The following is a 71,227-nucleotide window of genomic DNA, read 5'->3' as shown; positions in this document are numbered from 1 at the left end:
GTCTTCTCTTTAAAACCCCAACCCCAACCCCCCGAGCTAGCCATCACTCACGCATTACACGCACATTTAAAACCCTCAACGGAGCCTGTCAACTCTCACTCACGCAGACAGTCAGAGAGACACAGAGACGATGGTGAGCGACCGAAAGGCATCGGAGGAGGCGAGGGTTGCTGCGGCGGAGAGCCGCACGGTGAGTGGGCCACTCGTGGGGAGTCTGGGCACGACGAGGCCCTCTGAAACGAAGGGCTCGCCGGTGCGCCCGAAGTCTGACTTGGCGCACCTCGTTCTGAGGTTCCTGTGCATGGCCACCTCGGTCACCGCCCTGTCCTTCATGATCACGGCCAGGGAGGCTAGCACTGTCTCCATCTACGGCTTTCAACTCCCCGTTTACTCCAAGTGGTCTTACTCTCGCTCCTTCGAGTAAGCCTCCCTCCCTGAGAGAAAGTTACCTCTTTGCGCTTCTGGGTCTTATTTGTTGACGCTCTTGTTTGGTAACTGAGAAAGGTCAGGAAAAGGAGGGAAATGGATTCCGATGGACTCCAGCTTTTTTTTTTTTTTTTTTTTTAAGCCCCTTTTTGTTTGGTCCCAACATTGAATTATTTTGAATTTTAGGATATTTTATTTTCTTCTTTTGTAAAAGTAATTAAAAAAAAGGTTTTTTTTTTGGATACAAATGCATCCCTCTTATTTTGGGTTTTTCAGTAAGCACATATTTGATGATGGGCGGAGGGTTTCTTAAATTTCTTTATTGGGTTCCAAGTGATGCGAATCTATTATCGAAAGTTGACTTCATTTCTTAGCTGCCAAACTGAGCAATGTTCATCTAACAGTTTTTTTTTTTTTTTTTTTTTAATTCAAAAAAAAAATGTTTTGCTCGAGTATCTTTTGATTTTGGTTTTTCTCACTCCACTAAGTATTTCACTTTTCGCCCAAAAAAATTGACCGGAGAGAGCGGGTCCTTGTCTTGGTTGGGTTGTTGGGTTGAAAAACCATGTTGACATAATAATTGCTTTATGTTTGGCGCTTCTGATGCAACAACAAATTTGGGGAATTCTCTCTTTAAGCTTCATGGCATCTGAATGAACAGAATCACACCCGTGAATGATTTTTTTTTTTTTGGTTTCCCACTCTTCATTTTTTATTTGTCTCTTTATAGATCTCTTTGGGCTGAGATTTTATTGAATTTCCCATTTTGTCCAATGGTTTTTTTTTTGACTCTTCACTAAACATAATGATTAAACTTTAGAAACGTAAATTTGAGATGAAATTTGAGTTTTAGACTCTAATAGCCTTGAAAGGATGTGTATGAGTTAGATTGAATTAGGTAGAGTTCATCTAACAGGTGTGATTCTTGAAGTGACAAAGTATTTCAAAACAAAGGTGCAGTTTTAGGTTGATGTTGCGTCTGAAGGCATAATGGGTTTAAAGGTGTGATTTGTATGATCAAAAGTTGTTAAGCTCTATGAATTTGTGGTGGACAGGTATCTTGTTGGAGTTTCGGCTGCTGTTGCCGCTCACTCCTTCCTGCAACTACTCATCAGCGCGTCAAGGCTGCTGAGAAAGTCCCCAGTGATCCCTTCAAGAAATCATGCATGGCTTATTCTTGCTGGGGATCAGGTAAAGTTATTCATCTTTTATTGATTTGCTAGTAGTCTCTCATAAAGTAGCAGTTGCAAGATACACATTTTGTCACGTGCATTTTTAGTTATCTTGTGTTTTGCTCTTGATGCCACAACATAGTTTGTTTTTTCATCTTACTAAGGTCGCACACGTTTAAGATTGTAAGAACTATAATGTTAGACGCAAGTGCTCTCATAGATATTAAGAGAAAGTTGAAGATGTCTAGAAAAGCTGTAGCAAGGAGCCATCAATTATTTCCTTATAATTATTTGTGAAATAGTAGTTGAACCAGTTATGTTTTTGCTAGTCAATCGACTGGGACCACACCTCGTGAAATTGTGGTCATTTTCTTTATCCTAGTACATGTTTCTTGTTGCTGTGGGCATCCCCCAAGGGCAGGGGATTTCGTGACATGTCTGATTGGCTATCTTGTCTTTCTAATAAGTTGTTCAATAATTGACATGTTGACTTCTATACATAATGAGTTGGTTTAAATTTATCCTAATTGAATGATTAGGCATTACTTCTATATTAAATATAAGTAGATAAAATTTAAAAAATTACGTATTTGCGTGAAATCCCTGATATTTTTTATTTTACCGCTAAAAGATCAACAATTCCATGAGCTTATAAAAAAAAAAAAAAAAAAAAGTTACTTGCAAAATGCCCTAAGTTATTATTATGTTTTAATTGTTGCAAGTTCTAAATTTCTTGCAAGTGCTATATTTAAATTATTTGAAAAGAGTTGAATAGCTTTTTGGGAGGACAGTAAATAATTTTGTCCGTATTTTTCAAGAGTATACAAGTCCATAAGTCGACAGTACAGTAAATAGAATTGCAGTACAGTCATTTGAAAATTTCAGAAAATAGACTTGCATACATGTTGAATGTTCTCTAGCTTTTAGCTGTTATTGTTAAATTTATTGGTCTTTTCACCTAGCTACCCCATTTAGCCGCAGGTTGCTCAGGAAGGACATTCCTAATTCTCCTTCAGTAACAAAGCATAATTGAATTGATTTGTATCCATGGTTTTGTTGCACTATAATAGATTTCAGTTGCATCTTTCTGGCTTTACCTTTAATTTAAAGCTTCTTTCAAAGCGTACCTATTTCATATTTTATGATTAGGATTTAAAGTTAGCGCATCTAATACATGATATTAATGTTGACACGTCTTATAAAAAATTTAAATAATGTGACATCATATACACCGTTAAATGCACTAAATCCGAGATGATCGTTGTTCATAATTTGGAATTCGCTTTAAGGTTCATTGCTGCTGTGTAAGGGCCTGATCATTTGTAAGTGGCAGGTATTTGCATATGCATTGATGAGTGCCGGGTCAGCGGCATCGGGGGTGACCAACTTGAACCGGACAGGAATCCGACACACTGCTCTACCAAACTTTTGTAAGCCTTTGCAAAGCTTTTGCGACCACGTTGCCATCTCCATAGCCTTCACTTTCTTCAGCTGTATCTTGCTAGCCACGTCTGCTGTCCAGGATGTGATTTGGCTGTCTAAGAACTGAATCTTCTCCACACATCGTTCCTCTCTATAAATATATGACACTTCTAGAAAATACTATCTCCACCCTTTGGTTTCTACAAAATGATCAATGTTTCTTCTGTCTTTTTAAAACTGTGTACTCGAGGGCACTTGGTGCGCCATGTAAGAAACGAGATGGCTTCTCTGTAATGGGAATTAATGTGCCTTTTACTGTATTGATCATTTGAGAGCCAGCCTGTAGAAAGGCTTTTGCTAATGTAATTGGTATGCCATGGTACGACTCTTGTTTAAAACTGCGTTAATCTGTCAAAATAGGCGTGCAAATCTGACTCTTTTTCAAACAAAATCATGATCTGTCTCATCCCAATTAAGTTGCTGAGTGCATACTTTTGATCAAATTATTCGGTACTGTCCTCTCTTTTGACTGGAAGGTGGAAGGGTTGGGTGGCCATTCTTATTCTCATGTCAATTTTAACACTTTTAACGAGATATTTTCGGTTGGACTTTATAATTTTAATACATTAATTTTGTGGTAAGTTTGTATTGAATTTGTAAGTCATATAAAAAATTGTCAACTTTTATATTGCATGTCGAGTTTGAATCTTACCAAGACTCGACCAATTTAATTAAGTGGATAAGACTCTGAAATTCTAACTTATTAATTTCGTGTTGAATTTTTGTGTAATTTACGGATCTCGTAAAAAATTGTCAACGTATTAAAAAGGGAAAAGGAAAAAGGAAAGCAAATAGTTAAAAAAAAAAATGAAAATAGTCAAAAGATTTGTTGAATATTTAATTTATCTGCCCGGACAAAGTAGAGCCGCAAAAGTAAAAGCGCAACTACGAATGAGAAAAGATTAAGACAAAGAAAAAGAAAAGCAGCAGTCACAATCACAGTCTTCACAGAGCAACTTAGCGAAGCAAGTGAGGCAGGTTATTTCCCCCCATGAAACCAGAAAAATTGTTCTTTAATGCCCATTCATGTGTAGCCTCGTTCACGAATCGTGGCACTTTCGAAAAAAACCAAAGCATTTGGATCTGTCAGGGCTTGTTTTGGGGAAGTGAGGGCCTCCCCTGAAGGATTATATTTGTGAGTTGATGAGCGCTTCAGAGTTCACAGCTGACCAAGTTTTGTCTGCACCAGCATCGACTGCCTGCTTCACTGAGCACGTTAAAAAAAAAAAAAAAAATCTCAATTTGAATTCCTGCAAGACATGAGGCAATTGTCATCAATCCGCCATTAATTTTGCCTTCGGTCGTGCGGGAGATTGTGATTCGCGTTCTTAAAGTATTCATAGCAGTTTTCTTAGAGATGGTCTGTTTCTTAAGTTTTAAAGAAAATTTCAAAAAAATTATAAAAACTCTTCCACAGCAGCTTTCTTAAAAAGTAGTTTTGTTCTCTATATTTAAGAAAAATAGTTGAAAAACTTCTGATAATGCTCTTAGTAATAAGTTGTCTTTAATAAGCGGGTGAATACGTTAGTTATGTGATATGGAATTTTTCCTACTAGATGTGTTCTTCATGCAAGGCTGGTTTTTGGTGAGCTAGCCGGCCCTTTGGGCCATTGTTTGGGTTGGCTGTCCGCCGGGGCCGGTGGGAATGTAAGTTTTCATTTCAATAGTCAAAGATGAAATCAAGATTTCTCATTTGGAGTTGGAGGAGCTAAAGTATGAATAAGGGTCAAACCAATTTTTGATAGGGGTCAATAATTTTTAAGCCTCAAATACATATATAATTACGTCAATATAAAAAAAGTTTAAAAGAAATTTTGATTCCCATGAACCCAAACAAAAACATGGTATAATTTAAACAAAGGGTGCCAGTTTGCCGAGCATTAGCATGGATCTTAGAACCATAAAGGTCCCAATAAACAACCATGAACCATTTGGAGGATGGGTAAAAGAAAAACAGAGAAATTTAGAAAGAAAAAAATAAATAAATAAAAAACAGAGAATAACAACGTCGTAATTCGTCAACCCTTTCGTCTCCTAAATCTCAGTCCGTAGAACAATGATTTTGTCCATATGCAGTGTTAAAATTAGATAAAATAACACTAAAATAATTAAAAACTTAAGTCCGTTTGGATTTACGATTTTAAAAAGTGTGATTTGAAAATGTAATTTTTAAAAACGTAATAAAGGGTTTAGCAAAATCGCAGTATAGCATTTAAAATTACAATTTAGCTTTTAAAATTTTACATTTTTAAAAGTAGTACTAAAGTATTATTTTACTCGTGATTTAAAAATGTGTGTTTTTTTTTTTTTTTTTTTTTTTTTTTTTTTTTTTCCTTTTGTGTTTTCAAATTTTAATTTTTTAAAACGTAATCCAAACGATTTTTTTTTTTTTTTTGGAATTTGGTTTAAAATCAACTTCTTGTCTATAAAATCACAATACCAAATACACCCTTAGCAAAAAAGAAGAAATAAAGCCAACGTAGTACGTACGCCCCCACAATCTTTGTTAGCCTTAAGGTTTTAATTATTATTATTTTTGAAAAAAATATAAATAAAGCCCCATCAACTAACAGATGATTTTAAAATAGCCCGATTGATTTTTAACTTTTAAGTATTTTAAAGTGATGCATCAAAAACTACCACCGTGTTTCAAAAAGACCACTTTATTTCTACGGAAAGCTCATTAATTTGCCTTTATTAGAAAGATTTAAATGTACTTCAATTGATGTCTGATCATGCATGCATTATATGGAGAGCTCATTTGCATTTTTGAAAAAGAATAGTATGCTTCAATTAATGTTTGGTTACGTGAGATTTAATAGAACCTAGTGTGGGTTCCACTATAATTGTCTATATCTCATTAATGGTAATTAAGGAGGTTAAAAGAAACTATAAACATCATACTACTCTATCAATATTTTAATGATATATTTATTAATGATAAGAAGGTCACAATGCTCAATTAATTTTGTGATTAATAGAAATTTTCAAAGATTCCCGAAACTTCAATGTTCATTTATTGCTCCCTTGTTGATCACAGAGAGTTCCAAGTCTATAAATTATGATTTTGTGTTCGAGTTCTACATCAAAGAAAACTTCAAGTGATCATCAGAAAGAGAGTAGAGTTACAAAAGAAAATGAGGAGTGTTTTAGCAATGATAGTGTTTGTAACCATGCTTGTGCTAGTTTTAGCTGATGATTCTTCTTTGACAGCACCAACGCCTTCCCCTACTGCCCTTTCCCTACCACAAGATGAACAAGCCGGCGGCGACTGTGGTAAATTGTGTGCTGATAAGTGTTACCTTGAGAAATGTATCCCAAAGCATTACAAGATCTGTTTAGACCTTTGCAAGCTACATTGCCAGCACCCTCTCTCGTACAACATCTATCATTGTACCTCTGCTTGTGCTGTCTCATTGTCCACGAAGTTAGGCTCAGGTACGTACGTACATGTCAAACAACATTAATTGCATGCTATAGAAAAACCACTTCATTTTTGTTTCATTTTTAAGGATACATTCTATACACTTGAATCTTTATTTGTTTTACAAATTTGCACCTATTCTCGAATACTGATGTGTGTGTTTATGTGGCAGCAGGTGCAGATAAAGTTGAAGGAGATTATGTTGAAATCTGCTACAAAAACTGCAAGAAGAATAATTAATTAGCATATGCTATGAATGTACTTGGAATAAGACAGAGAATAATGAGATGCATGCTTTGAATATCGAGTTGTATTTTCCTGTTGTCTTCGGTTATTTAGTTCTCAAGAAAACCTGTTACCCCACTGAGGGCAAGAATTATCCAATTCCATTTTCCAATCTTTATAAGAATAAGATGACGTTGGAATATTATGAACCAATATTATTACTGGAGAATCTAAGATTATATAAGCAAGTGAGCTTAATTTAGAATTTTGTGTGAATAACAAATAACTAAATTGGTCCCTAAATATTAAGGAAAAACTAAACAAACATGCATACATATGATTGCTGCCGGGGCTATTTAGAAATATACAGAATAAAATAATATCGATACCTCATGCATGATGCACCGTGTTTGGATATATTCTGAATATAATATTATTAATTTATATTTTCTAGTATATGTCGATTTGAGTTTATTTGTATAAGTCGACTTATTCAACTAGAAATACGGACCTATGTATCGTAAACAATTAAGTTATTGAGCACAATGTAACCCTTTGAACTTTACCTTGTGGATATAGATCATAGACCAAACCAAGTAAATTTTGTCTTTTTTCTCTCTCTAGCTTCTACTATTATTTCGCTTTTATTCTATTTTAGATTTATAGGCAAATCTCAACACACCAAACTTAAATTTGAATTGAGTTGTTCCACGTGCTTTGTCTATTGAATCTCCAACAATTTCTTTTTCCGATGGTGGTGGTGAAGCACCCTACTAAAGTGATACCTACAGTTTCTACTAAAGGGAGAGGTTTATTGACTCACACCACTGCAAGCGTTTTACTACGCACACAGACAAAAATGTTGTTTGCTTATATTTTTTTACGCACTATATATATGTAACGTTCAAAACATTGTTGTCATTTAGTGCATGTGTTTGTGCGTTACTTCTTTTGGTTGCCAATTATGGGTGCCTATATTTAGTACATCTCCACTCACACACAATAGGCATGACCCAACCATGCATCGAGTGGCGGAGCCATGTTAGGGCTAGTGGGCCGTGTCCTTACAAACCCTTTATATATATAAAAGGAAAATGTTGAACTTGACCCTGAACTTGATCCCATACTTGTCATTTTTTTTAAAAAAAAAAAAAAAAAAAAAAAACTTTTAAGAGACTTTATATTGTCCGTGAACAATCTTCGTTTCTCTGGTGAGTTATATAGTTTTGTTTTCATTATGCATATTTGCTACTTAGAGAATAATATAAAATTTATATAAAATTAGTTTTTAGAAAATTTCTAAAGAAAAAAGTATAAAGAAAAAAGTTAACAAGTAATGCTAGATACTATGTTTTTATTCTGCAATGATGATGTGACAGCCTCAACCAACCCTTGAATATATATATATATATATATATATGATTATTTCTATTTAGACTATTATATATATGTTTGTTTCTATTCTATTGTTAATTTGTTGTTTATCAACCCTGATTATCTCTTATGGGGTTGTAATTTAATTTAAAATTTTAAGTCGATGAATTACATGTCTAAATTAAAAACTATCGATTCAAAATAAAAGAAAACATTCTAAAAAGTAATACATCGTAAGATTTTAATGACGAAACTTCAAATCTCAAAGATTGTTCTCTTAAATCTCTAAGGGTTGAAGCTAAAGAACATCCTTGTAAAACTCTAATTGTGGAATCCCAATGGTTGAAGTTGAAGAACATTCATTTTTTTGCGTTTATCATATTTTTAATTGGCTCCTACAATAATGAATTCTTATCTCCGCCACTGCATGCATTTGTTTATCTGTTTTCAATAATGTTCATGCTGACAAATATACTATGTGATGATCGAGCAAACTTGCGTAAAAATTGGGAGGACTATACCAAATCTTTTAATGACCAGCATAGCAACATCCCTATAAGTGTGTCATTATACTCTGACTCATTTGGTTACATCACATTAAGCATCTCTTGTCTCTCTCGATTCTTATGATTAACGTTCAATTCAGAGAGCACATCGGAGATAAAGACTTTCCATGTTCTACTGGCAATTTAATTGAAATTGATGTTGCCATCTTGGAGAAAGTTATGCACGTTAGACTTTCATGAATGTGAAAATGAGAAAGTAAACAAGTGGACATTCCAAGAATTTATATATATATGTTGAAAAATTTATGACTTTGGAGGCCTTAATTATTAACTTTCATGGAAAATTCATTCTTTATGAACATGAATTGTACACATCAAAAGAAATAGAATGACTACATGTCTTGAGTAATAAATTCTGATTTTCATGTCTAGAGATTGTTTAAGGTCCCATATTGTAAAATTATTATTTTAGCATAACTGAGAGTCTAAATTATATTTATTAACTTTTTACCATATTAGAGTTTTAAAAAGTTTTTTTTTTTTTTTTTGGAAAGAATCTTTATTGAACAATTATTAATTGGAGGCCTTAAGTATAGAATATTTATTAAATTTCTACCATATTAGAGTTTTAAAATTTTCTTTTGAAAGAACATTTATTGGAAAATTATTAATTGCATGCCTTAATTAGAGACTATTTATTAGATTTTTACTATATTGAAGACTTATTTTTTTATTTTAAAATATTGTACCAATATTAATTGAGGGCCTTAATTTATTGGGAGCCTTAGGCAACCGCCTAAGTTGCCAGAGGATTAAGCAGTAACTGAACATAACTTGCTGGTTGTGAGTACAAACATAATACAGATATGTTACCAAAAAAGTCTTTCCTTCGCCCTCATGCCAATCAGCTTTGGTCCAGTCTCTTTCCCAGTAATACATGCCCTTTTAGACCACATCTTACAGCATCAAAGGTCACAAAGGGCATAAATAAGGTCATTAACAATGACCTATGAAACTCATACGGTGAGAAAGTAGGGATCTATTCACTCACCTTCACTATCGGTTGAACAAGCACATGTGGTATGAAATAAATGCTACGGTGGAGTTGTGTTTTTAAAAGAGCGTATGTCTAAACTCAATACAATGTACACATCTTAGTCTAGTTGCTACCCAAGTGCCTAACCTAAGCCATCCATTTTTTCGCCACCTCAAATGCCAAATTAAAGTCTCGCATATGGCTAATTATAGGCTACATGCATGGATTTTGGGTTATCCACGCACAATCTTACAAAAATAAATAAATAAATAAAGACCTCATTTTAGATTTTTAGCCCTAACTAAGGCAATATATGCATGTTTGTTTCAACCAACTTTATTTGCTACAAAAGCATCAAGGGACATAATGTCTTATCTATACTCACTACCTAGGCGTCAGAGGTGATTGCTCTTGTGAGTGGGCCAATCTAAGCATGTTGACATACTTTTTCACCACGACACCGAATACATGGTGAATATGTGTGTGCTCGATGGATGCTAATTAATAGTCACTATGCATGTGCCACGCGGAAAGAGTACTAGTGTGCTTCAATTAATGTTTGGTTTTATGAAATTTAATAGAACCTAATGTGGGTTCTACTAACTTACCAAACTATAGTTGTATAGAATAAACTAAAATGACTCTTGATATATCATTATATCTCAATAAAACTCAGCCAATCTCTCACTAATAGTAATTACGAATGTCAAAAGAAATTAAAATGGATGTGAAAATGTCATATTACGATGTCAATAGTTTAATGATGTATTCATTAATGATAAGAAGGTTACAACACTCATTTAGTTGTCTGAATTAATAGAATATCCAAAGATGTCTAAAACTTTAGTATTCATTTACTGCTCACTTATTCATCACAAAGATTTTCAAGTCTATAAATTATGGGTTTCTGTTCAAGTTCTAAATCAAAGAAAACTTCAAGTGAGGAGGACATCAGTAGAGCTATAGAAGAGAATGAGGAGTGTTTTAGTGATGATGGTGTTTGCAACAATGCTTGTGCTAGTTGTAGCACAAGTTGATGACTCATGTTCGAAAACACCAGCATCTGCCCCTTCAACCCTTTCCCTACCACAAGATACCACTGATTGTGATAGATTGTGTGATTTAAGGTGTTCCTTTAAGAGAGGTGTCCCACAGCTTTACATGCTTTGTATGCAACTTTGTATGCCATCTTGCGGGGGTGGTCAAGTACTAGAACAAACTGATGATTCTTCTTCGACAACACCAGCACCCGCTCCTTCAACCATTTCCCTACCACAAGATACCAGTGACTGTGATAGATTGTGCGACTTAAGGTGTTTCCTTAAGAGAGGTATCCCGCAGCTTTACATGCTTTGTATGCAACTTTGTAAGTCATCTTGCGGGGGCGGTCAAGATGATCCTCCTTCGACAACACCAGCACCTGCTCCTCCAACCGTTTCCCTACCACAAGATACAACTGACTGTGATAGATTGTGCGATTTAAGGTGTTCCCTTAAGAGAGGTATCCCGCAGCTTTACATGCTTTGTATGCAGCTTTGTAAGCCATCTTGCGAGGGCGGTCAAGTATTAGAACAAGCTGATGATTCTTCTTCGACAACACCAGTACCTGCTCCTTCAACCATTTTCCTACCACAAGATACCAATGATTGTGATAGATTGTGCGATTTAAGATGTTCCCTTAAGAGAGGTATCCCGCAGCTTTACATGCTTTGTATGCAACTTTGTAAGCTATCTTGCGGGAGTGGTCAAGTACTAGAACATGCTGATGATTCTTCTTCTACCCTTTCCCTTCCACAAGATGAACATGCCGGTGATTGTAATAAATTTTGTGTTGATAAGTGTTACCTTGAGAAACATGTCCCAAAGAATTACAACATGTGTTTAGACCTTTGCAAGAAATATTTCCTGCAACCTCTCTCGTATGACATCTATCATTGTACCTCTGCTTGTGCTGCCTCAATGTCCACCAAGTTAGGCTCAGGTACATGTTAAACAACAATAATTGCTATAAAAAACAGCTTCATTTTTGTTTCATTTTTAAGGATATATACAATTTGTAAACTAGAATCTGTATCTAATATGTGTTTTTAATGTGGCAGGTGCAGAAAAAGATAATGGAGATTATGTGGAAATTTGCTATAATAACTGCAAGAAGAATGTTTAGCATATGCTATAAATGTACTCGTAATAATGCCTTATATACTGTGAGCATGTTTTGAATATTAAAAGATTTTCGAGTTGTATTTTCCTGTTACTTGTTACCTCGAGGGCAAGAATTATCTAATATAATAATATATTTCATTTTCCAATCTTCACAAGATGACATTCGGATATTATGAACCAATATTATTGGATAATCTAAGATTAAGTGGGCGGGTTTTAGAATTTTGTGTGACTAACAAATAATTCAAAATATTAAGGAAAAACAAAACATGCGTACATTTCAGTTTCAAAGTCTTTTAGGCTACTGCTAGTGGTGGTGGTTCAATGGCCTCAATGAAATCTCCAAAGTGGTCGATCGAATATGTACTAGGGTGAGAGTTTGACTTCGGAAATGAGAATTATCAATCCTATTAGTATTAGGCATTTTGAGTCTCACTAATACCCGTGTGGAACTGAGTCAGATCATGGCCCAGTTGGACTTGAGCGAGAGCCTGTGGTTCCCATCTTGTATGCCCTTCATGTGTAACTCCCATATCAAGTAAATGCAACTATAGTCACGCTCAGATAGAATAATTACAGTTAATCTCCTTCATTTTCAGCTTTATGCACATTCCTATTGTTTTCTTAATTGCTTAATAAAAACTGTAAATAAAGAGATGAAAATGGAAATGAACAAAGAAAAAGCATTCTCGCAAAAGGAAAATTGTAAGTCCTGATGTTACAATGTTACAACGTAGACTCATTAAGTGTTTGCCTTCTCAAGTTCTAAGTAAGATAAATCGTCAAATATGTGGTGTGTCAATTTTTGAATAGCGTGAGCTTGTTAATTTACAAGAACAATTGAATTGACAGGCTAATTATTCACATTACTTTGATAAAGTGATAATTAACATTTTGATTGTTTGATCAAATTGCTGGGGAAGAAAAAGTTTTTTAACGCATAACATTTCTACATTTTTTCATTAAATCTTTTGTAACGCATATATACATCAATTTTATAAACATGTATCCATTGTATTAAAAAATCCACAAATATAGGTTACAGAGATTACATAAGTTTTCTTTTCTGGGAAAATAAATTTGAGATTTGGAGTCTTACTCGCGCCATTATATTTTAGTCAAAAAATGAGTCTATTTAAATTTAATGTAATTATGTCATAATCCCCTCATATTTTGGCTTTGACGAAATCAAAACCTGTGTTTTGAGTATTTATAAATCGAGACCTTCGTTAGTATTTTCGGCTAAATAAAAAATAAAACCTATATGAAAATAAAACAATTTCTGTCTCACGGTCTCAAATTCTTTATGAAAATAGGCACAAACAGTGGCTTCAAAACTCTTTCCTCTCTATTTATCTAAAACTTTACAAAATCTGGTTATTATAATAAGTTTTACATTTTGTTTTACTCAAGTTATTATAATAATCTGGTTGAAGGTATATTTTATTACTCAGTTTTATATATATCATGCATGGATTTCCAATGTAAAACACTTCCACGTACTTCCCTCAATGTTTCAGACCAGCAACTTTGGTGATAGCTCAACTAAATTTGCTTTAATGCTGAAGAATTAAGTATAACTTAACTAGATAATTTTAAGCCAAGGTTCTCTTAATTTATTTTTTTATTTTTTTTTTCGAAATTCTCATAGATAATTACTATTTCATACAATTATGGCAACATCTTCATTGGATATTTACTAAAAGGCCAGAAGGTTAAAGCACTCATCTCATCTTGTTGTGTAGAGATTAATAGAATTTCTATATGTGGCCAAAACTTGAATGCTCATTTATGCCCACTCATTGATGACAAAGTGTTCCAAGTCTATAAATCATGTTCGCAACTTCTAAGGGTCCGTTTGGGTTTGCGATTTCAAAAAGTGCGATTTAAAATAACGATTTTAAAATGTGCGATTTGAAAAAAGTGATTTTTAAAAACGCAGTTAAGCGTTTGACAAAATCACAGTTTAGCCTTTAAAATCGCGAATTTACCTTTTAAAATTCTGTGTTTTCAAAAAAGCACCATCTTATCTGCGATTTGAAAAAGCAGATTTTCTGCGTTTTCAAATCGCAATTTTTAAAAACGCAGTTCCCAAACGATCTATGTTCTGCGATTTGGTTTAAAATCGCACTTATTGTTTATGAAATCGCAATCCCAAACGGACCCTAAATCATTATAGTTTCAATAGAGGGAGAGATTTCGGAGTGATAGAAGGATTTTTTTTTTTTTTTGTTTGTTTGTTAAATATCTTTGATCCATGTGGTTTAACGACTTTATTTTTTTGCTCTCTGTGTTTCATTTCGTATCACAAATAGTACCTCGTTTATGGTCTTAAGACGAAGACGGTACTTCCGTCCAAAAAAGTAACTTAGTTTTTTGAATTAATATAGTTTAATGATGTATTCATTAATGATAAGAAGGTTACAACGCTCACTTAGTTGTTCGAATTAATAGAATTTCCAAAGAATTTTTAGTATTCTAACACGGTGCATATGAGGTATCAAAATTATTTTATTCTCTATATTTATAATAGCCCCAGCAGCAATCATATGTATGCATGTTTGTTTAGTTTTCCTTAAAAGAAATGCTAGGTGTACTTAAACTTTTACAAAGGGAAGCTTACAAACTGACGTGGAGCCTCTCATGAGGCTCCACATCAGATTAATAATTAAATCAAGTTAAAACAAATTTTAATACATAGACAAAATACTGTTAAATTTAGAGTACATTTGGGTTTGCGACATTACTGATCAGTTTTTGTATTCCAATAAAATTTTTGGAACTTAGAAATTTTCAAAGATGCTCGAAACTTCAATGTTCATTTATTGCTCCCTTGTTGATCACAGAGAGTTCCAAGTCTATAAATTATGATTTTGTGTTTGAGTTCTACATCAAAGAAAACTTCAAGTGATCATCAGAAAGAGAGTAGAGCTACAAAAGAAAATGAGGAGTGTTTTAGCAATGATAGTGTTTGTAACCATGCTTGTGCTAGTTTTAGCTGATGATTCTTCTTTGACAGCACCAACGCCTTCCCCTACTGCCCTTTCCCTACCACAAGATGAACAAGCCGGCGGCGACTGTGGTAAATTGTGTGTTGATAAGTGTTACCTTGAGAAATGTATCCCAAAGCATTACAATATCTGTTTAGACCTTTGCAAGCTACATTGCCAGCACCCTCTCTCGTACAACATCTATCATTGTACCTCTGCTTGTGCTGCCTCATTGTCCACGAAGTTAGGCTCAGGTACGTACGTACATGTCAAACAACATTAATTGCATGCTATAGAAAAACCACTTCATTTTTGTTTCATTTTTAAGGATACATTCTGTAATACCCCATATTATTTTTTAAATATGAATATTTATGAAAATGAATATTTATTTACTAAGGAACATTTACCTTTATTGTCTTAGTTTAATTATAGTTCAATGAAGGTTTAAGCGGACCTTAAACTTTGAAATTACGAAAATGTGGTCAAATGAACTCCGTTTTGGTCGATTCAAAAGTCAAAACGCTCGTCTCAAAGTCCTCTAACTACCCTCCGAATTTCATAATTTTTGGACTTCGTTAAGGATACGAAAACACCCGCACAAACAACTACCACTGTTTTGAACGAAAATTAGCATCAATAAATTTGTGGGTTCATTTTATTTCTAGCACAGCCCATATGAATCAATATACATCAGCCCACCTAATTCAAACAACCCAGTACAGCCCACACGTTACCCAGCCCAATCCAGCTTAGTTTGATCACAAGAGGAACTCAACTACTCAAGTTAGGAAATTGGTTCTTAAGTTGTCCAGGTGCTGCGTTTCCCCTCAACCTACGGACGTCATGCCTTAGCTCACAACTTGCTGCCCACGAATTCTTCCTAGCCATAGATCAGATCCCACCCATATCATCCTAGCTGTCCAGAGCTTCTCCCTAAAGAGATACAGCCCCTCTTTCGTCCACCACTCTTTTCTTCTTCCTTCTTGGATCCTTGACAACGCAACACTCATCTAAACTTGCTGCCCAAGGAGTTGAATCTCAGCCTTTGATCTTTCTTGCTCCCCAAGCTGAATTCCAGCCATCAGATGAGATCAAAAGGAGGCCGTCCAATTCGGTATAAAAGGAGGTAAGCACCCCCTCTTTTCACGCCAACTTCTCCTTCTTAATTCTCTCGGCTTTCTCTGTTTTTGCAGCAATGAACCAGCAGCACTTCTCTTCTTTTCTGCACAAAAACAGCAAGTAAAACTCTCTGTTTTCTCTTCCAAAACAGCAGCTCTTTCACGGACAGCAACTCCTCTATTCCTTTTCTGGTTTTGTCTCATGTATAGTAGCAAGTGAAGACCCTTTCCCTCTGTTCTTTGTTGCTGTTTTCTGCAGAAATCTCTCTTTTATTCCTCAGTTTGCAGAAAAATCAGAACCCTCTCATTTTTTTTTTTTTTTTTTCACGTCCAACAAAGCAGCAAACTCTCTCTCTTATTTTTAATCCAGCTCTCTTCTCTGTTTCCACTTGGTCCAGCAGCAAGCAAGTTTCCCTTGACACCGTGGTAAGCCTCTCTCTCTTTTCTCTGACTCTCTCGTCCGTGTGGGTGTGTTTTGTGGTAAAATGAAAGGAAAAGAAGAACAGAAGACCCAAAAGAAAAGTAGAAGAAACAGTAGGTGCCTCTCCCCCAATCTTCTCGTGTGTGTGTGTATTGTACAAAAGAAAGAACAGAAAGTTAAGAAAGAAAAGCAAAGAAGAGGGTCTTGGTCTACTAAGAGCATTCCCAATGGTTTATGTATTTTTCAATCTAGAATAGCTAATCAAAATTTATTTTATCTAGTTTAGCTAATGAATTTTAAATGCACTATACATCCGATTATCTATTTTTAACTCTATATTATTTTTTTATTATTTTTAATTTATTTATTTTATTATAGTATTTTTTTTTCATGTGGGTCCCGCTTTATAACTCCACTACTTTACACACTTTCTCTTAAATCTCCACTATAAAGGAAGAAAAAAAAAAGAAGAACGTGGAGTGGTGGAGGGAAAAAGGAAAAAAGCAAAGCTAAAAAAGTGGAGATAAAGAATAAAAAAAATAGATAAGTGAATAGTATAACTCTACATGTAGAGTTCCACTATTTATGGAATTAAGGAAAATCTATTATAGAGTTGGAATACATAAGCTGATGGAGTCTCTTTTTAGCACTTTTATTATCTATTCTAGCTTAAAGTTGCAAATAGATAATCCATTGGGAGTGCTCTAAGGGAAAAAGGAATCACTAAATAATAATAAAGAAAAGAAAGACAAGAAAAGGACCCACTTTTTCTCTCTCTCGTAATTCATTTTTTTACTCACTTACTTTGCAAGAACAAGCTCTTCTCTCTACATTCAATGGATAAGGAAAGAAAAGAAATAAAAGACAAAAGAATAAGGACTTTTCTCTCTCTGTACGTGTGTTCCAAAATATGTATATAATGAGTAAAGAACAATAAAAAGAGAGAGAATGTAGAAACCACCTCTCTCTGGGCCGATTCTTTGTACAAAATATATTACTTTGTGATATATTTGGTAAGTTCTTAACAAGCTTTATTTTTTGTGACTTTATAAGGTTTTATTATTTTTAAGTTGTGTTTTAAACAGAAGATTTCAAAGCAAATAACTTAATTTAATAAATACGTCGTTATAAAAAGAGTCATTATTTTACAAAAGTGTCATTACGCTGTCCAAATATTTTAGTCGTTATTAATACTAATGCCGTTATTATGTGTTTAATTAATTGATGAAAGAAAAGAAATAATAGGGAGAGGATACTTTAGTTTAAGTTTTAGGTTTCAAATCTCAGAAAATTTCTCTGAACTTTCTCTTGCAATTTATTTAGGTAGAAGGTAGCTAAGATACTGCTCAGAAAATACCAGGTAAGGGAAACACTACCTCAAAACCCCGGCAAAGTTTTAATAAAACTTTTTCTAAAGAAAATGTCGGGGATTTTCTAAATTCTTTCAACTCTTTTAATATTACTTGTCTTTTTATATCACCATTATAATAATGCTCTTGTCATATGATGTGATTGAAATCTCATGTGATCATACTTCATTTATACATGTGAAATCATAATTTCCAAAGTATGTGCACCATATGAATAAAGTTGATAATATCATAGTATATGTGTTACATGTGCACCATACGAGCAAAGGATGGCATCATAGTATATGTTATGAATCATAGTTTTCAAAGGCATATGTTACATATGAGCAAAGGTTGATTTCATAGTACATGTTTCACGTGCACACAGTTTTACCCCCGCGGCACCATGTCATAAATATTCGGATTCCACAGTTTCATAGTTTCATAGGGTAGCATGGCAAACACACAGAAGCACGAAAGTGTGTGCTACCAGCCGGGGTGGCCTTCGCCTAGGGAAGTTCCCAACCCGGTACGGCTCTCCCCTGTGACGACAGGATGGGCTCATAGTCGTCTTTCGAGACAAGCCAAACGTGCGCCGCTCATGGTTAATTAGCGGATATTGGACCAAGGGTGGATAAAATTTACACATTGAATTGTTGTACATTTAATCTAATTGCATTCTCTCTATTTGATTTTTATCTTGAATTCTATCATGGTTTTAAGGGAAGTTAAAATTTACACATAGCATAAATGATTCATGCACCATTCTACATTTGATATAATTGTATGTTATTTAACTGTTTCTTTACTTGCTAAATTATTTGAATTCTATTTAGAATTCCTGAAAAGAAAATTTCACTTTTGTTGTGTTTTCCTTACTGAGTTGTCAAACTCACCCCTTTTTCCCCCCAAATCTTTTCAGATGACACTGTAGACCGGAGTCTTTTCTTTATGGATGGCATAGACCCCACCCTAAGAGCAATAGATCGATAAAGACCGGTCTAGCTTTTGTATTGTACATATTTATTTTGAATTCCTAGAAATGATGTAATAATTAAAGAACTATTATGTATATGTTCTTATAATGAAAGATAGCCATGTGTTATTCCTGGGAAAATGTGTACATGTATTAAATTATAGAGATGTTTTATAACTCAAGTTCGCGTTTCCCTTATATCCCAAAACGGGGGCGTGACACATTCTATACACTTGAATCTTTATTTGTATTACAAATTTGCACCTATTCTCGAATACTGATGTGTGTGTTTATGTGGCAGCAGGTGCAGATAAAGTCGAAGGAGATTATGTGGAAATCTGCTGCAAAAATTGCAAGAAGAATAATTAATTAGCATATGCTATGAATGTACTTGGAATAAGACAGAGAATAATGAGATGCATGCTTTGAATATCGAGTTGTATTTTCCTGTTGTCTTCGGTTATTTAGTTCTCAAGAAAACCTGTTACCCCACTGAGGGCAAGAATTATCCAATTCCATTTTCCAATCTTTATAAGAATAAGATGACGTTGGGATATTGTGAACCAATATTATTCTGGAGAATCTAAGATTATATAAGCAAGTGAGCTTAATTTAGAATTTTGTGTGAATAACAAATAACTAAATGGGTCCCAAAATATTAAGGAAAAACTAAACAAACATGCATACATATGATTGCTGCCGGGGCTATTTAGAAATATACAGAATAAAATAATATCGATACCTCTCATGCATGATGCACCGTGTTGGGATATATTTTGAATATAATATTATTAATTTATATTTTCTAGTATATGTCGATTTGTGTTTTCTTGTATAAGTCGATTTGAGTTTATTTGTATAAGTCGACTTATTCAACTAGAAATACAGGCCTATGTATTGTAAACAATTAAGTTATTGAGCACAATGTAGCCCTTTGAACTTTACCTTGTGGACATAGGTCATAGACCAAACCAGGTAAATTTTGTCTTTTTTTCTCTTTCTCTTGCTTCTACTATTATTTCGCTTTTATTCTATTTTAGATTTATAGGCAAATCTCAACACACCAAACTTAGATTTGAATTGAGTTGTTCCACGTGCTTTGTCTATTGAATCTCCAACAATTTCTTTTTCCGATGGTGGTGGTGAAGCACCCTACTAAAGTGATACCTACAGTTTCTACTAAAGGGAGATGTTTACTGACTCACACCACTGCAAGCGTTTTACTACGCACACAGACAAAAATGTTGTTTGCTTATATTTTTTTACGCACTATATATATGTAACGTTCAAAACATTGTTGTCATTTAGTGCATGTGTTTGTGCGTTACTTCTTTTGGTTGCCAATTATGGGTGCCTATATTTAGTACATCTCCACTCACACACATTAGGCATGACCCAACCATGCATCGAGTGGCGGAGCCACGTTAGGGCTAGTGGGCCGTGTCCTTACAAACCCTTTATATATATAAAAGGAAATCTTGAACTTGACCCTGAACTTGATCCCATACTTGTCATTTTTAAAAAAAAAAAAAAAAAAAACTTTTAAGAGACTTTATATTGTCCGTGAACAATCTTCGTTTCTCTGGTGAGTTATATAGTTTTGTTTTCATTATGCATATTTGCTACTTAGAGAATATTATAAGATTTATATAAAATTAGTTTTTAAAAATTTCTAAAGAAAAAAGTATAAAGAAAAAAGTTAACAAGTAATGCTAGATACTATGTTTTTATTCTGCAATGATGATGTGGCAGCCTCAACCAACCCTTGAATATATATATATATATATATATATATATATATATATATATATATATATATATATATATATATGATTATTTCTATTTAGACTATTATATATATGTTTGTTTCTATTCTATTGTTAATTTGTTGTTTATCAACCCTGATTATCTCTTATGGGGTTGTAATTTAATTTAAAATTTTAAGTCGATGAATTACATGTCTAAATTAAAAACTATCGATTCAAAATAAAAGAAGTTAACATTCTAAAAAGTAATACATCATAAGATTTTAATGACGAAACTTCAAATCTCAAAGATTGTTCTCTTAAATCTCTAAGGGTTGAAGCTAAAGAACATCCTTATAAAACTCTAATTGTGGAATCCCAATGGTTGAAGTTGAAGAACATTCATTTTTTTGCGTTTATCATATTTTTAATTGGCCCCTACAATAATGAATTCTTATCTCCGCCACTGCATGCATTTGTTTGTCTGTTTTCAATCATGTTCATGCTGACAAATATACTATGTGATGATCGAGCAAACTTGCGTAAAATTTGGGAGGACTATACCAAATCTTTTAATGACCTGCATAGCAACATCCCTATAAGTGTGTCATTATACTCTGACTCATTTGGTTACATCACATTAAGCATCTCTTGTCTCTCTCGAGTCCATTATCTTAGAGCAATGCTTAACCTCCACAAAACATGATGCACCCACAGTTAAGAAGCAATACAGCCAGGGTCGTCTCAATACATTTTGAAACCAATGTGACAAGTTTAAGTAAGTCATTTTTCTTGTGTCTAAATATTAGTTAAATAATATTTATTTTAAAAATAATATTATATTTTTATTTAAAAATTCTTCTTCTTGTTCTTTGGCAAGCAAAATTTCTAATTAAGTTTTTATATTCAAGACTTTCCACATTCTTATGATCAACGTTCAATTCAGAGAGCACATCGGAGATAAAGACTTTCCATGTTCTACTGGCAATTTAATTGAAATTGATGTTGCCATCTTGGAGAAAAGTTATGCACGTTGGACTTTCATGAATGTGAAAAAGAGAAAGTAAACAAGTGGACATTCCAAGAATTTATATATATATGTTGAAAAATTTATGACTTTGGAGGCCTTAATTATTAACTTTCATGGAAAATTCATTCTTTATGAACATGAATTGTACACATCAAAAGAAATAGAATGACTACATGTCTTGAGTTATAAATTCTGATTTTCATGTCTAGAGATTGTTTAAGGTCCCATATTGTAAAATTATTATTTTATCATAACTGAGAGTCTAAATTAGATTTATTAACTTTTTACCATATTAGAGTTTTAAAAAGTTTTTTTTTTTTTTTTGGAAAGCATCTTTATTGAACAATTATTAATTGGAGGCCTTAAGTATAGACTATTTATTAAATTTCTACTATATTAGAGTTTTAAAATTTTCTTTTGAAAGAACATTTATTGGAAAATTATTAATTGCATGCCTTAATTAGAGACTATTTATTAGCTTTTTACTATATTGAAGACTTATTTTTTTTTATTTTTTTATTTTAAAATATTGTACCAATATTAATTGAGGGCCTTAATTTATTGGGAGCCTTAGGCAACCGCCTAAGTTGCCAAAAGATTATGCAATAATTGAACATAACTTGCTGGTAGTGAGTACAAACATAATACAGATATGTTACTAAAAAAGTCTTTCCCTTGCCCTCATGCCAATCAGCTTTTGTCCAATCTCTTTCCCAGTAATGCATGCCCTTTTAGACCACATCTTACAGCATCAAAGCCTCAAAGGTCACAAAGGGCATAAATAAGGTCATTAACAATGACCTATGAAACTCACACGGTGAGAAAGTGGGGATCTATTCACTCACCTTCACTTTCAGTTGAACAAGCACATGTAGTATGAAATAAATGCTACGGTGGATTTGTGTTTTCAAAAGAGCGTATGTCTAAACTCAATACAATGTACACATCTTAGTCTAGTTGCTACCCAAGTGCCTAACCTAAGCCATCCATTTTTTCGCCACCTCAAATGCCAAATTAAAGTCTCGCATATGGCTAATTATAGGCTACATGCATGGATTTTGGGTTATCCACGCACAATCTTACAAAAATAAATAAATAAATAAAGACCTCATTTTAGATTTTTAGCCCTAGCTAAGGCAATATATGCATGTTTGTTTCAACCAACTCTATCTTCTACAAAAGCATCAAGGGACATAATGTCTTATCTATACTCACTACCTAAGCGTCAGAGGTGATTGCTCTTGTGAGTGGGCCAATCTAAGCATGTTGACATACTTTTTCACCACGACACCGAATACATGGTGAATATGTATGTGCTCGATGGATGCTAATTAATAGTCACTATGCATGTACCACGCGGAAAGAGTACTAGTGTGCTTCAATTAATGTTTGGTTTTGTGAAATTTAATAGAACCTAATGTGGGTTCTACTAATTTACCAAACTATAGTTGTATAGAATAAACTAAAATGACCTAGATATATCATTATATCTCAATAAAACTCAGCCAATCTCTCTCTAATAGTAATTACGAACGTCAAAAGAAATTAAAATGGATGTGAAAATGTCATATTACGATGTCAATAGTTAAATGATGTATTCATTAATGATAAGAAGGTTACAATACTCATTTAGTTGTCTGAATTAATAGAATATCCAAAGATGTCTGAAACTTTAGTATTCATTTACTGCTCACTTATTCATCACAAAGATTTTCAAGTCTATAAATTATGGGTTTCTGTTCAAGTTCTAAATCAATGAAAACTTCAAGTGAGGAAGACATCAGTAGAGCTATAGAAGAGAATGAGGAGTGTTTTAGTGATGATGGTGTTTGCAACAATGCTTGTGCTAGTTATAGCACAAGTTGATGACTCATGTTCGAAAACACCAGCATCTGCCCCTTCAACCCTTTCCCTACCACAAGATACCACTGATTGTGATAGATTGTGTGATTTAAGGTGTTCCTTTAAGAGAGGTGTCCCGCAGCTTTACATGCTTTGTATGCAACTTTGTATGCCATCTTGCGGGGGTGGTCAAGTACTAGAACAAGCTGATGATTCTTCTTCGACAACACTAGCACCTGCTCCTTCAACCATTTCCCTACCACAAGATACCAGTGACTGTGATAGATTGTGTGACTTAAGGTGTTTCCTTAAGAGAGGTATCCCGCAGCTTTACATGCTTTGTATGCAACTTTGTAAGTCATCTTGCGGGGGCGGTCAAGATGATCCTCCTTCGAAAACACCAGCACCTGCTCCTCCAGCCGTTTCCCTACCACCAAATACAACTGACTGTGATAGATTGTGCGATTTAAGGTGTTCCCTTAAGAGAGGTATCCCGCAGCTTTACATGCTTTGTATGCAGCTTTGTAAGCCATCTTGCGAGGGCGGTCAAGTATTAGAACAAGCTGATGATTCTTCTTTGACAACACCAGTACCTGCTCCTTCAACCATTTTCCTACCACAAGATACCAATGATTGTGATAGATTGTGCGATTTAAGATGTTCCCTTAAGAGAGGTATCCCGCAGCTTTACATGCTTTGTATGCAACTTTGTAAGCTATCTTGCGGGAGTGGTCAAGTACTAGAACATGCTGATGATTCTTCTTCTACCCTTTCCCTACCACAAGATGAACATGCTGGTGATTGTAATAAATTTTGTGTTGATAAGTGTTACCTTGAGAAACATGTCCCAAAGCATTACAACATGTGTTTAGACCTTTGCAAGAAATATTTCCTGCAACCTCTCTCGTATGACATCTATCATTGTACCTCTGCTTGTGCTGCCTCAATGTCCACCAAGTTAGGCTCAGGTACATGTTAAACAACAATAATTGCTATAAAAAACAACTTCATTTTTTGTTTCATTTTTAAGGATATATACAATTTGTAAACTAGAATCTGTATCTAATATGTGTTTTTAATGTGGCAGGTGCAGAAAAAGATAAAGGAGATTATGTGGAAATTTGCTATAATAACTGCAAGAAGAATGTTTAGCATATGCTATAAATGTACTCGTAATAATGCCTTATATACTGTGAGCATGCTTTGAATATTAAAAGATTTTCGAGTTGTATTTTCCTGTTACTTGGTACCTCGAGGGCAAGAATTATCTAATATAATAATATATTTCATTTTCCAATCTTCACAAGATGACATTCGGATATTTTGAACCAATATTGTTGGATAATCTAAGATTAAATGGGCGGGTTTTAGAATTTTGTGTGACTAACAGATAATTCAAAATATTAAGGAAAAACAAAACATGCGTACATTTCAGTTTCAAAGTCTTTTTGGCTACCGCTAGTGGTGGTGGTTCAATGGCCTCAATGAAATCTCCAAAGTGGTCGATCGAATATGTACTAGGGTGCGAGTTCGACTTCGGAAATGAGAATTATCAATCCTATTAGTATTAGGCACTTTGAGTCTCACTAATGCCCGGGTGGAACTGAGTCAGATCATGGCCCAGTTGGACTTGAGCGAGAGCCTGTGGTTCCCATCTTGTATGCCCTTCATGTGTAACTCCCATATCAAGTAGATGCTACTATAGTCACGCCCATATGGAATAATTACAGTTAATCTCCTTCATTTGCCGCTTTATGCACATTCCTATTGTTTTCTAAATTGCTTAATAAAAATTGTAAATAAAGAGATGAAAATGGAAATGAACAAAGAAAAAGCATTCTCGCAAAAGGAAAACTGTAAGTCCTGATGTTACGATGTTACAATGTTACAACGTAGACTCATCAAGTGTTTGCCTTCTCAAGTTCTAAGTAAGATAAATCGTCAAATATGAGGTGTGTCAATTTTTGAATAGCTTGAGCTTGTTAATTTACAAGAACAGTTGAATTGATAGGCTAATTATTCACATTACTTTGATAAAGTGATAATTAACATTTTGATTGTTTGATCAAATTGCTGGGGAAGAAAAAGTTTTTTTAACACATAACATTTCTACAATTTTTCATTAAATCTTTTGTAACGCATATATACATCAATTTTATAAACATGTATCCATTGTATTCAAAAATCCACAAATATAGAAGAGAGTAGAGCTATAAAAGAGAATGAGGAGTGTTTTAGTGATGATGGTGTTTGCAACAATGCTTGTGCTAGTTGTAGCACAAGTTGATGACTTTGGTTCGAAAACACCAACATATGCCCCTTCAACCCTTTACCTACCACAAGATACCATTGATTGTGATAGATTGTGTGATTTAAGGTGTTCCTTTAAGAGAGGTATCCCACAGCTTTACATGCTTTGTATGCAGCTTTGTAAGCCATCTTGCGGGGGCGGTCAAGTATTGGAACAAGCTGAGGATTCTTCTTCTACCATTTCCCTACCACAAGATGAACATGCCGGTGATTGTAATAAATTTTGTGTTGATAAGTGTTACCTTGAGAAACATGTCCCAAAGCATTACAACATGTGCTTAGACCTTTGCAAGAAATATTGCATGCACCCTCTCTCTTTTGACATCTATCATTGTACCTCTGCTTGTGCTCAGGTACAAGTTAAACATCAATAATTGCTATAGAAAAATAACTTCATTTTTGTTTCATTTTTTAGGATACAATTTGTAAACTTGCATCTCTATCTAATGTGTTTTTAATGTGGCAGGTGCAGAAAAAGATGAAGGAGATTATGTGGAAATCTGCTATAATAACTGAAGAAGAATGTTTAGCATATGCTATAAATGTACTTGTAATAAGGCCTCACATTCTGTGAGCGTGCTTTGAATATTAAAAAAGATCTGAGTTGTATCCTGTTAGTTGTTAACTCGAGGGCAAAAATTATCTAATATCTTTCATTTTCCAATCTTCACAAGATGACATTCGGATATTTTGAACCAATATAATTGGATGATCTAAGATTAAGCGGATGGGTTTTAGAATTTTGTGTGACTAACAAATAATTCAAAATATCAAGGAAAAACAAAATAAACATTCGTACATATGACTTTCAGTTTCAAAGTCTTTTGGGCTGCCGTTAGTGGTGGTGGTTCAGTGGCCTCAATAAAATTTCTAAAGTGGTTGAGCATGTACTAGGGTGAGAGTTCGACTTCTAAAATGGAAATTCTCAATCCTATTAATATTAGGCACTTTGAGTCTAATTTATACCTTGGTGAGACTGGGTTAGGCTACGACTCAGTTGGATTTGAGGGAGAGCTTGTGGTTCCCATCGTGTGTACCCCTCATGTGTAGCTCCCATCAAGCATGTATTACTATAGTCACGTCCAACTAAAATAGTTACAGTTAATTTCTCTCATTTGCCGCTTTACACACATTCTTCTCGTTTTCTCAATTGCTTGATAAAAACCGTAAATAAAGAGATTAAAATGGAAATGAATAGCTTGAGCTTGTTAATTTACAAGAATAGTTGAATAGGCTAATTATTCACATTACTTTGATAAAGTGATAATTAACATTTTGATTGTTTGATCAAATTGCTAGGGAAGAAAAAGTTTTTTAACACATAACATTTCTACATTTTTTCATTAAATCTTTTGTAACGCATATATACATCAATTTTATAAACATGTATCCATTGTCTTCAGAAATCCACAAATATAGATTACGGAGATTATATAAGTTTTGTTTTCTGGGAAAATGAATTTGAGATTTGGAGTCTTAAGCCATTATATTTTAGTCAGAAAATGAGTCTATTTAAATTTAATGTAATTATGTCATAATCCCCTCATATTTTGGCTTTGATGAAATCAAAACATGTGTTTTGAGTATTTGTAAATTGAGACCTCCATTAATATTTTCAGCTAAGTACATAATAAAACCTATATGAAAATAAAACAATATCCCTTAGGTTAAATTTTTTAATAAGTTTTACAATTTGTTTTACTCAAGTTATTATAATAATTTGGTTGAAGGTTTATTGTATTACTCAGTTTTATATATATATATATCGTGCATGGATTTCCAATGTAAAACACTTCCACTTCCATCACCTTTTTAGACCAGCAACTTTGGTGATAGCTAAACTAAATTTGCTTTAATGTCGAAGAATTAAGTATAACTTAATTATATAATTTTAAGCCAAGGTTCTCTTAATTTTTATTTTTTTTCAAATTCTCATAGATAATTACTATTTCATACAATTATGGCAACATCTTCATTGGGTACTTACTAAAAGGGCCAGAAGGTTAGCACTCAACTAGTTGTGTAGAGATTAATAGAATTAATATATGTGGCCAAAATTTGAATGCTCATTTATGCCCACTTATTGATGACAAAGTGCTCCAAGTCTATAAATCATGTTCTCAACTTCTAAATCATTATAGTTTCAATAAAGGGAGAGATTTTGGAGTGATAGAAGGAATTAAGAGAAGAGAAGTAGATAGCTGGCATCCATTAGTTGAGTTGAGTTTTTTTTTTTTTTTTGTTAAATACCTTTGATCCTTGTGGTTTAATGATTTTTTTTTTTTTTTTTTGCCTGTGCTTCATTTAGTATTACAAATAGTACCTCCGTTATTGGCCTTAAGACAAAGATGATACTTCCATCCAAAAATGTAACGGGAGTCCACATCACAGGCCTTAAAAAATTGACATGTGTCCTTATGCTTAATTAAAAATTAAAAAACTAAAAATAATAAAAACTTAAAAAAAAAAGAAAAAAGAAGGGGAAACTTCACAAAACTCCCCTTGAATTTCCTCTCGATTTGAAACTACCCCCTAAAGTTAAAAAAACTCTCAATTTCACCCACACAAACTTTTAATTTGATGCAATGTCCCCATTCATTAGGGTTTGATGTTAAATCCTAACGGTTTTTGTGAAAATGATGAAATTACCATTTTTTCCACTTATTAATAATATAAAAAATTGAGGTTCTCTAACTCGTGGGTTTGGTGGTGAACTAGCCGTGGGGCTTGTGGTGACCCAGCATGGGTCTGTAGACCCACGACAGGGTCTTCTAATTGACAACGGGGTCACCAAGCCCATGGTGGGGTCTGGTGGTAGCTCGAGCTGTGTCATGACGTGGGTCTCATTTTTTTTTTTTAATTTTGAATTTGAAATTAATGGTAAATTGAGAATTTTATAAAAGTTTCAGGGACGTAAAAGTTATTTCATCCCTTTTGTCGTTTGATTTAACTCCAAACCCTAACGGATGAGGGACATTGCAACAAATTCAAATATTGATGGGTGAAATTGAGGGTTTTTGAACTTTTGGGGGGCAGTTTCAAATCGAGTGGAAGTTCAGAGGGTGTTGTGAAGTTTCTCCTTAAAAATATTACAAACATTAAAAAAATGGGTTAAATATTATTTAGCCCCCTTAACTAATAACCATTTTTTATAAAATACAACGAACTGAAAAGTGTCATACTTTGGCCATTCAAACTGTCAATTTGCTACAACTTAGCCCCATCCATTAGTCTTGACCGTTATGTTAGATGGAAAATCAAATTTTACCAAAATGTTTCTAAAATACACTTATTTTGACCATTGTAAAACAAAAATTACCTTTTGTATTTATTAATTTGTAGAAGAAAAAAATACCCTTATCAAATTATTTTATTATTATTATTTTTTTAAAAAAAAGAAAATAAAAATAAAAGGGTAATTTTGTTTTTTCAATGGTCAAAATAAGGGTATTTTAGGAATACTCTGGTCAAATTTGATTTTTCATCCAACATATGGTCAAAGTTGACAGCTGTGGCTAAATAATAACAGATTAACAGTTTGAAGGGCCAAATCATGACACTTGTCAGTTCGTGGTACTTCATAGAAAATGGCTGTTAGTTTAGACTTTAGAGGCCTAAATAATATTTAACCCTTAATTTTTTTTATTTTTTTATTTTTTTTATTTTGGAAAAAAAAGAGTGGTGGCTCAAACCACCCTTAAGGAAAAATGAGGATGGTTTAGTCACCCGGTGTAGGAGTGGTTCAGTCACCCTTAAAGAGCAAAATAGGGGTGGCCAAAACTACCCCCAAGGCTCTTAGGGTTGGCTTGGCCACCCCCGTTTGGCTTAGGGGTGTTTTGGCCACACCCTATGGCCAGTTTGGGGGTGGCCACCGATCACCTCCACAAGGCTAAAAAGAAAAGAAAAGAAAAGAAAAATCATCTTAAGGTTTCGCCCTTGGGGGTGGTCGAGCCACCCCTATACTGGCCATGGGGGTGGCTCGAGCCACCTCTCTATTTTTTTTTTTAAATAACTTTTAAATGTTTTTAATTTTTTTAGTTTTATAATTGTTTTATTGTTTAGTTTTATTTTAAATGGGGCATATGACACGTGTCAGTTTCTCAAAGGTGCTGACGTAGACTTCCGTCAATTTTTGGACAAAAATACTATCTTTGTTTTTAGCCATAAACAATATACCATTTGTGATACAAAATAAATTACATGAGGCAAAATGGTATCCAACAATTTTTTTGTTTTTCTTTTCTTCTACACAGCGTTGCGTGGCTTAGAAAAGATGAGTTGCCATATTGCAAAAAAGGACACTAACGTCGTTCAACATAGGGACGAGACTTAACCTTTTATAGTGGTTATGATGTAACTACCTTCATGTCACATTCCAGTGATTTCAATACAAGTACCTCCCACGATGGGCTAAACTTAAGCATCCAGTATCCCATAAATCAACATTGGTTTATTACGTAGTGGGCTTGATCACGATTATTAAGCTTGGAGCACATTAAACCGGTAAAGGAGTGGATCTCCGCTACTGTTATTTCTCATCGCTTGAATAGTTCGGTTTAAAAGGTTATTTTTCACGGCCGGATTAAATAAATTTTTTCTAAAATATTTGCTACCATTGTCTTAGATCTAGTCTGTTCGAATAAGATATACTCTTTAACTATTTTTGTACATGGGTTAGAAGAAGATGAAAGTTATAGGTAATACTTTATTGTAAGAAATTTGTTTGTATTTATGGCTATGTAATCTCATAGCATATGACTATGATTTTGCAAAGCTTTATGCTTGTAATTTAATCAATGAAATATTCAGATCTTTCATCTTTTTTTTTTTTTAAAAGTCCCCTTTAATTTATTAATGCGTTTATCGAATTCTCATATATAATTACTATTTCATACAATTATGGCAAGATATTCATTGGATATTTACTAAAAGGCTCATAAGGTTAAAGCAGTCAACTAGTTGTGTAGATATTAATGGAATTTCTATATGGGGCCAAAATTTGAATCCTCATTTATGCCTACTCATTGATGACAAAGTGTTCCAGGTCTATAAATCATGATGCTTCATGAACTCAACATCTAAATCATTGTAGTTTCAATAAAGGGAGAGATTTTTGAGTGATAGAGAAGGAATTAAGATGAGGAGAGTTATAGTAATGATGATGGTGCTAATTATGCTTGTGCTTGTTGTGGCACATGATAATCCTCCCCCTTCCCAACAACCACATAAACGTCAATGCGCTTTAAAGTGTGGTGCTGAGTGTTTCCTTAAGGAGAGGAAGAAGGGTTTGCAATACTTGCTTTGCTTTGATCTTTGTATGCAAAAATGCATGATATTTCCTTCAGATGTCCTTTATAATTGTACCTCTACTTGTGCACAATCAATGCCCACCAGTTTCGACCCAGTTATATATATATTGGAAAAATTTCACTGAGCACCCATATCTTTTATCACTTTTTTGTAATTATATTTTTAATTTTTTTTTAAAAAAATATTTTTGTAAAATCTGTTAAATCCTTACCAACACTTAAATCCTTGCAAATTTTTTCTTTTTTTCTAAAATTAGTAAAAGTATTTTAAGAATTTTGACATCCCTCAGTTACGATTTAACGGAAAATTATAATGGATGTGTAAAATAAAAATATGGATACACTAAATTGACACGTTTTAAAGTTTATGGGTATGATTATAAAAGTGATGAAAGATTAGAGGTGGTATGTGATGTTTTCCTAGTATTTATGATATATAAAATCACTAAATTCACATATCTATAAATTTATTTCTATTATCAAATTATATTCATGTGTTTTATATTTGGCAGATGCAGATAACGTGGAAGCTTATATGGAAACTTGCTACAACAATTGCAAGAATAATTATTAGCATGTATTCGCAATAAATCATTATAGTTTCAATAGAGGGAGAGATTTCGGAGTGATACAAGGATTTTTTTTTTTTTTTGTTAAATACCTTTGATCCATGTGGTTTAACGACTTTATTTTTTTGCTCTCCGTATTTCATTTCATATCACAAATAGTACATCATTTATGGTCTTAAGATAAAGATTGTACTTCCGTCAAAAAACGTAACTTAGTTTTCTGAATTAATGTAGTTTAATGATGTATTCCTTAATGATAAGAAGGTTACAACACTCACTTAGTTGTCTGAATTACTAGAATTTCCAAAGATGTCTAAAATTTTAGTATTCTAACACAGTGCATATGAGGTATCGAAATTATTTTATTCTGTATATTTATAATAGCCCCAGCAGCAATCATATGTATGCATGTTTGTTTAGTTTTCCTTAATATTTTGGGACCCATTTAATTATTTGTTATCTGAAGACGTTACAACACTTAGTTGTCTGAATTAATAGAATATCCAAAGATGTCTGAAACTTTAGTATTCATTTATTGCTCACTTTTTCATCATAAAGAGTTTCAAGTCTATAAATTATGGGATTGTGTTCAAGTTCTAAAACAAATTAAGAAAAGTTCAAGTGAGGAAGAGAGTAGAGCTATAGAAGAGAATGAGAAGTGTTTTAGTGATGATGGTGTTTGCAACAATGCTTGTGCTAGTTGTAGCACAAGTTGATGACTTTGGTTCGAAAACACCAGCATCTGCCCCTTCAACCCTTTACCTACCACAAGATACCACTGATTGTGATAGATTGTGTGATTTAAGGTGTTCCTTTAAGAGAGGTATCCCGCAGCTTTACATGCTTTGTATGCAGCTTTGTAAGCCATCTTGCGGGGGCGGTCAAGTACTAGAACAAACTGATGATTCTTCTTTGACAACACCAGCACCTACTCCTTCAACCATTTCCCTACCAGAAGATACTACTGACTGTGATAGATTGTGCGATTTAAGGTGTTCCCTTAAGAGAGGTATCCCGCAGCTTTACATGCTTTGTATGCAGCTTTGTAAGCCATCTTGCGAGGGCGGTCAAGTACTGGAACAAGCTGATGATTCTTCTTCTACCCTTTCCCTACCACAAGATGAGCATGCCGATGATTGTAATAAATTTTGTGTTGATAAGTGTTACCTTGAGAAACATGTCCCAAAGCATTACAACATGTGCTTAGACCTTTGCAAGAAATATTGCCTGCACCCTCTCTCTTTTCACATCCATCATTGTACCTCTGCTTGTGCTGTTTCAATGTCTACCAAGTTAGGCTCAGGTACATGTTGAACATCAATAATTGCTATAGAAAAACAAATTCATTTTTGTTTTATTTTTAAGGATACAATTTGTAAACTTGCATCTCTATCTAATATGTGTTTTTAATGTGGCAAGTGCAGAAAAAAATGAAGGAGATTATGTGGAAATCTGCTACAATAACTGCAAGAAGAATGTTTAGCATATGCTATAAATGTACTTGTAATAAGGCCTCACATTCTTTGAGCATGCTTTGAATATTAAAAAAGATCCGAGTTGTATCCTGTTAGTTGTTAACTCGAGGGCGAAAATTATCTAATAAATTTCATTTTCCAATCTTCATAAGATGACATTCGGATATTATGAACCAATATAATTGGATAATCTAAGATTAAGCGGATGGGTTTTAGAATTTTGTGTGACTAACACATAATTCAAAATATCAAGGAAAAACAAAATAAACATTCGTACATATGACTTTTAGTTTCAAAGTCTTTTGAGCTGCCGTTAGTGGTGGCCGGTGGTTCAGTGGCTTCAATAAAATCTCTAAAGTGGTTGAGCATGTACTATGGTGAGAATTCGACTTTCGAAATGAGAATTCTCAATCCTATTAGTATTAGGCACTTTGAGTCTCATTAATACCTTGATGAGACTGGGTCAAGCTACGACTCAGTTGGATTTGAAAGAGAGCTTGTGGTTCTCATCGTGTATACCCCTCATGTGTAGCTCCCATCAAGCAGGTATTACTATAGTCACGTCCAACTAAAATAGTTACAGTTAATTTTTATCAATTGCCTCTTTACGCACATTCCTCTCGTTTTCTCAATTGCTTAATAAAAACCGTAAATAAAGAGATTAAAATGGAAATGAATAGCTTGAGCTTGTTCATTTACAAGAATAGTTGAATATGCTAATTATTCACATTACTTTGATAAAGTGATAATTAACATTTTGATTGTTTGATCAAATTGCTGGGGAAGAAAAAGTTTTTTAACACATAACATTTCTACATTTTTTTATTAAATCTTTTGTAACGCATATATACATCAATTTTATAAACATGTATCCATTGTCTTCAGAAATCCTCAAATATAGATTACGGAGATTATTTAAGTTCTGTTTTCTGGGAAAATGAATTGAGATTTGGAGTCTTATGCTATTATATTTTAGTCAGAAAATGAGTCTATTTAAATTTAATGTAATTATGTCATAATCCCCTCATATTTTGGCTTTGATGAAATTAAAACCTGTGTTTTGAGTATTTGTAAATTGAGACCTCCATTAATATTTTTCGGCAAAATACATAATAAAACCTATATGAAAATAAAACAATATCCCTTAGGTTAAATTTTTTAATAAGTTTTACAATTTGTTTTACTCAAGTTATTATAATAATCTGGTTGAAGGTATATTGTATTACTCAGTTTTATATATATATATCGTGCATGGATTTCCATTGTAAAACACTTCCACTTCCATCACCATTTTAGACCAACAACTTTGGTGATAGCTAAACTAAATTTGCTTTAATGTCGAAGAATTAAGTATAACTTAATTATATAATTTTAAGCCAAGTTTCTCTTAATTTTTTTTTTTTTTTTTTCAAATTCTCATAGATAATTACTATTTCATACAATTATGTCAACATCTTCATTGGGTATTTCCTAAAAGGGCCAGAAGGTTAGCACTCAAATTAGTTGTGTAGAGATTAATAGAATTTCCATATGTGGCCAAAATTTGAATGCTCATTTTTGCCCACTTATTGATGACAAAGTGTTCCAAGTCTATAAATCATGTTCTCAACTTCTAAATCATTGTAGTTTCAATAAAGGGAGAGATTTTGGAGTGATAGAAGGAAATAAGAGAAGAGAAGTAGATAGCTGGCATTCATTAGTTGAGTTGAGTTTTTTTTTTTTTTTTGTTAAATACCTTTGATCCTTGTGGTTTAATGATAAGTATTGAATTATTCGATTCAAGACCCCTTAATTTATATTTGTTTTGCCTAGTTTGTGTTGTAAATATAATGTTTTGTTATAGTTTTGTGTTTTGTCTTATTTACATGTTTTTAGTTTTATAATTGTTTTATTGTTTAGTTTTATTTTAAATGGGGCATATGACACGTGTCAGTTTCTCAAAGGTGCTGACTTAGACTTTCGTCAATTTTTGGACAAAAATACTATCTTTGTTTTTAGCCATAAACAGTATACCATTTGTGATACAAAATAAATTACATGGGGCAAAATGGTATCCAACAATTTTTTTGTTTTTCTTTTCTTCTACGCAGCGTTGCGTGGCTTAGAAAAGTTGAGTTGCCATATTGCAAAAAAGGACACTAACGTTGTTCAACATAGGGATGAGACTTAACCTTTTATAGTGGTTATGATGTAACTACCTTCATGTCACATTCCAGTGATTTCAATACAAGTACCTCCCACGATGGGCTAAACTTAAGCATCCAGTATCCCATAAATCAACATTGGTTTATTACGTAGTGGGCTTGATCACGATTATTAAGCTTGGAGCACATTAAACCGGTAAAGGAGTGGATCTCCGCTACTGTTATTTCTCATCGCTTGAATAGTTTGGTTTAAAAGGTTATTTTTCACGGTCGGATTAAATAATTTTTTTCTAGAATATTTGTTACCATTGTCTTAGATCTAGTCTGTTCGAATAAGATATACTCTTTAACTATTTTTGTACATGGGTTAGTAGAAGATGAAAGTTATAGGTAACACTTTATTGTAAGAAATTTATTTGTATTTATGGCTATGTAATCTCATAGCATATGACTATGATTTTGCAGAGCTTTATGCTCGTAATTTAATCAATGAAATATTCAGATCTTTCATCTTTTTTTTTTTTTAAAAGTCCCCTTTAATTTATTAATGCGTTTATCGAATTCTCATATATAATTACTATTTCATACAATTATGGCAAGATATTCATTGGATATTTACTAAAAGGCTCATAAGGTTAAAGCAGTCAACTAGTTGTGTAGATATTAATGGAATTTCTATATGGGGCCAAAATTTGAATCCTCATTTATGCCTACTCATTGATGACAAAGTGTTTCAGGTCTATAAATCATGATGCTTCATGAACTCAACATCTAAATCATTGTAGTTTCAATAGAGGGAGAGATTTTGGAGTGATAGAAGGAATTAAGATGAGGAGAGTTATAGTAATGATGATGGTGCTAATTATGCTTGTGCTTGTTGTGGCACAAGATGATAATCCTTCCCCTTCGCACCAACCACATAAACGTCTATGCGCTTTAAAGTGTGCTGCTAAGTGTTTCCTTAAGGAGAGGAAGAAGGGTTTGCAATACTTGCTTTGCTTTGATCTTTGTATGCTAAAATGCATGATATTTGTTTCAGATGTCATCTATAACTGTACCTCTACTTGTGCACAATCAATGCCCACCAGTTTCGACCCAGGTATATATATATTGGAAAAATTTCACAGAGCATTCATATCTTTTATCACTTTTTTGTAATTATATTTTTAATTTTTTTTTAAAAAAATATTTTTGTAAAATCTGTTAAATCCTGACCAACACTTAAATCCTTGCAAATTTTTTCTTTTTTATAAAAAAAGTAAAAGTATTTTAAGAATTTTGACATCTCTCAGTTTCGATTTAACGGAAAATTATAATGGATGTGTAAAATAAAAATATGGATACATTAAATTGACACGTTTTAAAGTTTATGGGTATTATTATAAAAGTGATGAAAGATTAGGGGTGGTAAGTGATGTTTTCCTAGTATTTATGATATATAAAATCACTAAATTCACATATCTATAAATTTATTTTTATTATCAAATTATATTCTTGTGTTTTATATTTGGCAAATGCTGATAAAGTGGAAGCTTATGAGGAAACTTGCTACAACAATTGCAAGAATAATTATTAGCTTGTATTCGCAATAAAAGAAAGAAGAATGAATAAGCTTTACATCAATTAGTAAGATTTCATTTATAAAAGTTTAAGTACAAGTAGCATTTTTTATAAAAGAAAGAGAAGAATGAGATTCATATAAAGACTAGTTAATGTTTCCAATATTATGGGGCGTGTTTCGTATATTTAAGTTGTGAGCTGTATTTTCTTATTATTTTTGGCTATATAGTTATAATGCAACTTGTGACTTTCGAAAACAAGTATAGTCTATTTTTATTTTTTTGACCTTTATAATATGCTCCGTTTGTTTGGGAGTAAAATATTTTGTATTTTTTTGTGTTTGGTGCAACCGAAAATGATGGTCAACAAAAATCATTTTCAGTTTAACCGTAAAAGCCTCTTTAATTTTTTGACTCTTCATTATTGCATGCACATTTGTGGCAATCCGTCACCGTCGGGTATTGGAGTTTGTTGATAGCCCAAATCTATCGTCGAAGGTCTCCGAATTTTGTTATCTGATTGTCAAAATCATGCGACTGCCTCCGGAATTCGGCCTGTGCTGCCGCCGTGCTGGAATCTGAAAATTTCTGTCTGAACCTGGCCAGTGCCGTCTGATTCCAGTGAAAGTTTTCCCCGAATTTAGAGAAATCTTTTTTTTTCTGAAATATGATTTCGTTGAAAATATTTTACGATGAAAGATATTTTACATCGAAACAAACGAAGTATAATTTGAAGGGATGAATGTTTATAATTCTGAAATCAATTATAAGATAATTATGGCTAACAAGTAATTAATTGAAACAAACTTATATATCCATCCATCCACAAAATGCTAGCAGTGGCGAAATCTTTTTCTGCAAGGATCAAGATTGTTGTGCACAGTCTACCGCTTGCCGTTGAAGCGCCAAGTTTAGACATGGAAAAATTGAATCGATATTTTCACAGAGGGGGAGCATTATATTTATATACACATTTAAATTTATGAAATAAAATGTTATCACGAAATAGCTCCTCTGAATTCGCATGAAATAGGAAGGATATACTGTAAAAAAATAAAAAAAATAAAAAAAATTCACTTACTCTCATGATGTATACTTTTGCAATTATATTTTCAAAGTTTAAAAATTGTAAATGTCAGCATCCTATAGTTTAGTTATTTTTAATCATACCCATACTATTAGGGTTTAAGTTAAATCAAATGGTAAATATGTGAAATGTCCTTTTATATTATTCTATAACTTATAAAAATATATAATTACCTTAATTAAATAATTATTTTTTAAAAAAATACATGAAACTCACGCCCACCGTGGGTTAGCTAGGCCACTCATTGCAAATTTATTTATTTATTTTTTTTAAAAAATAAGGATATTTTGGCATATTTTTAAGGATTTTTTTTTTTTTTTGAACGGAAATTTTGCATCTTGCATATAGAGGTTAAAAAATAGTGACCCCAATACAGGGTTTGGGGGCCTGAAAGCTCCCTACAAACAATGAAAAAAATACTTAGGCGAAATTTCTTCCAACCAAACACACTCAACCTTATTATGTATAGCCTCTCTTCCTAACTGAAGAGCTACTTTGTTTCAAATTTTAGGCATTTGAACAAACTTTGTAGCCCAAAAGAAAATAAGATCCTGTTGAATACTCTCAATAAAATGGCCAGCAGTGATGTAGTTGGGTGAATTCTGATTGATCTCTTGGACCACTTGACTAGCATCACCCTCAAGAATAACATCAAAGAAGCCAACCTCTCGACAAAACTGGACTGCATAGTAGGCCGCCATTGTCTCAACCATCTTGGGAGCCACTTGCAATTGAAAAGGGATGCTTCTAGCCCCCAAAAAATTCATTCCAATTCAGTTTTATAGCACCGTGGGGAGGAGGGTTCCACCTATCAGTCACTATAGCAGGGATGGACTCCCCATTCTGCGTTAAAACCCTTGCTGCATTGCGGCACCTCTTGAACTCCTCCCGAGACTTTGAGGCATCCGTAAGAATAACACTAGGAGGGGTAAAAACCCCTTCAAAAATAAACCGTTACCTCCTCAACCATAATGAAGGGTATAATTAGAAGAGTTAAAACATTAAATACCGACCTTATAAATTTTGAATGGTACGCCTATTATACATATGTGAATTTATTTTATTTTATTTTTTAAAATATGGAAGAGATCTTGTTCCGACCAGACGGTGCGGTTAGAGAGTTCGAAACGAGGCCGTTTCGAACAAAGTGACAAATACTCACTGAAACTCTCTCCCTTCGCTCTCTATCTTCAACTTTTACACGGAACAAGCTCTCCAGCTGCATTCTTCAATCGCTCAACAAGCTACAAGCCCATGCTCTCACGCTCACTCACTCTCTCGTCTTCAGCTTCTTCACCCAACAATGTAGCATCATAAAGAACACTTCCATTTCCTTCAACGTTCAGGCACAAACCTCCATGGCTTGCCAATGCCTTCTTCCTTTCTCTTCTTCACTATCCAAGATCCCTAAACCCCCAAGGCCATTCCATGTCTACTCCTCAATTTCCTCCCAAATTCACACTCCATCCCCTGACGATGATGATAATTACAATAAAACCAAGAAGCAACCCCAGCTCAATCTCCTCAACCTCTCCGCAACCCTCACAATCATCTCCGCCTCTCTCCCCCAACCCGCTATCGCCGCCGTACAAAAGCGCTCGTCCAAGAAAACGAAGCCGAAAAAACCTGAAGCCCTGACTCCGGAGGAGCTCAAATCCTGGGCCCAGGGACTCCCAATAATATCGAACCGCATTCCCTACACCCAACTGTTGGAATTCACGAGAGAGGGGAAGCTCAAGCATGTAATCAAGCTGAGTAGTAATAGTTTACGGCACCGGACGGAACCGGTCCTGGTGGTTCTCGAAGATTCTAGGGTTTTAAGGACGGTTTTGCCATCGCTGGATGGGAATCAGAGGTTCTGGGAATCCTGGGACGAATTGAATATCGATTCGCAGTGCGTCAACGCGTATACGCCTCCGGTGAAGAAGCCGGAGCTGCCTTCCCCGTACTTGGGGTTTCTGGTGGGAGTGGCGAGTGTGCCGGAGTTCATGTTGGGGCTGATGAGGCCGAAGAAGGAGTCGAAGAGAGCAATGGAGATGAGGAGGATTAGGGAGGAGCTGAAGAGGGAAAAGAAGGAGGACCTGGAGAGGATGAGGACGGAGAGAGAGATGATGGATACGGCGATGAGGGTGAAGAAGAAAGAGGAGGAGAAGAGGAGGAGGAGGGAGCTGATGAAGAAGAAGCACGAGAAGTCGTTGCTGGAGTCAAGGGAGAACTACGAGAACATGGCCGATATGTGGGGCAGGTTGGCACAGGATCCAAATGTGTCCACTGCACTCGGATTGGTGTTCTTCGTGATATTCTACTGGACGGTTGTGCTTAGTTATAGGAAGCAGAAGAAGGATTATGATGATAGGTTGAAGATCCAGAAGGCGGAGGCGGAGGAGAGGAAGAAGATGAGGGAATTGGAGAGGGAGATGCAGGGGCTTGAGGGTGAGGGTGAGGATGAGGAGGAGGGTGAGCAGGGGAAAGGTGAGAACAATCCGTATTTGAAGATGGCTATGCAGTTTATGAAGTCGGGGGCTCGTGTTAGGCGAGCGCAGAATAAGAGGCTGCCGCAGTATTTGGAGAGAGGTGTGGATGTTAAGTTTACAGATGTTGCGGGGCTTGGGAAGATACGGCTCGAGCTTGAGGAGATTGTGAAGTTTTTCACGCACGGGGAAATGTATCGGAGGAGAGGAGTGAAAATACCAGGTTAGATTCTGTCAAAGCTATGCTGCTTAGTTAATGGGATACTGTTAGTGCCTTTTGAAGTTCAACTAAGAAATATTCATCTGATACTTGTTTGGAAGGAAGTATTGGTGCATCTCTATTTGTTTAATAAATTTTGCTTATTTGGTTTCAAGTGCTTGAACAGGAGTGCTTTTAATGACGTTACATTGTCTGTTTGGCATATTTTGATCAGATGAATCATCACTCCTTTTTCTCCTAGTTCTGAGGAGTGATTTTCATCCAAAAACACTTGAGAGCAGACTTATGGGTATAGATGCTTTTGTAGGTCAAATTTTAGCCCTTTAACTTTTAACAAGAAGAATTTCCTTGTCAGTCCATTCCTGATGGGCCTGATGACTCTGAGGCGCATTAAACCAATTTTTTATATATACCAGTTGCAGAGTGGAAGGGAAACTTGGTTGGAATGGAGAAAATCTGGGTGTTGTACAATGAGAAACCATAGTATATATATGTTTATCCTACCCTTCTGCTCTCTGATATTCTAACTTTATTCTTGCTTTGCGCTAAAACTGGTCAAGAGATCAATGAATGATCTTATTGTTATTTGAGATTAATTTCATTTTGAGGTTAGTGACACAAGTGTTTTTGCCACCTAGGTTCAGATAGGGCAATTTTTATTGTTATTTATTTATTTATTTTTATCTACCTTTTCCTTTTCTCCCCCCTTGGCCTGCCTATCATATTCGTAGCTTCTCCAACCTGAATTTAGTCACCGTTTATTTCCTGCGGAGGGAAAGAAACGATAAGAGTTTTGAGGACAGAGAGAGAACTTTGGAGGAGATTAAGTCTTTATTTTTCAACATTTTGTATCTTTGGACAACTGCTTATGTTTCTCCTTAAGTGATTTAGTTATCATAATTTTCTTGTTCTTTTTGCCTCTACTAGTTAGGTAGTTGCTCTTGTATACTTCATGTGTGCATGGGAGCGCGTTACGCTTTTAATGATATTTTGATTACTTATAAAAAAAAAAGGAAAAGATTTTTCTTATTTTGTCCTAGAAGTGGCTACATATACCTTCTCGGTAAGTTTGACAACCTCTCAATAACTCATCCATCTATGCAGTCTGAATTCTAAGATCTTTTCATATGGCTGTTTTAGGTATTTCCTTGTCATAGAGTTTCATCATTCTTCATGCAAGGTCCTAATTTTAATGAAGTTGCATTCCATCTGTTTATTTGTGCTTATCCTAAAAACTTGTTTCTGGATGCTTGGGGATCTATGCCTTTAGGATTGCAATTTAAGCCTTATGTTTGCATGCAGCTAAAATGATAACAAGGTAATGAGGTTTTTTCAGGTGCCTAGCTTGACTGATAGTCTTCTGGGTTTTTAATTAAAGACCTGGTTCAAGCTTTTGAAGCGATTAACCAGCCGCTTCCTCATATCAAGTTTGCTTTTCTCTTGAGTGTTTATACCTCAAAGTGGGAGTAATTTTATTGATTTCCACCTTCTTACTTATCAAAAAAAAAATTTATTGATTTCCACCTCCCTCAGATTACATTTTTCTTTTATGCAATTGTTACTAGTTACTAGCTTTTAGGGGTTGCATCCTTGTGTACGTCCTATGTCTGTGGATGGCATTCCTTTCTCTTTTCGTTCATCAGAGATGGACAGAACGCTAGCACCTGGAGTTGAACCTCCCATTGAGGATAATTTTTTGGGTTTGGGTGGTTGTGAATCAGACAAGGATTCATCACAGCTTGACAATGAGATGGGTCAGTCGATTAAGAAGAAAGTAATAGGATCACAGGCAAGGGTGGGTGAAGCCAGCTGTTTGGGTGGTGCAGATTCTTCTAATCTGGATGGGTTGGATGTGTGTGGTGCAGGTAAGATTGGTGTGATAGGTTCGAAATTGGCTCTTTTTACCAAGGATGAGCCCCTTGTGTGTGAACCTTTGAGCTGCTGCTCTCCTTTGGCTTATAGTTGGGTTTTGCAAAAGGTGAAGGTCATTCGGCATGTAGTTGGGCTTTCTTGTGAAGGGTTTGAAGGACAATTTTTGGCGTTCTTCACAGCCATTGAAGCAAGTCATAATCAGGAGGAGTGTTATTCCAATTCCAAATCAGTCATCAGAAGTCTTAGAGAGTTGAAAAGGTTATCTTGCTCTATCAACTCTGACTCTACGAGTGGTTGTTCAAGCCATAGCAAAGTTAAGGGGATGGGTTCCTTGGTTCATTCATGAAGCCCAAAATTTCATCATGGAACGTAAGAGGTTTGAATGATGGGGAGAAGCGTCTTAGAATCTGAAATCTACTTAGAGAATAGAAGGCAAATGTTATATGTTTCTAGGAGACCAAAATGGAGAGTATGTCCTACTGTTGTGCGTAGCTTTTGGGTTTTTAGTCATGTAGATTGGTGTTGTTTAGACTCCGGGGAGAGTCTGATGGTGTTTTGCTTATGTGTAATAGGAGGGTGGTGGAGAAAATTGATGGGTGCGTTGTTGAATTCTCAATGGCCATTTCTTTCAAAAATGTCGAGGAGGATCATTTTGCTTGGGTGTTTGTGGGTGTTTATGGTCCAAATGCCAACGATGATAGAAGGTATTTGCGGGATGAACTGGCTGGTTTGCTAAGTTGATGGGACTTACCCTGGTGTATCAGTGGGGTTTTCAATGTGACTCGTTTTCCGAGTGAGAGATCAGATGAAGCTTGTATGTGTCCAGCTGTGTTGGAGTTTTCCGATTTCATTTCTGATCTGGGACTTATGAACATTCCCCTTGTGGTTGGAGAGACCCTTTGAGGATGATTATGAGTACTTCCCATTAGTGGAATATTAACATTCTCAGAGCTGCTCACGACTGGAAAATGGATCTCTTTACCTCTCTCTTCACTTTGTTGTTTTCCATTAAAGTGAGACGGGGTGGTGATGATAAGCTTCATTGGATTCCTTCTAGAAGAGGGTTGTTTGATGAAAGATCTTACTATAATGTTCTTGTCCCTATGATAACACTCATTTCCCTTGTAAGAGTATTTGGCGGAACAAGGCTCCCTTGAAAGTGACTTTCTTTGCTTGGTTGGCTGCCTTAGGGAAGATCTTCATCATAGATAATTTAAGGAAACGACATATCATTGTGGTTGAGTGGTGTTGCACGTGTGAGAAGAATGGGGAGTTAGTGGACCATCTTCTACTTCGCTGTGAGATTGTAGGTGCTCTTTGAAATACTATCTTCAGGAGTGTAGGGTTGGCTTGGGTAATGCCTAAAAGGTTGGTAGATCTCTTTGCTTGTTGGAAAGTGCTAGGGGTAGGTTGTAACTTGATGCAGTTTAGAAGATGATCCCGCCTTGCCTTATGTGGTGTATATGGAGGGAAAGAAATGATCGTAACTTTGAAGACCATACGAGGACCGTAGTGGAAGTAAAGGCTTTATTCTTTTAGACTCTTTTTCTTCGGGCTGCTGTTTCAGATTTTAGTATTTCGAACTTTCATTTTTTCTTAGATCTCTTCTCCGCTATTAGCTTGGCTTCTCTTTTGTATACTCCTTGTGCACTTGGGTTGCGCCTTTCCATTTTTTAAAGAATTTGCAATTACTTGTCAAAAATAGAAAGGGAAAAAAAGGAAGAATTTTTTCTACCGTTCATATACTTTCTTTAGTTGTTTCTCACCACACATTTCCTTTTTATTCTTCCCTTTTCAGAAGGACCTTGGTGATATAAGCCTCAGACACAATTCGGAATATATCTTTTTCACACACACAAACAAACATGAATATTATGCTATTTTCATCACTGTTTGGTCCTTGGCCATACCATACTTCAAAAGATCTTTTAATTCTCAAGTAGTATGTTTTTTGTTGTAAAAGATTTACCCTTGCAGTGGCTTGTGTATAACTTATTTTAGCTAGAATTTGTTTCTTAATCAGGTGGCATACTCCTTTGTGGCCCCCCTGGTGTTGGGAAGACTTTACTGGCAAAAGCTGTGGCTGGAGAAGCAGGCGTTAACTTCTTCTCAATTTCTGCCTCTCAGTTTGTGGAAATATATGTTGGTGTCGGTGCTTCTCGTGTCCGAGCACTTTACCAAGAAGCAAGGGAAAACGTATGTTTTTTTTTTTTTTTTGGGGAGGGGGGGGGGGGGGGGGGGGGGGGGGGGGGGGGAGAGGAATAATCTTCTTTGCAATAATAGGTTTGAGTTATCCAATTGCCAGTAATATTCTTGCATCACTGGGTATCAAATGTTGACATATTTTTTTAATCCTCATTTTCTTTTACTGCTTTCAAGAAGAGAGCAACATGTTTTCCTGATGCCACTTCTTTCTTTATCTCATTTCTCATGACATTTTTCTACGTTCCCAGCTTGCAATGTTCTTATCAGAGCTGAACGTATTTTTAACACGTAGTTATCTTTGTTTTGTTTTGCACAGGCTCCATCTGTTGTCTTCATTGATGAACTGGATGCTGTTGGAAGGGAGCGTGGTCTGATTAAGGGTTCTGGTGGACAAGAACGTGATGCTACTCTTAATCAGGTGGGCTACAGCATGGATTTCAATTCAAAAATCTTGTACTGTTCTTCTATTTGTTAATTGATGTTCAATGCTGTGTTTATGCTGCAGCTCCTTGTCTGCTTGGATGGATTTGAAGGAAGAGGGGAAGTGATCACCATTGCTTCCACGAATAGACCAGATATTCTAGATCCAGCCCTTGTGAGACCTGGACGGTTTGATAGGAAAATATATATCCCTAAGCCTGGCCTTATAGGTCGTATTGAAATATTGAAGGTACTGGTTCCTAACCTGAATCTTCATTTACATTTAGAATTCTGTATTTATGGTGTTTCACGATTGCCATGCAGTCTCCTTTCAATACTTTTCTATCAATTTCCAGTTTTTACATTTTTACAATTTGTTATATTTTCCTGGTTGTAGGTTCATGCCCGTAAGAAGCCAATGGCCGAAGATGTGGACTATATGGCTGTTGCTAGTATGACTGATGGCATGGTTGGTGCAGAGCTAGCCAACATAGTTGAGGTTGCTGCTATCAATATGATCCGTGATGGAAGGACCGAGGTACTCTTTTTCTAAATATTGAACTTTCTTTGGTTTCCTTCTTCTTTCTTTCTTTTTCTTTTCTTTTCTTCTTCTTCTTCTTCTTTTTTTTTTTTCCTTTTATAAAAGTCTTTTTAATTTTTAAATAGTCTTTTTAATTTTTAAATAATATCATTTGGCATTGAGTGCAGTTACACAGAAATTAATTTTTTTTTTAAAATGTAGTAGTGTAAACAAAAATGTGAAAGCAAACTTTATGGATGCAACTTTTAACTGCAAAGATGGTAAAGAATTTGATGGTTATGTAGCAAGAACACTCCAATATTAACTGCCTTCGTAGCCCATGCTAGGGAAATTACCTTGAAAGATTTTGTATCCCAATGTCTTGTGCTTTATAATTCAAATTCCATTTTATTTTGCATTAAAGTTAATTATATGAGCTTATATAATTTCTATGCGTGTCACCATTCATTGAAACCGACTTATCACACAATAAGAAACTTACAAAATTTTAATGTGCTCATACTAGTGCAGCTGGTTTCTTTAGTATTTTACTTTTTTATACTTTTAGTTTTTTAATTTTTTACACTAACAAAAGGGCCTGGTGTTCTAACAATTGCCCCTTTGGAACACTTCACGGTGGTGTCAATAAAGATCTTTTGTTCTTGTGCAGATTACTACTGATGACTTGTTACAAGCTGCACAAATAGAAGAAAGAGGAATGCTAGATAGAAAGGAGAGAAGCCTGGAGACATGGAAGCAAGTGGCAATTAATGAAGCAGCAATGGCTGTTGTAGCCGTGAACTTTCCTGACCTTAAGAATATTGAGTTTGTATGGTCCTTAAACTCAATCCTTTTCACTTTTTTCTGCCATATAAATTCGCATAGCTATGTGTAGCTGCTTTAGTTTACATCTCTTTTCTTTTGGTCAGAATTGGAACTGAGTTGAACCCATTAATGTCTTATTTTAAACTAAGACCTATAGAGTTACAATTTTGTTTTTGATAATTAATAAGTTTAACTAGAAAATCACATTAAGGTGTGCCACCCTTGCATGAACACCCAAAGCAAATTTAACATCTAAAATTCGAAACATGAAAGGCTGCTACACATTCAAAAAGGAGTACGAAGTAGTAGCTGCTGTCCAATCATAAAGAGATGTCAAGAACAAAAACTCCTTCATTACCGGTAATTTGCATCTCTCAAAAGTGTGTGCATTCATTTCTCTCCAAATACACTACATTAAACACAAGGAAATTACCTTCTGAATTTCTCCACTTCATTGTCAACCAAAGTTTCCTTTACCTACAATAGTTTTCTACAGTTTACCACTTAACTTTTTTCATATCAGTTTTAGATTCTTCTAGGCACTTATGAATTAATTTTGCATCAGTCAGTGTAGATATCTATCCTTATTTCGTTGCTGTTTATGTGTAGTCCATATGAAAATCTTAACAAGTTGTGCTACATGTTGGTTCTCTTGAACTAAAACTGCACCGGAAAAGCAGCAAGTGTCTAAGTGAAAAAAGAGGTACATGGAGGCTTATTAGAATATGGGAAGAATTAACGAAGAATGATATGTTAATAACAATGCAGCAGAAAAGTATGATTTTAGATAGGATAGAATGACGAAAAAGATACATGTAGCCAATCCCAATTTATTGGCAAGGGTCTGTAAAGCCGACTCCAATTTGATTGTGATTAAGCCTTAGTTGAGTTGAGAAAATGAATCAAAGTAGAGTCAGTTTGAAGCTAAAAAAGAAATAGTAAAAGAGTCCAATAGGTCTGATATACTCGCTCAGGATATGATAAATTCTAAACAAGTCAGTGCTCTGTTCTTCGTTCCTCCTTGTGGCTCGACTGCTAGTTTCTTCTCTGGATATTTCTCGTTGACCCAACTTTAAAAAAAAGAAAAAGAAAAAAAAAGGGAGAAATATGCAAAATCAAAGAAATTCCTTGAAATTTAGAGAATACGTAATACATGTAACACATTTTTCTGCTTATATTTTAAGCATTCCTGATGAATATGAATAGGAGAATCTTGGTAAAAATAGAAAACTAATGTTGGAAAGGACTTGGGCCAAGGTAGCAATAGAAACAGCAATGATTTGATTGAAAGTATCATCCTGGATGGAGCAGAATGGCAAAGAAGTAGTACACAGCCAAAACTAAACTTTGGTATGAGGCTGTCTTGGGTTGAGTTTTGGATGGTTGTGTTCGAGTTAAACCATATCACTGTAAAATACTAGGAGAAACTGATTTATTGGGTGCAGCTCCTAGTGGTTTTTAAAGTAAAAAGTTAAACATGATCAGACAAGTGTGGAATAAAACTTGGAGAGAACTTTTAAGTACATTTTAGACTAATTTTTATATTAATGTGTGAAGAACATGTCTACTCATATAAAGGACAGTCAGAATATGACAGGCACTTTATGTGTGTAGCTTAAGCTTTTGGGCATCACAGATGATTGGCTGTTGAAGGTTGTGTTGCATGACATTTATATAAGCCTTACTTATCAAAAAAAAAAAAAAAATTATATAAGCCTTATTTTTTTCTTGACAAGTAGTTAGGCAGAATACGATTCCTTTGAGGGTGGCCTTTTTTTATTGGTAGGCTGAGTTAAAATATAAAATAAGAAATTGCAAAATAAAATAAAGATATATATATATATATATATATAGTCTTTCTATATAGAAATAGAAGAGGAGATTTTATGAAAAATGTAACCGATTCTTTCCTTTCCGTGGGTTACTAGTCATTTGCCGGGAGTTTTGTGTTTAATACCAATATTTTAGCAACAAATCCAATAAATCTAAAAGGAATGGGGAGTCCATGGACCATCGTCTGCTTCATTGTGAGATTGCTTGTGCCATTTAGAATGCTTTTTTTAGTCGATTTGGGTTGTCTTAGGTTATGCCTAGACGAGTAGTCGATTTGTATACTTGTTGGTGGATTGTTGGCAGCACTCGAAGTCTTGCTGTGTCGAAATGGTGCCTTTGTACATTTTGTGGTGTCTTTGGAAGGAAATGAATGATAGAAATTTTGAAAACCGTGAGAGGACTTTGGAGGAGAATAAGCCTTTATTTTTCTAACATATTGTATCTTTGGATAACTGCTTTTATTTTTCCTTTAGTGATTAGTTTTCATATTTTTTTGTTCTTTTTGCCACTACTAGTTAGGTGGCTTTTCTTGTATACTTCCTATGTACTTGGAGACGCCTTATGATTTTAATGATTCTCGATTACTTGAAAAAAAAAAATTGCATAAGCCCTAAACTTTATTGAATATTAAACCGTTGCAGCTCTAATTGTCCCCGAGAAATTTGCATCATATTCTGTACCTTTTGGAATTCTGGACTGTCATTGGATTGATCAACTTAAAATTTAACCCATTAATTTTTTTGCTCTTATTGCTGCACATCAATTATCCCTGATTTGGTTCTTGCTCTTCCAGATGAATTTTCCTGTTTACTTGTGTAACAATGACTGGAAAATTACTGACAGTTTATTGTGCTGATGCAGGTCACAATAGCTCCTAGAGCTGGAAGGGAGTTGGGTTATGTTCGAATGAAAATGGATCCGATTAAATTTAATGAAGGAATGCTCACGTATGTGTTCATTTGTTTTCCTTAGTCCTTTCTTGGACTAGGAAATGTTTTAGAAGTTAGTGAGCAATAATAATATTACTGTGATCAATACCATACTGTCCTTAAGGGATGTGCACTTACAGGAGTCTGTTGCCTCCAGTAATACCCCCTTTTTTTTTTTCTTTTTTTTTTTTTTTTTTTTTTTCACTTGGTTGTTTGTAGTAATTGTATTAGAAAATCATGTTTGTTGTTATATATGTGTGTGCGCGCACTTACAGGAGTCTGTTGCCTCCAATACTTCTTTTTTTTTTCACTTGCTTGTAGTAATTGTATTAGAAATCATGTTTATTGTTCTATATATATGTGTGTGTTTCTTTTGTTTTTCACTCTTGTTTCTTAATGCCATGCAGCCGGCAATCCCTCCTGGACCATATAACTGTTCAACTAGCACCACGTGCTGCTGATGAGATTTGGTATGGTGAGGGTCAGGTAAGAAAACCTTCAACTGTTCATATGCAAATGATTCAAAATCCTTGGAGGGAAGAAATTAAGTTGGATGCTTTAAAGGACCTCTTTCTATGTAAAACTGATTTGTTTCCTTAAAGATACGTATGAGCTGATGTCTATAGGGAGGATCCTAATGGAACTGTTGACAACAATATTTTTTTTTTTATTGGGAAGTATCTTATGATACTTGGAAGTGGTTTTATAGATATATCTGTTGCTCATATTTTGGCAGATATAACTTCGGGGTTACAACAACATATTTTTGGAGAATAATGCTGGTGTCTCGTTTTACTTGAATGATTTTTTTTGTCATTGCATGGGATGATCTAATCAAGAAACTTATTGATGAGTGTCCACTGTGAAATCAAGATTTTTCCCCTCCCTTTGCAGTTTGGCTATATTTTCTAAACCAATTGGTCACAGATACGCGTGTTTCAAACGTTGCATCTTGCCTAAACATTCCGACATAGCTATGTATATGTGTGTATGCTTTAAGGAACATGTGCAAGTATACTTAGTGATTCTGTGAAGAAGCATGGATATTTTATGTGCATTGTCAAGCAGAACTTTCTTGGAGTGATTTAACTGTTAATGTCGCATCTTAAACATTAACCTGAAATTTCTTGAGCTGAAGAAAAGTGACCAATGTAGCTAACCCCTAGTTGGGATCGAGGGCTATGTTGAGTTGTGTTGGGAACTCCTTTTTCTGGTAAGGAGTTGAGTCTTTGCTATGGTGTTGCAATCATAAAATTTCTGAGAGTTCTCGCAATGCAATTTTCTTTGAAGCATGGTATTTTCAGTACAGTTTTAAGCCTGATTCTCACTTCTGGTTGTGACGGCTGTGCAATTCAAGAAGTAGAGGATCACAACTCAAAAGCTTTGTTAACCAGCAGTTTTTCAAAATAACTTCTCAAGTTATATATATATGGCTTCTATCAATCAGAAAATGTATCCATCATAGGAAGGGTACATTTTGTACACTAATATTTTTTCTGGTTCATATATTGCTTATCAAGATCTAGATGTTGTAGATATATTTTTCACTTTTTCGTTCTAAATCCAATGGTCTTAGTTGATCTAGTAATTAACACATTTTGATTACTCCAGATGAGTACGATATGGGCTGAAACAGCTGATAATGCTAGGTCAGAAGCTCGGACTTTTGTTCTTGGTGGCCTCTCTGAGAAACATCATGGATTATCTGATTTCTGGGTGGCAGAACGAATTAACGTAATGGTTTCTCTCTTTATCTTCCAATTTCTTCTTGAGGTTTTTCAGTTTTGGCATCAATCATGGTTTCAGTAAATTTTTTTTTTTTTTTTTTTGAATTTGATGGCCCCACTAGTTGCTTTAAAATTATTAAATGACTGGTGTGTAAATGTCTTTAAAATTATTAAATAACCTTAGATTTCTAATACTTGGTTCAGGTGGTGAAAAACCTTGTTTCTACTTTTTAGTGAGGCATGGCTATGAATTGTAGTCCTAATGCATTGTAATGCCAATCAATTTTCAGGAGATTGATTTGGAGGCATCACGGATTGTCAACTTGTGTTATGAACGTGCGAAAGAGGTAAATGAAGCACACATCACCAAACATTCTTTTGATATCCTTATGTGAAGAAAGTCACAATTCATTGTTTTGCATACCAGATTCTGCAGCAAAACCGAAAGCTTATGGATGCCGTGGTTGATGAACTTGTTCAAAAGAAAAGTTTGACCAAAAAGGAGTTGTTACACCTAGTTGAGTTGCATGGTTCCCTCAAACCAATGCCACCAAGCATACTTGACATCCGGACTGCAAAGCGTATGGAGTTACAGGAAAAGATAATGAAGCAAAACGAAGCAGCTGTAGGGAGCAATTTATGATGAGCAAGGTATTTAATCATAGAGCAACACATGAGTCAGGCTGGTGGATCAACGATTTTTGAGCCATCGCCGATGCACAATCTGTCTGTTGGTCTTTCGCATGGGCATATTCTTCAATGATCGTGTGTATTCTGCCCTAGTGAGCCTATCCATGGATCATATACGATTACTGCAGGCATGCTAGAAGAACTCTCAGAGAATTTTGACACCACACTAACTTACCTTACAATCTTGTTCCTTTTTGAAACATTTGTAATTGACATTTTTTACCCAGTTATATATCTATATGAATCTAATCTTTTCCACTTACATTGTCACACCCTAATCCCATAAGAAAGAAGATTCTTGTAAACATGTTACGCAAAGGAAGCTAAAATTCTCTTCATAATAACCAAAGCATTTACTAATACAAGGAACCACTACACTTATCTATCTTAAACTACAACTAAATTATAATGTCCTCCCAAACTCTAAAAAATTGCAATTAACTCTTCAAACTTTTACTTGGTCCCCTCTGTTGTTAGGATTTTTTATCAAATCGGACGGAAGTTTTAAAACATGACCATAAAACTCCACCAGATAAAAAAAAATTAAAAAATTTATATGTATATTTACAAAAAAAAAGAAAAGAAAAAACTTGTCATTGGTCTCATCCGCTTGGCCGTGTTCCATGGCCAGCAAAGTTTGTTTGTTTGTTTTTTTTTTTTTTTTTTAATCCAAGGACATAATAGTATTTTCACACTATTTGACATGTTATTCTTTTCTTTCTTTTCTTTTCTTTTTTTTTTTTTTTTTTTTTGGTGTAATTTAATAATAAATCATAATGAAGGGGGCTCAAGTGAAAGGTTTTTTTTTTTTTTTTTTTTTGGGTGGGGGGGGGGGGGGGGGGTGCAAGTTGTAAAAGTTTAAGGGATATTGCAATTTGAGTGTAAGTTTGAGGGAGTAAATGTAATTTTCTCCTAATGTAACTTCCTCAAATTTAAAAGCTAAACATTAGCTAATATTTACAAGGTAACAACCATAAATGACCGATTGTTATACTTGAAATCAACTAAAATCTTTTCATTGTGCATACAAGAACCTATTATAAACTATTTAAATAATAAAAACTTTAATTCTTTAGCACCCCTAATTGCCTAGATGTCTCACTCCTTACCTTCGAACGGATGGGAACAAGCTAATTTGTCTAGATTTTCATTGTTCAGACTTCTATTGACAGTCCATTTCGACCCATCTCATGGTCACCCCACTAAGAACGGCCACACGACCACTCATTTTTTTTTTTTTAAAAAAAAAAAACTTTTTTTTTCCTTTTTTTGTGTTTTTTTTTTTAAACAAGAAGACAGTTCTACATCTTGTGTTTTTTCAAAATAAACATGTTTAATATTTATTTATTTGAAAACAAAACCAAATATGTAAATTTTTTTTAAAAATTTAACCCTACATAAAATGTTTTCTCAAATATAGACCCCACAAAAAAAATAAAAATAAAATACTTTCATCTTTATATCATGTCAAAAAATACTTTTAAACCAAAAACAAAAAAGCACTTTTCAATACCTTTATCAAACTTACCCAAGTCTATCCTCTTATCTAATTTCTTTTCAAAACTCTTATCTTTCTTATTTTTTATTTTATTTTTGTAAGTATCAAAACTCTTTTCTTTATTTATTTATTTTGTAAGTATCAAAACTCTTATCTTTATAATACATACTTTGACTTTGTCCAGTTGATTAATTCCTGAATCTATGTATGGTTAGAACTTGAGTGCAATCGTTTTGTCACACTTTATGTACGCCCGGGGAATTTTCTTTCACTTATTTGATGTTTTGATGACTAAAATCTAAATCCTCCGGTATGAATTTTTTTAAAAAAATTGTACACAATATTTCCATTTTAATCAAGTTTAAATTTGAATAATGATCTGCCCAAGTTGAATATTGTATTATTGTTCTCATAAAGTCTCTTCCAACGATGAGTAAGCTATGAGAATTCGTAACCGAGCGAGGACTTCACCTCTTAACCGGAAAAGAAGCTTGATCGAGCTTCTTCCGGCCTATTTTGCTTAATTTAGAAAATTAACGGTAAGACATTAAAGAATCTCATAAGTCTCTTGTCAAATACAAAATTTGACAATAAATTTCTACAACGCACCCTTAGATTCATCTTTGCTTATCATTTCTTTCATCTTTATTATTAGTTATCTTAATCGGTATCTATTGCAACTTAGTAGTCCATATCAGTACGTAGAAGTCTATACAAATAAGGAGTTCACTTAAGTGAGTGAACTCCTTATTTGTATAGACTTCTATAATTTTTTTTTTTTTAAAAAAAAAAAAAAAAAAAAAAAAAAAAAATCAGTCACGGACTTTTCTAAAATTTTACCGAAAAACCAGGATAATTTGGTACTTGAAATGTTGAAAACCGTAAATGACCCTCTAAATCCAGATCAGCTCCACTCCTTTTGAAAAGGTTATCGAATCCAAGTCTCCCGGGACTTTTGGAATCTGGCTAACAGGAGCATAACCGCCACGTCCCACCACGTTTCTGAGATAACCGCCCACTATCTTCTCCACGCCAATTTGCCACTTATTCCTCTATACCAATCTATTATATATATATATATATATATGGCTAACTCTTTTCATTAACCAATATTGCATTGCCAAACTTTTTCAGTACAATTTGCTTAACCCTACTAGTCTTGAGCAAGAATGAAGAACACGAGCATGGCATCTCTCTTGGGCATCTTCTCCGCTTCTGCGGTGGTCATCTTGGTCGCCATGAGCGTGGCGGTCATGGCTGTGAAAGAATTCAAAGTGGGCAATGACTTGGGTTGGATGGAACCTGATGCCAACAACACTGCAATCTATAGTCAGTGGGCTGAAAGCCACAGATTTCATGTTGGAGATTCTCTCTGTGAGTTTGCTACATTAATGAGTTCCTTTCTTTTGGCATTTATCTTTAAAAGTGACTCGTATCTTGTTTAGAAATTAATAAAAAGAATCAAATGGTGACGGATTCATCCAAAAAATCAGTATCTACAAAAAATCTTATCGATTCATCCAAGAAAAAAAAATCTTATCAAACATACCTACACTATACATATCTTGTTTTGGCCGGGTTTACGTTTATCTTTATCTTCTTGATATATGTTGATCTGCATGAGAGGTAGTTTGTTCTGGCTTCTGATGATGACTCTGTTATGATATGTGCTATTATTTGCCATCCTTTTGCTTGGATTTAGATATCATGGTGGGTGGTCATCAAAAAACAAAAAATTTATTCATTTCTTTTGGTTTATGCAAATCTTTCCCGATATATTTATATTACATATGGTTACTAAAATTAACTTTGTAGTGAGAAAATTTGGTTGCTTAAGGTTGCATTTGATTGGTCTGCTTGTTGCAGTTAATTTGTAACCTTTCTTTCAACTGAAAAAATGTGGAGTGTAATTGCTTTTGTATATCATAATTGATGGAGTTTTTGGCAATATTGAAACACAATTTCACAACCAAATATGATATGATATGATATGATATGCATCTTAAAACACTCTGTGTTCTTGGTACAGCTTTTGAGTACATGAATGATTCGGTTCTTGTGGTGGACAAATATGACTACTACCACTGCAACACAAGCGAGCCTATCACTGCCTTCAACGATGGGAAGAATACTGTAGTCAAGCTTGATAGGCCTGGGCCTTTCTACTTCATCAGTGGGGCTCCTGACCACTGCAAGAACGGCCAGCGGTTACTTGTTGATGTCATGTCTCCCCACGGACCGCACCCGATTGCTCCGTCTCCTCCGTCCACTGCCTTTCCCCCTGAGCCAGACAAGGGGCCCTCTCCTTCGCTACCACCAAGCTCAGGAGTTGTAGTTTCAGCCACGCTTAGTTCAGTCTTTATGGTTCTTATTGCCGGATTTGTGCCTCTTCTATGCTCTGCAATGTAGCTTCTTTTTATGCTATTTTTGAATGCTTTCGTTGGCTTTCTTAGCTTAGTTGGTTTTATTCACCATATATTGAACAATATTGCTGGTTTTATTATGTTTGACACTCTTGTTTAAATGTTCTTCTGTTTTCTTTGAGCTAGATCTGTTCAGTCAGTACTCTAGCACCAAAATTGATATTAGCAATGATACAATTGAAGGAAAAAACCATTGTTTCTTACTCCTGTACAACTGCTATACAACTGGATGACTCGTACTTGTATTAATAAAATAGCCGTGATAAACATTTGTAACCAATGTGTATGATCTTGAAAATGATAAGATTCAATCATGATTATGATTAAACTATTATGAATACATACAGCACTGCTCCTAAGATGATTAAGGGAGTCAGTAATTCAATCAAAGAACTTTGAGTTCTATCACATAGACAGTCAAAAATAAACTACTGTCGAATGTTTCTAAATTTGGGTGGGTGAAAATTCTCAGTAGGAGTGATATCCTTGACGTTGGGAACTCTCAAAATCTGAATTAAAAGAATATAAGCTTTTAATTCTGATCCCCCCCATTCTCTTTCTCTGTTTTTTCAATTTCTTCTTTCGACACCAATGCTCGACCAGCATTATAGTTAAACCGAAAAAAACTGTCCCCAGAGTTCCTCCACCAATCGACAGTGATACCACTAACACCCATTCTGTTCCCGCACCATGCGGAATGACGACCCATGTCGCTGCCACGTAAGCTGTTCCCATGAATGACACGGATACCCACAGGACCTTGTGAGCAACTGTGAGTATCATCATCTGAGGTTTCCTTTGGAAAGGGATGATGCTGACTAGAACGAGGACGATGGATAGAGAGGAGAACAATGCGATGTTATTGCTTAGCGCGAATACCTTGAACGCTATCGTTCTGCATACGATGGACTTCCCCTTCAGCAGTCCATCCTGATAGACGCCGCCAGGGGGGGTTACGCCGGCTGCAAATGTAACCGTGGCAATCAGAATGGCGACCAGTATAATTGTGTTCCTGGCATTCTGAACCGCCTCATTGTATGTCTCATCTTGCTTCTTTTGACGACTTCTATAAATTTCTGCTACTTCTTCCTGTCGTCTTTCGCTGAGATGTTTCGGTTCTCCCAAATTGGTCAGGGTACTGGCTGTAAGGGTGCTCTGAGTCTGCTTTGACGAGCACTCTGGTTCAGATGTGTTGTTATTCTCCTGAATTTCACACATCTTTTCTACTTTATGCTGGAATATTCTTTTCATATGGGCATTTCCACTGGCCCGGTCCAGGATGTCAAGGGCTGTCAGTCCTTTATGGTTCTGGATGCTAATATCAATTGTTGTTTTGTCGAACAAGTACTCCACAATCTGTAACAAATTAGGAAACAAACACATCAACATCAGCATCAGCATCGACGATCGACTTTAACCTTCATAAGACACAATCTTAACAATGTGTATATAAGCTTTTGGACACCTGCCCATATAAGTTTGTTTTTAAAGATAAATTATACCTAAGATTTGTATTATCTGGTATAAGAACCAACTACCCGTCGAGTTGGGATCGGATGGATTGCAGCTCTGTGGTCGAGTCACTTATAGGTTGGATTAAAATGTCTTGGTACTATGTATGAGTATAGTATTATGTCATTGAATACTAATATGTGAGTGGAGCCGTCAAAAGATAAATGGCTATCATCAGATCAATGTCGATAAAGTGGGCCGTCATGATTGTCGGATGCGGAGTGTAGTGGTATGTTACTATCCTAAGTATTCTACATAGCTTAAATACAATCTTAACCATGTATATATAAGTTCTTGGACCCTTTCTCATTGCAATCCGGTTTTCAAGAATGAATTCTATTTGAGGTTTGTATCAGACACCACACAACATAGACATGGGTATGATATATATCTCAGACACCACACAACGGCATAAAAGGTTTATCTGCACAACTTTAGGGCTTCATATGTGTCAAACGCATGCTCAACACAGAGCTGACTCCACCGTTGGCGATTCAAATAACACAAACAAGAATTATGGCAGGTAGCGTTTTCATTTCTCACCTGATGGTGTCCTCCAGAGACTGCAATATGCAAGATGGTGTTACCATATTGATCTGGACAGTGGAAGATACTGGTATCATTGAAAACATGCACCAAGTGAAAGAAAGCATCGCAGTGGTTGTATCGCACAATGAGATGAAAAACTGTCTCTCCCTTTTTTGTATGATGCTGAAAAGATGTTGGAGCCATCGACATGAATTCTTTTAGTATTGCAGTGTTGCCCTTCATCGCTGCCAAGTGCAAGGGTGTGTAACCATCATTATTAAATTGCAGAGCAAGGTCTGCGTCAAGCTTTAGGAGCATTCTTGTTATCTCCAAGTTCCCTCTATGACAAGAGCAGTGCAATGGCGAAAATCCATTTGTGTCAATCTTTTGAGCAAAGTTTGGGCACACATCTAAAATCTGCCGAACAATACCTGCATTTATATTACCAACTCTAAATTTTCACTAGATATGCAGAATTTAGATGAGAATTGAAATTTTTGCTGCAACTCATCAACATATTTAATTTGTTCAGATTTCATCATTAGGTGGACTTGGGAATGGATGATGGAGAATTAATTCTCATGTTAGATTGATTAGTGATGTTTTCATTAGGGAAAAGTTGGTTAATAGAGTAAGAATTCCTTAGTGTGCCCATATGGTACATGTATTTAGTACGGTTAAGTACTAAACACAAATTAATTAAGGGTACGTGTTTGAAAATTTATTCCAAATAAAGAGTTATTTGTGGAATCCTAATTGGAATAGAATTATTCCAATTTCCTTTATGGGATGAATAATTAAGGTAGTATTTAATTGAGGGCTCATAGCCTACTCTCTAAATAAATTAAAGAGCCCGTATATTCCACCAATATTATGGGCATAAAGCATGATAGACATAGAATAGAAGAAACCTCTTTCTCTGAAATTTTTTTCTTCAGGAATTTTGTTGCTGGGATTTAATTTTCTGCTTCAAATCCAAAGCAAGCTTGCACGAATATGACTTGAGCTATGTCGATCTAGACTATTTTTCACTGCATATTCTTATATAATTTATATTCTAACACGTGGTATCAAAGCCGCTTTCATGTTTGACTTTCTCTTGCGATCTCAAAACTGTTTACTTTGTGAAGGGTGTGCTTTAAGAGAGAATTGACTTGGGAAACGTAGAATTTGATGTTCTCACTTAGCATCACCCCCTTCGGAGTCATGCATAACAATCCTTAAATACCCCTAAGGTAAAATCCCATCATTTCAATCTAATCATAACACTAGCAAGTGTAATTTTGCTGGAGGTGTCTGGAGGAGTTAGTAAGCTCATTCGGACTTGACTAGGGTTTCAAATTTTTAACCCTCGAGACATCTAGACATCAGCGGCGGCCATTGCAAACAAACTATTATGTGCAGAAGTATTTTCGATCGTGGCAGCTTAATTTTCCTTTATTAAATTATTTTTTGAGGATATTTCTGTCTTTAAACGAAATTTAACGTCTAAAAATAAAATATTCCATTTGATTTAACGATATTCCCTAACGGCAGGAGGTTTTGGAAAGTAAATGGTAGTTCAATGCGATCGGGTGGTAAGAGTATCAGTTCGTGGGAGCATATTGACATAGGCCGGTAGTTCATAAGAAAAAATAAATAATTACCCCTGTAATTTATGTTTTAACAAATAGAACTCTAGATCGAACTACCTACCTGTATGTCCTCTTGACACAGCAACATGAAGGCAATTTTGACCAAAATCATCTTCTACGAGCCCCCGCATCCATGGCCTACTCAAAAGGAACTCGACCAGCTTGAGATGCCCATGACTGCAAGCCATGAACAACGCGCTCTGTCTATCGGAGTTAAGCTTACAAGCTGCCCACGGATTGGTGTCCAGCAGCAGCATTACCACCTTGAAATTCCCTTGACGACAAGCTTCATGCAATGGAGTCTCCAGCTTGCTATTCTCGGCTGCCACCATGTCAGGGCGCAACTTAACAATATCCGTGACCAAGTCAATATGCCCAAATCTTGAAGCCAGGTGCAACACCGTGTGAGAGGTATTGGCTGCTCTCTGTTGGAGAATTTCTCCATTCTCTCGGACGAAACTCATAAAAGCTCGCCTGTCATTTTTTGCTATCGCCTCTAAAACCCTTTGATCCATTTTCTCAACCTTCAAGAATCCACGAAGAGAAAGATAAACGGTGTTGCCACTGCTTATGAAAATGGCAGTTCCTTTAAGAACATGGTTGAGGAAAGTGCTTTGCATTGTGGAATCGTTGACTGTAAAATTCCGATCGAGCATCTTCGAGGAAAAGAGCACTGCTATAGTGCAACGACATTTCAAGGAAAAAAACAAAAATTTAATGACAGAAAAATACAAGGCGAAAAGTCAAGCACGTACCATACTTGTTATATTTTTGGTTTAGATAGGTCTTTCACTTTCTTCGTCCTTTCGCTGAACCTTGCGACTGTATTTACAATAATAATGGAAGCAGATCGAAATTAAATTCCATCAACTCCAATTATCCTTATCCTTATCGGGGCCCAAGTGGCGCTTAATGATTTTGATACTTTTTTCGTTCATTTTCTCTCCGAGATCAAATATGAATTATCCTTATCGGGGCCCTAAAAAAAAAAAAAAAAATAGCCTTATTCAGTTCCGACCCCATGCTCTGGATGCATTTTCCGTTGCAAAAGATCAATGACTTATCGGCGACGGCCCCTGGGCCCTGGCTGTCCATGATATGATGATAATGTAATGACATGTCGGTTTACGACGATCGACCTCAAACGTTAATAGCGGCGACAAAAGTTATCGCTCGTATATATTGTTTGGGATTTGGTTTCAAAATCACGAAAGGTCAAAAACGCGTTAGCATTTCAAAAACCAGCCACAACTGGGGTCCCAAAACCAAACCATACGATCGAATTTATTACGAAACATCCATCACTTTGGCATGAAAATGTTACGTGCGCCTACGGTGAAGAAGACGTTTCAGGATGTTGGATGGGAAGACAACACAAGGCTCAAATATTCCACAACACAAGTACGTACTTACCAAACAGGTTGGATGTTGTATGGGAAGCTACCAGGGCTCAAGGACTTATGAATGAAGGCCACGTCTTTGCTTACCTTGCAGAAGACATTTCAGAGAAGTTTCAAACTTTCAATTACGCAGGAAAGGCGCACCAGCTGTGAAGGGTTATTTGTATTGCCTTCATTTCCCTAAAACGGTGGGAGTCCATTGTATCCTAATTCCCAGATTGTTCTGGAAAGTGGTAGTGGGCTGGACAGCCAGTCGTTGTAATGGGTCAGTAAATAGGGGTTGTGGGTTGAACTTCCAGTAGATTAAGGGGTAATGGCAATTCCGTACCTAATAAGTCAGCAATTGTAAATTTGCATGTTCTTTCCTGTATTTAAAGTCAGCAGTTGGTTAATAGAATTATTATTGAAGTATTATCATCAAAGCCGTGAGCTTGTGGAGGGGTAGCCCCTAGAAGTGCTACAGTATTCTTGTATCAGTTACAAAAAATATCCAGGCTCATAACAGAAATCACCCTGAGTATTCTGCCGACAATAATGCTGCATGTTAAATCCATGCAAACCTTTATGAGAAAAGGGGAAGAAATGGTTTGCTTCTTCTCTGGGACAGGATGCTTTCCATTTCGTAGTCAATTTTTTTTCATTTATCCGTGTACAAAATATTATCTTTTCAAAGAAATTTAAATGATAGGATAACGAATTTTATTTTAATTAAAATAGAGAGGATATATTCTAATGAAAGAAGAGTAAGAGGGGTCAGGATCTTCTTCATTTCGCTTGCAATGGAGATAAAACATTTTATAGTTTAGATTAAATTTTACATATTTATGATGCATATATTGCCACATTATAAATATGTTACGTCAATTTTTTTGTTAAATAATGTAGTACACTAGTACTATATATACTGTTGGGAATAAATCTCACTCAAAATCTAAATCAGAACTCTATTCCAAGTTAAATTGGGGGGAGGAATCATAATTCGGGTCCAATTAAAACTCATTAAAAAAATCTTATTAACAGTCCCGTCAGTCCGGCCTACTTCCAATTGGTTTAGGACTCCAGGTCCAAATCAAACTCCTAACAACTTATAGGTCAAGTTGGAGTAGATCGAAGAACTAATAAAGAAGACACTATTTGAAATTAGAGAGGCTGAAGTGGCTAGCTAGCCTTTCAAATTTAGTTGACTTATGGCTAATGCTATATGAGTAGTGATACATTGCCACCCCAAGCTAGACACAACTTCTGACCACATTTGTTCATATGGCAACCTTTATTTTTACTTTTTTTTTTTTTTTTTTTTAGAAAAGAAATCCTAAAGCTAGCTAGAGAACCACCTTGCCACATAGGCAAGGTGGTCAAGAGTTGTGTCTTGGAGTAGCAAAAGATCATATCTTATACTGTATACTACAAGCTCAATTTATAGTCTATATTAAATTTTATTGTAAATGTATCATAAATTCTTGAGTAAATGCGCGATTTGATATCACTCCCTCACTTTTTAATTTTCAATTTTTGATGCATGAGTTTTTCACGGATTTGAAATAGGTATCTCCATGAGTTTTTAGTCAAGTTTTATGTAAAACGTTAGTGCTACGTAAGCTTTTTTGCTAAATCACTTTAAAATAATAATTTTTTTCTCTTTATTAATAAAAAAAAATCTAAAAAAGTCACCAACTACTGGCAACCCCAGTGGAAAGGCGTATGTTCTTAAAGGAAGTTTAACCTTTTAGAAAATATATTCTCCATATATTAGGAGATTTGATTTCAGAGATTTATTGTAATTATTTGATGGTAATCAAATCAATCAAATCACATTGATTGATTACCATACTTATATACCCAAACTCTTCTATAAATAGGAGTCTAATGTATTGAGAAAATATGAAGGAATAAAAGCATAATGTAGCCCTTTGGGCTTTATCCTATGGATGTAAGTCATAGACCGAACCACGTAAAATCTTTTATCTCCTCTCCATTTTTATTATTTTTACTATTATCTTTATTTTCCTATGTGATTTTCTTTTCTTTCATGGTATCAGAGCAATAGGCGTGTTCAATCCAATGGTCTTATTTTTCGTTTTCTTTTTATCTTGGTGTTTTCTTTTATCTCTATGTTTTTGATCCAAAATTATCCTCCGTAATTTTCTTTTGTTTGTTCTATTTTTCCTTGCATTTTCATGCTTCTGTCATCTCTCTCTTATACCCTTCATTTTTTTTTTTTCACCATCACTGTTTTCTTTATTTCCTTATGCTTCTCTTCTTTTTTTCTTTTTTTCTTTTTTTTTTTTTCTCATGGTTTTGTCTATGATTTTCCTCATTATATCATACGGCAAGGCAAAATGCTTTCTATTTCTTTATATTTTCTTTCATGGTTTTGTGTATGATTTTACCCATTATATTATACTACAAGGCAATATGAAAGAGTATGTTCTCTTTTTCTCTTTTGAGAATCTTTGACAATACTGTAAGATTCTTTTGTTGTGAATAAACATTTAGAATTTGCAATTGCAGATTGTTCACTTTCTCTTATTCTTAGTTTTGTTTCCTTGAATTTCCTCATGCTTGTGAAATACTTCCACCTTTTATTCCCAGTTACGATAAAAAAAGAAAAAAAGAAAAAAAAGAAGGGGGACCACAGTTTTCTAGTTTGCTGTGGCCTTCAACTTCATCTTCTCCAGTGCCTTCTACCAACCGCTCAGGAAACTCACTCTGCCAACCACCTCCAGAAAGTACCGCTATCCCCATGGCCGCTAGCTGTTCACAAATCTGCCATCTCATATCCAATGACCTTCTCCGGCAAATCCAGCCTTGCACCCTACACCACAATCTCTGCCACATTTAGCCTCACCAACTACAGGTTCAGCACCGTTGGCTCTGTTCCCAGCACTTTCCAGCTTCCTCCCATGGTTGTTTTTAGGTTTTTCTTTAATCCAGCAACTCCTTGTTTTTTGTCGATTTTGTCATTGCACAAGAAGAAGAAGATTTTTCTTTGTCTTTGGGATAGATCTGGCCTAGTCGTATTTGTTTCTATTCTTGGATATGGGTTATACCCGACCCAACATGTAACGACACATCCCCAATAACACAATGTTGTTCACTTTTGGCTCCTCTAAACTAGACTTCCCAGGAGGTCACCCAATTTTTGGCGTCCTAGCGACTGCTCGCTGGCAACCTTCATGGGCTTATGCACCCTCCCCCCATCTCAGGCTGGGCAATGGCTGTGATACCATTTGTAACGACTCATCTCAAATGACACAATATTTTTTGCTTTTGGCTTCCCCGAACCAAACTTCCCAGGAGGTCACCCATCTTAATACTATTGTTGTAGAAGTACGCTTAATTACAGAGTTCTGATAGGTTCATGGTCATCACCGCTTTAAAACGTGTTGTTTCAAGAAGGGTGCGAATATACGTATAAGCACATCATAATTCCCAGGCGATATGGGACGTCACACAGCAGCAACAAAAAAAAAAAAAAAAAAAAAAAGGAAGAAGAATATTTTATTTGTCTTGGGTTATACTCGAACTAGCAGCGGAAAAGGGAAAAAAAAAAAAAAAAAAAAAAAAAAAAGAAAAAAAAGAAGAAGAAGAAGAAGAAGAAGAAGAAAGAAAGAAGATTTTTATTTGTTTTGGGTTATACCCGCCCAGAAGAAGAAGAAGAAAAAAACAAAAATTAAAAGAGGCCAAGTTGCCCACCTTTTGGCATTTTAGGTATTACCTAATTCTCATGCCTTTTTCAGCCCACAGTTGACTATTTTTTCTTAGCCCATAGATGGCCAATTATGTGTTTGGCCTTTGAGGTATTACCTAAAATCTCGTTACCCAGGCCCATTTAGCCCAAAGTTGGCTCTCTTTTATTTGGCCCATCGTTAGCCATATTGTTGAAGATTCTTGGCCTATTATTGTTAAAGGCCTAATTCTAGTCATTGTTGCTGTCATCTCCAACAAGTTTTCATTCTTCACCATTGCTAGCCATCTTCAGAGAAAAAAGAATTCAAACTCAAGATTTCAGATTCTTTCACCTTGAGTTTGCGGGGGAATGTTAGAGAATGTATTCTCCATATATTAAGAGATTTGATTTCTAAACTTTCTTCTCTCTCGTTTTTCCTCTCGGGAAGACTAGGGTTGAAGCTTTTTCATCTAGCCCCCACTGGGTCTAGAGTATCAATAGTTATTTGTGTTCTTTCTTTTTCCATTTGTTGGGGTTTTTTGTGGCGTTTTCCAAGTTTCTGTTGTGGTTATTCTGCGTTTGTATTCTCTGAGTGCCCTTCTCACTTTTGTCTGCCATGGATGTCCTTTCATCCATGTGGGACAATTTTACTCTCTCTGAGAGATAAGATTCGGAAGTGCAGATTGGAGAGGATCATGCTGCTCCTCTAACTACCAGGGGTCAATCCTGTCTGGTGGGAAAGCTGCTGGTGGATAGGGTTGTTCCAAAAAATTTCATCCAGGTGCATATGCTACATGCATGGAAGACTCTGGGTTCGGTATCATTCAAGGTTCTTGGCGATAATCTTTTTTTGATAGAATTTGAGCATGCATGGGAAAAAACCAACATGTTAGAGGGGAGACCATGGTTGTTTGATGGAAACCTAGTTGCCATTGTGGATTTTGATGGCTTTACACCCCCTACCTAGTTGGTCTTTGAGAAAGCAGCCTTTTGGGTGAGGATGTATAACCTTCCCTTAGCTTGCATGGGGTTGGAGATTGGACATCAGATTGGGTCTACTGTGGGAGAGGTGGAAGATGTTGAAGTGAATGATAGGGATGCGGCGTGGGGAGAATACCTCAGGGTCCGTATTATTATTGATCTTTCCAAACCACTTGACAGGGGGAGGAAGATTAATATTAAGCATAAATCCACTTGGGTGGCTTTCAAATATGAAAAGTTGCCCAATTTCTACTATGCTTGGGGAGTGGTGCGCTATGGGAAGATGGGGTGTAAAGCTGAAGGTGATCAGGGTGATGGTGGTTTAGCGGGGGATTCCCCTTTTGGCCATGGCTAAGGGTTGCCCTTGTTTTTAGAAAGTGGTGTGGTGGAATTGATTACAAGGGAAGAGGAAGGCTGGATGATGGTTTGAACGATAGGTGCGTACCCATGGCGGTAGCAGAAAATACTAGCGGTGGAAGAACTTCCGGTAGTACTAACCCTAACCTTATGGTGCATACGCAGCGGCAGTCGGGAACGGCAAACTCTGTTTCGGAGGATTCTGGAATGTTGAAGCGAGATTTTCGAGAGCGTGATTTTCAGCGGAAAAAAGTTTCAATAGTAACGGTGATCCGTTATATAGCGCCCAGAGCCTTAATGGTGAGATGCAGGGTGTTGGTTTTGAAAGGAAGGTGGCCGTTACGAATATGGAAGATGGAGAAGCCGAAAATATTTTCCTCCATAAGGAAGGAACCGTTTCTGGCGCTGAAAAGGAATCAAATTGGTTTCTTTTTATAAGTAACAGTCAGCTGGAGGAATACCAAGCGATTCAGAGGAGAAGTGTCCGGGTGATGGGCCCTCGCCACATTACGTGGGCAGCTGGGACTCAAAAACGGGCCAAATGAAATGGCAGCTCGTGGGTGATGGATTACATGAGGTCCAATTGGACTGGGACCCCACTGCCACATCTTATTTCCCCAAAGTCATATCTAAAAGCTCCCTTGAGGTGGACACGTGTAATACTAGGCCACCACATACCACTTTATCCCCATCAAGACTTTTTTCGGAGAAACCATCTAAAGCTCCTAGATTCTCAGGTCGTGTTTCTCATACTTATGGAACGGCCAGAAGGAAAGCTCCAGCGTGGAAAAAGAGAGCTAAGAAGATAAGGGTGCTCGACTCTCAGGCTGAGGAAGAGGCTGTGTACGGGGAAGTTCATGTTGGAAAACGTAAGTTGGCTGGAGGCAATGAATGTGGGTCATCAAAAAAGGAGAGAAAGAATGCGGTTGGCAGTAATCCCAGTAGGGGGATTCCGACGGAGGCTGTGGCACAGCCCCGCCAAGCACCATGATTGTTCTAAGCTGGAACTGCCGGGGGCTTGGGAACCCCCGGACAGTTCGATCCCTTTACCGATTGGTGAAGGAAAAGAAGCCTACTTTGGTCTTTCTTATGGAAACCAAAGTGTCACGAAGGAAGGTAAGTTTTCTGCCTTCTAAACTTGGATTGGAAAATATGTTTGTGGTGCGAGGGAAGAGTGGGGGTTTGATTCTCCTGTGGAAGTCGATGGCTCTGGTTGAAATACAAAATTTCAGTAACAATCATATCAATGCTGCGATAAAGAACTCCCTTGATGGGGTCCCCTGGAAATTGACGGGTTTTTATGGGCATCCTGAAGTCTTCATGAGGCGGCATTCGTGGGCTTTGCTTAGGCACTTGGCAACTATAAATCCAACTCCATGGCTCTGTCTCAGAGATTTCAACGAGATAGTCTCCCTGGGTGAAAAGTCGAGCAGCACGGCCCGCCCTCAAAGTCAATGGTATCCTTCCAAGATGCTTTAGATGATTGTTGTTTAATGGATTTAGGGTTTGCAGGCCCTAAATATACCTGGTGTAATGGCCAAATGGGTGGTGGAATCACTAGGGTGAGGCTAGACAGAGCTGTTGCCAACCAGGACTGGAGTCGATTCTTTGATGTGGTCAGTGTTGATGTTCCGTCCAGATGCGGGTCCGATCACAACCCCCTTCTTGTGTTTTTTTCTAAGCATCAAGTCATGGTATGGCGAAAGAGAAGACAATTCAGGTATGAGGCTAGCTGGGAGAAACACAAGGATTATGGAAAATTGGTAAAGCAAGTGTGGAGGGTTCGTGCATCTGCTGAAGAAGCATTGTGACGACCCGTTTTTTTTTTTTTTTTTTAAAAAACATACAAACGGATCTTCACAGTGGCACGACTACTTGTCGCTCAGCCAACATAACATACACGTTCCATAACATGTATCTGATATTCAGAGTTACATCTAACACAGCTAAATATAAATATCAATGTGCAGCGGAACACATATCATAAGCGGAAATACATCTAATACATCACAGTTAATATCAACAACAAGAGCCATTTACATGTCTATCTATTTAAGGCTTATAAAACATTTTACTATAATTACATATCAAATTACAGGCTCAACAAATACGTAAACCACGTAAGACACGAGCCATAAATAGAATACCCAAAATATGGACTACCCATGAGTCCATAACTTATGACTGTCGCGATGTGCTCCAATCATAACATCCCATACGCTAGGTGGACGAGTCAATATCTATATCTGTAGAACCTGCAACCAAAGCATCAATGTCTGTACGGTTGCGGGGGTTGCCGCATCCGTACAGGTGGAATTATGAGCCCACCGCCTTAGCATAAATAATTACACTAAGACCTCAGAGGTATACTATTCACTGAGTTTTCGCAAAGAACCAACTTTTCTTTTCTAGTCATGCGTACACTATAACAGCCACCAATTTTATAGACTTTTATTTGAAAACTCCCATAGCTGATATAGCAAACACCGACTAATAGAAAACATTTAACATACTAGGCTACTAAGATTATACGTATAAGATTCGTTATAGGAAACAATGGCATTTAAATCATGCAACCATCCGATAGGAATATACATAAGTTCTTTTCCATTAAGACTCTTATGCATACTAATACGTCTAGCAAAACTACTCATAGTATAAAAACATCACACTCATGAAAACAATGCCATACATGCTCATGTAAGTTTCGATTGTATTCCTATGGGGCGGTGGTCCCCCAATACTAGTTCATGCGTATATTCCTAAGGGCGTAAATCTCCCAATACTAGTTCATGTGTACGTTCGTATGGGGCGTAAATCCCCCTGGGGCGTCGATTCCCCCATAGTTCATGCGTGTGTTCGTATGGGGCATATGTCCCCCCCACTAGTTCATACGTAAGGGGCGTATATTCCCCCACTAGTTCATGCGTTTGGGGCGTAGAACCCCCTGGGGCGTATGTCCCCCCTTCTAGTTCATGCGTTTGGGGCGTATATCCCCCTGGAGCGTATGTCCCCCTTCTAGTTCATGCGTTTGGGGCGTATATCCCCCTGGGGCATATGTCCCCCTTCTAGTTCATGCCTATGGGGCATAGATCCCCCTAATAGTTTGTTTATGCGTTCATGTTTCATGCTCAATGCTCAATGCTCAATGCTCAATGCTCATGCTTAAATACTATACATTTAATTTCATAATCATGCTTTTAACACATGCTTTCTTTATAAAACAAAAGCAATTCTACATGTCATTTCTTAGACAATTTTCATAAATAAAATCTCCAACTTATACTCGCTCTAAATTCACACATCATATTCATTTTTCAAAACATCATCATATTCTCAATATACTTGAAAGTACTCAAATCATCCAAAACATATCATAATCAACATACAGTTGGTTCAGGTTTGTAAAACAATATACATTTTGCAATTCATCATATATGAAAATAATACTTCTCAGTGAGTAGAATACTCACCTTGGCTGCGCGGATATTAAGCACTAGGCCTTCTAAACACCACCTTGCAATGCGTCACTGTGAAAATACGCATTGCACATTATTCGACATTTCTAATATTAGACCGACATTTAACCCATAATATTTTAAGGGTCCCAATTACTCACCCATAAATCTAGACACTAACTAAACTCAATTAACACTAACCCAAAATATTTACTTGGGGTTAGACATTAAAATCACCATCTCAAATAATTTCCTATAACATCAAATATTAATCCCAAATTATAATCATTAATCTATAAATTATTTTCACTAACATTTTCTCAATATTATTAACTCTAATATTATTTCATAAATATTTTTACATCAATTACTAACATATTAACACGATTTAATCATCCAGATTTTTAATCACTTAAAAATCCCAAATTAGTTTAACCTATCAAATTAGGGTCTCTAAACTTTAAATCATAATTTATAAACACTACCTTAAACACAATATTATTAACCCAATAACTTTTACTAAGGGTTAATCACAATAAATAGCATTTTAACAAAATACCCGAAAACTAATGTCTATAGAAAACTTACCAAAAATTCGCTAAGCAAAGACCAAATGCTCGGGAAGGTCCTAGCAACTCCAAACTACCCAAAATCTAGAGAAAACGCCAAGTTAAACTCATCTCTATAGGATTTATAAAAATCTCCAAAAATGTCAGTTTAGCGATTTACCTCAAAACGATCGGTAGAAACGTAGATCGGACTTCGTAGATCACGTTACCGAAGTCGGATCGGAGATCGGACCGTTGGATCTTCGTAGATCAGGGATTTTCTATAAAAATTCATAAGAGAAAAATAAGGAGGAGAAGCACTGCCTCTCCGAAAAAAAATAGAAAAGGCCAAATGGCCTTTTCTTCGGAAAACAAGGCGCAGTAGCCTTGTTCATTTATTTATTTTTATTTTTTTTCTTTGTCTTTAGCAGGGAAGGGCCAAGTGGCCCTTCCTTTAAGTGAAGGTGGGGCGCAGGTGGCGCCCCACACTTCATTTATATATATATATATATATATATATATATATATATATATATATATATTTTAATTTTACTTTTAACTTTTCTTTTTCTTTTAATTTTATTTAATTTTATTTCTTTTTCTTATTTAATTTTATTAATTAATTTCTTTTATGTTTATTTTTCATTTCTAATTTATTTTAGATTATTTCAATTTTCTATTTTATTTGGACTTTAAAAATATTACTTTTTACATTTTTAATAATACTAAAATTATTTTAACTATTCATTTACTCAAATTTTATACTCTAAATATTAAATAATGTCCCGGACATTACAAGCATGGACAAAAGTGAGGAATAATCTGAAAGGCTGCCAAAGAGTGTTCCAGAAGTGGGTAAAAAAGGAAGGGGGCAACTTGGAGGAAAAAATAAAAAGAAAGGAGCAAGAATTGCAGACCCTTCAAATGAAGGAGAATGATATTGATCTTGAATAGGAGAATCAGATTAAAGAAGATATTCACTCTCTCCTTGAACAGGAAGAGGTAAAATGGAAGCAACGGGTGAAGGAAAATTGGTTGAAATTTGGTGATAAAAATACCAAAATTTTCATGCTAGTGCAAGCCAAAAGAATAGAAGTCACCATATTGAAAACATTCTAGATCAGGAGGGGAGGCTTTGTTCCACTCAAGAAGAGATTGAGAAGGCTTTTGTGAATTATTTCCAGGGTTTGTTCAGGGCAGGGGTCAATTTGGATGTGGAATACAGTACCAGGTTTGTTCAGAGAAAGGTCACTCCAGCCATGAATGATCGGCTACTGGCAAAATTTACTATGGAAGACATAAGCTCAGCACCGAATCAAATGGCAGCCCTAAAGGTTCCAGGTCCAGATGGGTTCACTGCCAGTTTTTATCAACAGAACTGGGCCACTATTCACATGGAGGTTTGCAATGCGCGCTATTCTGCATTTTTTTGCTACTGGTTTTATGGATCCTATGATTAATGTCACAAACATTGTTTTGATTCCAAAAAGTGATTCACCATGTAGTGTCACTGATATAAGACCAATTAGTTTATGTAATGTTATTTATAAACTGATCTCAAAAGTCTTGGCTAATTGGCTAAAGGTGGTGTTGCCAGGTATTATTTCTCCATCACAGAGTGCTTTTATTTCTGGACGCTTGATTACTGATAACATTATAGTGGCATATGAGACTATGCATACCATGCAGACCCGAATGTAGAGTAAGGTTGGATTTATGGGGATGAAACTTGATATGAGTAAAGCTTACGACAGGGTGGAATGGGTTTTCC

General features: G+C 35.4%; 6 protein-coding genes and 2 long non-coding RNA genes across 8 annotated transcripts in view; 6 read left to right on the top strand and 2 right to left on the bottom strand.

Annotated features, from left to right (window-relative positions):
- The window catches only part of LOC133865021 (CASP-like protein 3A1), a 3,458-nt gene extending 40 nt beyond the window's left edge, over positions 1-3,418 (top strand). The window contains exons 1-3 of the mRNA XM_062301486.1: positions 1-420; positions 1,482-1,617; positions 2,932-3,418. The exon at positions 1-420 is cut by the window's left edge and continues 40 nt beyond it. Of these exons, the coding sequence (XP_062157470.1) occupies positions 131-420; positions 1,482-1,617; positions 2,932-3,147 (642 nt within the window). The 5' untranslated portion in view covers positions 1-130 and the 3' untranslated portion in view covers positions 3,148-3,418. The remainder of the gene's footprint in view (positions 421-1,481; positions 1,618-2,931) is intronic.
- Positions 3,419-10,638: 7,220 nt separating this feature from the next.
- LOC133863148 (uncharacterized) lies at positions 10,639-11,809 on the top strand. The gene is made up of 2 exons (XM_062299133.1): positions 10,639-11,626; positions 11,745-11,809. Exons 1-2 carry the CDS (start codon positions 10,639-10,641, stop codon positions 11,807-11,809), a joined length of 1,053 nt encoding a protein of 350 aa, XP_062155117.1.
- A 3,973-nt stretch (positions 11,810-15,782) lies between these two features.
- LOC133862435 (uncharacterized) lies at positions 15,783-18,806 on the top strand. The gene is made up of 3 exons (XR_009899225.1): positions 15,783-16,345; positions 17,664-17,700; positions 18,612-18,806. It is a non-coding gene; the product is annotated as an uncharacterized LOC133862435 (long non-coding RNA).
- A 4,456-nt stretch (positions 18,807-23,262) lies between these two features.
- On the top strand, positions 23,263-24,434 carry LOC133863147 (uncharacterized). The gene is made up of 2 exons (XM_062299132.1): positions 23,263-24,250; positions 24,370-24,434. The coding sequence occupies exons 1-2, from the start codon at positions 23,263-23,265 to the stop codon at positions 24,432-24,434; spliced, it is 1,053 nt and encodes a 350-aa protein (XP_062155116.1).
- A 14,475-nt stretch (positions 24,435-38,909) lies between these two features.
- LOC133863529 (probable inactive ATP-dependent zinc metalloprotease FTSHI 2, chloroplastic) lies at positions 38,910-51,705 on the top strand. Its single transcript, XM_062299504.1, has 11 exons — positions 38,910-40,429; positions 44,322-44,494; positions 44,820-44,921; positions 45,009-45,173; positions 45,321-45,461; positions 46,114-46,272; positions 48,963-49,048; positions 49,438-49,516; positions 50,642-50,764; positions 51,048-51,104; positions 51,185-51,705. The coding sequence occupies exons 1-11, from the start codon at positions 39,094-39,096 to the stop codon at positions 51,398-51,400; spliced, it is 2,637 nt and encodes an 878-aa protein (XP_062155488.1). The 5' UTR covers positions 38,910-39,093; the 3' UTR covers positions 51,401-51,705.
- Positions 51,706-54,000: 2,295 nt separating this feature from the next.
- Positions 54,001-55,484, top strand: LOC133862439 (early nodulin-like protein 7). Its single transcript, XM_062298255.1, has 2 exons — positions 54,001-54,319; positions 54,975-55,484. Exons 1-2 carry the CDS (start codon positions 54,115-54,117, stop codon positions 55,352-55,354), a joined length of 585 nt encoding a protein of 194 aa, XP_062154239.1. The 5' UTR covers positions 54,001-54,114; the 3' UTR covers positions 55,355-55,484.
- A 182-nt stretch (positions 55,485-55,666) lies between these two features.
- LOC133864202 (ankyrin repeat-containing protein ITN1) lies at positions 55,667-59,817 on the bottom strand. The gene is made up of 4 exons (XM_062300472.1): positions 59,803-59,817; positions 59,104-59,715; positions 57,424-57,839; positions 55,667-56,724 (listed from the first exon to the last, which is right to left on the bottom strand). Coding segments are annotated over exons 1-4 (1,917 nt in total). The 5' UTR covers positions 59,804-59,817; the 3' UTR covers positions 55,667-55,836.
- Positions 59,818-67,403: 7,586 nt separating this feature from the next.
- On the bottom strand, positions 67,404-69,812 carry LOC133862212 (uncharacterized). Its single transcript, XR_009899181.1, has 4 exons — positions 69,638-69,812; positions 69,497-69,561; positions 68,924-68,980; positions 67,404-67,726 (listed from the first exon to the last, which is right to left on the bottom strand). It is a non-coding gene; the product is annotated as an uncharacterized LOC133862212 (long non-coding RNA).
- Between the last annotated feature and the right edge of the window lie 1,415 nt (positions 69,813-71,227).

This window comes from Alnus glutinosa, chromosome 3 (genome assembly GCF_958979055.1).
Source record: "Alnus glutinosa chromosome 3, dhAlnGlut1.1, whole genome shotgun sequence".
NCBI classification, from domain to species: domain Eukaryota; kingdom Viridiplantae; phylum Streptophyta; class Magnoliopsida; order Fagales; family Betulaceae; genus Alnus; species Alnus glutinosa.
This window is presented reverse-complemented; position numbering and strand designations above follow the sequence as displayed.

Excerpts from the sequence above, each read along its gene's own strand:
- LOC133864202 (XM_062300472.1), bottom strand. Across the intron at positions 57,840-59,103 it reads TGTGTCAAGAGGACATACAG|GTATTGTTCGGCAGATTTTA; the intron begins GTAGGTAGTTCG and ends ATATAAATGCAG. Across the intron at positions 56,725-57,423 it reads TCTCTGGAGGACACCATCAG|ATTGTGGAGTACTTGTTCGA; the intron begins GTGAGAAATGAA and ends AATTTGTTACAG.
- LOC133863148 (XM_062299133.1), top strand. The coding sequence starts at position 10,639 with ATGGTGTTTGCAACAATGCTTGTGCTAGTTGTAGCACAAGTTGATGAC. Across the intron at positions 11,627-11,744 it reads GTCCACCAAGTTAGGCTCAG|GTGCAGAAAAAGATAATGGA; the intron begins GTACATGTTAAA and ends TTAATGTGGCAG.
- LOC133862439 (XM_062298255.1), top strand. The coding sequence starts at position 54,115 with ATGAAGAACACGAGCATGGCATCTCTCTTGGGCATCTTCTCCGCTTCT. Across the intron at positions 54,320-54,974 it reads TCATGTTGGAGATTCTCTCT|CTTTTGAGTACATGAATGAT; the intron begins GTGAGTTTGCTA and ends TTCTTGGTACAG.
- LOC133863147 (XM_062299132.1), top strand. The coding sequence starts at position 23,263 with ATGGTGTTTGCAACAATGCTTGTGCTAGTTATAGCACAAGTTGATGAC. Across the intron at positions 24,251-24,369 it reads GTCCACCAAGTTAGGCTCAG|GTGCAGAAAAAGATAAAGGA; the intron begins GTACATGTTAAA and ends TTAATGTGGCAG.
- LOC133863529 (XM_062299504.1), top strand. The coding sequence starts at position 39,094 with ATGGCTTGCCAATGCCTTCTTCCTTTCTCTTCTTCACTATCCAAGATC. Across the intron at positions 40,430-44,321 it reads GAGAGGAGTGAAAATACCAG|GTGGCATACTCCTTTGTGGC; the intron begins GTTAGATTCTGT and ends TTTCTTAATCAG. Across the intron at positions 46,273-48,962 it reads ACCTTAAGAATATTGAGTTT|GTCACAATAGCTCCTAGAGC; the intron begins GTATGGTCCTTA and ends GTGCTGATGCAG.